The sequence below is a fragment of the Dipodomys spectabilis genome, unplaced genomic scaffold (assembly GCF_019054845.1).
Source record: "Dipodomys spectabilis isolate Male_0828 unplaced genomic scaffold, ASM1905484v1 ptg000327l, whole genome shotgun sequence".
NCBI lineage: Eukaryota > Metazoa > Chordata > Mammalia > Rodentia > Heteromyidae > Dipodomys > Dipodomys spectabilis.
The window spans coordinates 343,314-415,402 of record NW_024871004.1 but is presented as its reverse complement, the minus strand read 5'-3'; the positions used below and the strand labels follow the sequence as shown (position 1 = coordinate 415,402).

Here is a 72,089-nt window from a genome sequence, read left to right as displayed (position 1 = left end):
TTTTGTATATATTCACTGCTTTGGGCTCTTATCTTGAGAATACTTTTTTTCTTAGCAAAGTAGAGAAAAGCAATTGGATTGAGCAAGTAACCTATGGCTTTCATAAAATGCAGATGCATAGATTTGGGTCTCCTCTCATTTGCTAAAAGTTTCTTCCAGAAAATGTTATCAATTACTTATAAGTGATGCAAAATTCCTAGTTATTCCAGTTATCACATACACTTTTTGATTGAGTTATCTCTGCATAAACTAAAAAAAAAAAGATAAAAAACCTAAAAATAAACAGAAATCACATCTTTGTTTTAAAAGCTATAGTTTACGAAAAGTTTTTACTCAACACCGAAAAACATCCTTTTAGGTATTCTGCAATTTGTGTGAAGTATATTAAACGATAGTTTTTTTCTGACATGAAATTCACATGCAATATATTATCTCCTTTTATTCTACACATTTTAGTGCTTTGGAAGTGAATGGTACAATCATAGGTTTTCCAAGCCTAATTTACACAAACTTAACATTTCTTCAAATAGAAATGCTGTAAATTTTAGAACAGACATTAAAATAGATAAAAAATTAAGTTACAGGAATTGGTCCAGCATACATCCTTGATAGTGTGTTTTTTCAAAATTTTTACAAGATTGTTCTGACTGACCTGTATTCCCTGAATTTACACACAAGTTTATTGAGCAGGAGGAGCAATATTATACAGAGATATCTAGATGTTTGATACTCACCCATATTCTGCACCTTGTGAAACACAAGGCCCAGATATTTTATATAGAAAAATGTCTTTAGAGAATGTTTGAAGCAACTAAAATTAATTTAGGAATGAGTTAAGATTTAGATAACTTTGTAGCATAATAAAGCTTAATAATAACGACTTGAGCTGTACCACAGACGAGAGTTGGAGGGGATAGAATGATGGACCACATAGGAGCAGTATGTCATTGTTATTGTGTTTCAACAAACATAAAGACTTAAGAGAAGAAAGGGAAGAAAATAATCAAAGTGTCCTGAATCAAGTTTCTTTTTAATCCACCTAACAGTGTGGACTGAGTCAGAGAAGGTGGGAAAAAATAAAGCATTGTATAGACCTCTTACAATGTAAAGAAATTGTAATATGATAATTAATTTCCAAAGAAATAAGGGAAAGAATAGGTAAACTATGTAAACTATAAAGGCAAAAAGAATGAAGAGAGGAAAAAAGGAATGTAAAACCTTTATCAATAACAAACACAAGAGTTTGGAAGTAGAAAGGCAGTGGAAATATTCTAAATAACAATAAAATAATAATGAAAATTGCTGACGTGGATAGAATATGGATTACATTTTATTATATATAATTTAACAAAACATACTAGGAATGAAAATTTAAAAGTTATAATTTAAAACACTACTTAAATTATAGCTAGGCAGTACAGTTCAGTGGTAAAACCTTGGCCTAGCATCAGTGAAACAATGGTGTGATCTCCCAAGCATTACAAAGTACACACAAAGCACATACACACACAAACCACATAAACACACACAAACACACACCCCCACATACACACATTTGGAATCTTGATATTATCATATTAAACAGAGGAAATTATCACAAATAGTAAAAATAGGTTAATATATAAAATAATATGGCTCGTACTATTTAAAAGTTTCATAGAAATAAAATAGTCACCATATACTTTGATTTCTATAAATTAAGTAAATTGAAAATTAAGAAATAGAAGACAGGAGAACCTTTGCAAACAAGTTTTAAATAAACATTTTGAAACATTTATCCTTTTATTTTGACAAAATATTGATGTTACCGGTGTTTAAACTCAAGATTTAGAATATGATAACTAGGTGCTCTATATCGCTAATCATTTCACCCTGGATATTTTTATAATAAGGTCTCATAGTTTCTCAGGCTCTCCCAAGTTACAAACCCTATTTGCAGTTCCTACCATAGCTAGAAAATGGAAGCCACAAATCGCCATGCCCAGTTCAAACTTTTTTTTTAAATTCAAGTTCAAATATTTACAATAAAGTGACCAGGTAATGAATGCTTTCTTAATAAAGTGTGTGCTTCTTGAAAATACAGTAGTTATTTGTTACCTGGAAAAATATGTTTAGAACTTTAAGAAAATAAATTTATTTAAATTCACCAACCATATAAAAATTAAGAAAATAATTTTAAATATTCCCATATTAAATATTTTTAAAGCAAAATATATGGGTCTGAATAAATTACATGTGTAAAAATCATGCAAAATTAAATTAACTACTCCTACAACTCTCAAAAAAAAATTGCCTTAACGAAAGAAAAGAAAATAAGTAATTAGGTTCAAATTTTGAAATTTCAAATATAAAATGAAGTTTACTCTGTAATTAACTGAAGTAACTGTAAACCCTCTGTATATCAATTTTATAATAAAAATGCATGAACAAAGAAAGCAAAAGGACCCACTGATCAATAGCAACAGCAAAAGCTGTTTTTGAGTATACAAAAAAAAAAATCGATGTCGCGGATTACAATGTTCCTTCCATAAGAAATGTACTCATTAACTTACTTAAGTAACTGTAACCCTTCTGTACATTACCATTACAATAAAATTAAATTGAAATTAAAGATAAATAAAATAGTATACCTGTTAAGCGTTCTTAGAAGCCATTTTTTAAAATCTTTATAAAAATCTGCCCCAAGTACCCAAGGAATGTATTTCAATGATACATTTAAATACTTAAACTTCATAGAAGCAAAAAGTTTAAAAACTGTTACATAGTAAAGTAATAAACCAGAATATATTACTATAATAATCATTGGATGAATTTTTAGTGGTAGTCAAATATGTAAAAATGAGGCAATTTGCCATTCGTTTGAACATAAGCGAGAAAGAATTTTCTAGCTCTTTTTAAATATATCATAAATTTAATGAAGAAACTATTCTGTCACATCATATAATAATCAGATAAAGATAATATTAAAGCAAACAACATATTGTACTATGTTTTTGGATGTTAATATATATACTTATTCTGGTTGTGGGAAATTGTGGGGATTTCAACTTGGGGTATTGTTCTTGCTAGGCTGTCATCATATCAGTGTTTAATTTTAGGATAGGGGTTCTCTTTCCACAAGAACATGCACCTGATCTGTCCTTTTAGCCTTCCCATCATCAATGGCATCAGAGTTCCACAACAACTTGTCTAGTTTCCTACCTTGGCTGCTTGTCTAGTTTCCTACCTTGGCTGGCCTGGATCCGCAGTTCTTCCAATCTTAGTCTCTAGATAGTGCAGGATGATGGAAATGATCCAATGCACCCAGCTATAGATTGAGAAGGAAGTCCATTAAAATTTGGCCAGGGTTCTGTTCTCAAATCTCCTAAGTAGTTAAGAGTACAGATAGGAGCCCCTGGTGCCAAGCAGTGACAGTATTTTTAAAGAAATTAGACATATATATGACTTAGGCTTGTGATTACCTCAGGAAAAGAATAAAAGAGCAGTGAAGCATAGAAGACAGGCAGAATTTTAACTAGCTACTCAGAGGCTGAATCGGCTTAGCTAGCTACTCAGGAGGCTGAGATCTGAAGACCACTGTTCCAAGCCAGTCCAATCATGAAAATACATGCAATTATCTCCATAAATCCAGAAGTGTAGCAGTAGCTCAAGTGGTAGACCACTATCCTTGGGCACAGAAGCTTAGGGATAGTGCCCAGGCACTATCAAGCTTCGGGAATGATGAATGCATCCATGAGCACATGTACATGTGCATGTTTGTACAGGCACGAGTGTGCACACACACACTCACACACACACACACACACACACACACAAATGAGTATTTCAATGCAGAGTTCTTTATTTTTTCTCCTTGCTGTACTTTTTTTCCCTGTATTAGTTCACCAATTAACAAAATCAGCTAAGCACCTATTCACATACAACTCATCATGTTTCTCTAAATTGTGCTCTCTTTTTGGAAACCTGCTTTCATTTCACCCAAAAGTCAATTATTCAGGAGGTCAATTCATCTCCCTAAACTCTTCAGTGTTAGATGCTTGTTTAAGGTTCTTCCTAGCAATATGACTGTGTGAAATCCTGCATCAAGCAGCATATTTCATTCACTAGAGGGGAAGCCTCTGTCAAACAATTAATAATAGGTTTTTCTCCTCCTGGCAAGCATCTGTAGTTTAATTACCTTTATATAATTTATGATCTGTCTGTGTATGTCAAAGACTGCTGTGAAAATAAAAAGACTCTTCTCAGCACTAAGCATTCATATACCATTCATAGATACGAAGGTGTTTAAATATTACTGAAATTGCCTTGGAGTAAATAATGTTCACCTTGACTATTTTGAGAAGAAGAATTGGTTTCTCAGCACTTTAGGTAAGAACTTGAGTGAAAGAAACAAAAGGAAAAATGAGGAACAACTCAACACATACATTCAAATGAAACAAAACAAACCAAGGAAACACAAATTAATTCAATACTCAAGAACCTGCAGGAAATGCAAAATTTTTTTAAAAATCAGCTATGATAAGCTTATGAAACTCCTGACTATGTGGGAGTGTACTGCTGTGAGGATAGTGGTTAAAGCCCCAACTAGAGAGAAAGATCTGTACACAATGTCAAGACCTGTTATCCTAAATTCCAGGAAGAATAACATAAAGTGGACTGAGCTCAAGATCATACACAAGTAGGAAGCCAGATTCTATCTGAAAATTAATCAGGATAATTTAGGGCTTGCGGCATGACAAAGTGGTAAGAACACCCATTTAGCAGACACAAGGCACTCAATTCAAACTCTAATATTACGGGTATTAAAGAAAAAAGCTATGACTTTAAATAATTGGAATAATTGTAAGATTTGAATTTTTAACTGGAGAAAAATCAATGAGATAGAGTGAACCCACCTTGCAATGCTTTCTACTTAGGTGATAATGTTATGTGGTACTCCAGACATAACAAAGTTACTTTGCAAATGAACATGGATGTGCATTTGAGTGATGGAAATACTCTACTTACACAGGTGTAAATTAAATAGATTTTCTTTGGCAGATTGTAGTTCTTGAACTAAGAGCCTGGGTGATGTCCCTGAGCTTTTTTTGTCAAGGCTACCACTCTACAACTGTGAGCCTCAGTTCCAATTTTGATTTTCTGGTGGTTGTTTGGAGATAAGAGGCTCATGGACTTTCCTGCCAAGGATGGCTTCAAACCATGATTATCAGGTCTCAGCCTCACGAGTAACCAGGATTTCAAGCATGAGCCATCGATATTTTTAATAATTTAGTAAATTGTAAAGTTACAGAATGTATAAATTATCATTATAAACTTCACAATATATGTGTGTATGTATATATCAATGCATACAAATAGAAATATTTAAACATATTTGTGTATCTACAATAGATTTATGAAATCATCCTTGATTATAAAATAAAATGGAAACAAAACATAATGAGGAGGGGCTGGGAAGGTGGCTCAGTGGTAGAGGGCTTGCCTTTCATGCTTGAAGGCCTGGGTTCGATTCCTCAGCACCACCTAAGCAAAAAGAAAAAAGCCGTAAGTGGTTCAGCACTACCCTTGAGCTGAAGAGCTGAGGGACAGAGTCCAGGCCCAGAGTTCAGGCCCACGACTGGATGAAAACAAAGGGAATAGTCACATGTTACTTGTTTTTGACTGGAATATGAATTGTGAGAATCAGTTTGGGAAAACTATCTTTATTTTCACAAAATTGATATTGGCTATTAATTCTAATCCATTTATTTATCCAAACTGTGCATCCTCAGATATGAGTGTCAAAATCAAACCACACTTTTTTGCCTTTGTATTTTAATCACCTGTTATAATTTAGGGGATAGATGAAGTAATGACATAAAGATTAAAATAATAGTAAGTGAGGTTATGAGTTAGATCTGAAAATGGTTGTAAATATTCTAATAGCTAATTAAATTGCATTTTTCTTACTTTTACTCTATTGTCACATCCCTCATTCCCACATTAAGAAAGTACATAGAAGGCTATCACTAAATTTTGTGTAAAATTATGACAAAATGTATTGAAAGAATATGGGCACAGTGTTTTATTTTTGCTTATTGAGACCTGTAGGTGGTAGTTGTGTTTTTGAGGAATTGCAAAAAGTTGTGATAGAGATGGAGGGAGTGATGTGCTTTTCTGGAAACTTGGCTAGAGGATTGCTCCCAGAAAGATAGTCATCAATTCTTCCAAAAAGTTAGATCCCTTTGGAGTTGATTCTGGTGCAGGGTGATATATAAGGATCTAACTTTAGTATTCTACAATTAGTTAACCAATTTTGCCAGCACCATTTACTGAAGAGGCTGTCTTTCTTCCATTCTATTTTTTTTAGCTCCCTTATCAAAGATTAGATGGCTATAGGTCTGTAGGTTCATTTCTGGGTTTTCAATTCTATTCCATTGGTCCTGAGGTCTGTTCCTGTGCCAGTACCAAGCTGTTTTGAATACTATGGCTTTATAATAGAGTTTGAAATTTGATATTGATATTCCTCCAGCAGTGTTCTTTCCATTGAGGAGCGTTTTTGCTATTCGGGGTCTTTTATTGTTCCATATGAATTTTTGGATTGCTTCTTCTATTTCCTTGAAGAATAAGGTTAGAATTTTGATAGGTATCCCATTGAATTTGTAGATAGCCTTGGGAAGCACTGCCATTTTCACGATGTTAATCTTTCCAATCCAGGAGCACGGGAGTTTTTTTCCATTTTCTAACTTCTGTTTGATTTCCTTTTTCAAGTTTTTAAAGTTTTCATCATAGAGGTCCTTCACTTCTTTGGTTAAGTTAATTCCTAGGTATTTTATTTTTTGTGGGGCTATTACAAATGGAGTTGCTTTCCTAATTCAGCCCCCCTTTACTCATTGTTGGCATATAGAAAAGCCATTGATTTTGGGACGTTAATTTTATACCCTGCTACTTTGCCAAACTTTTGAATCAGCTTGAGTAATATGGGAGTGGAGTCTATGGGATTCTTCAGATACAGGATCATGTCATCTGCAAATAGGGAGAGTTTTATTTCTTCTTTCCCTATTTGGATCCCCTTTATGTCTGCATCTTGTCTTATTGCTGTAGCTATGCATTCTAATACTAAATTGAAGAGAAGCAGAGAGAGTGGACATCCTTGTCTTGTTGCTGAGTTGAAAGGAAATGGCTTTAGTTTTTCACCATTAAGTATATTGTTGGTTGTAGGTTTGTCATGTACAGCCTTTATTGTATTGAGGAATGTTCCATGGATTCCTAATTTTTCGAAAACCTTCATCATAAAGGGGTGTTGGATCTTGTCAAATGCTTTTTCTGCATCTATTGAGATAACCACGTGGTTCTTATCCTTGCTCCTGTTGATGTGATGAATAATATTAATTGATTTGCGTATATTGAACCAGGTTTGCGTCCCTGAAATGAATCCTGTTTGATCATGGTGTATGATTTTTTGGATGAATTGTTGAAGTCGGTTGGCCAAAATTTTGTTGAGAAGTTTTGCATCAATGTTCATCAAAGAAATGGGTCTATAGTTCTCTTTCTTTGATGAGTCCCTGCCTTGTTTTGGGATGAGGGTGATGATGGCTTCATAGAATGTGTTCGGTAGTGAACTTTCTCTTTCAATTCCACTGAAGTGTTGGAGGAGTATTGGTGTGAGCTCTCGGAGTCAAAGCAGACATTCTGAAAACATTACAGGATGGAATAGGAGAAACCCTAGGTCTCCTTGGCGCAGGCCAAATTTTCTTGATAGAGACCCAGAAACACAACAAATCAAAGAAAGGTTGGACAAATGGGATTTCACGAAGTTGCAGAGCTTCTGCACGGCAAAGGACATAGCTAGCAAGATCAATAGAAAGCCCACAGATTGGGAGAAGATCTTCACTAGCCATACAACGGAAAAGGGTTTCATATCTAAAATATGCTTGGAACTCAAAAAATTAAATCCCCCAACAACAAATCCACAAAGAAACAACTGCCCAATAAATAACTGGGCCAATGACTTAAAGAGAAACTTCTCTGAAGAAGAAAGAAGGATGGCCAATAGACACAGGAAGAAATGCTCAACCTCCCTAGCCATAAAAGTAATGCAAATCAAAACAACATTGAGGTACCACCTCACCCAGTTAGAATGGCAAAAATCAAGAACTCTAATAACAACAGATGCTAGAGGGGATGTGGACAGAAGGGAACCTTACTGCATTGTTTGTGGGAGTGTAAACTTGTTCAACCACTTTGGAAAGTAGTATGGAGGTTCCTGAAAAGACTTCACATAGAGCTCCCCTATGACCCAGCAATCCCATTTTGGGCATTTACCCAAATGCTACAAACAAGACCACACTAAAGCCAACAGCACAACTATGTTTATTGCAGCATTATTTACCATAGCTAAGATATGAAACCAACCCAGATGATCCTCAGTAGATGAATGGATCAAGAAAATATGGTATATATAAACAATGGAATTCTATGCCTCAATCAGAAAGAATGGCATTGCCCCATTTGTGAGGAAATGGAAAGGCTTGGAAAAAAATATATTAAGTGAAGTAAGCCAAGCCCAAAGAAACATAGGTCCCATGGTTTCCCTTATTTGCAATAGCTAGTATATATATGAGTCAAGCAGAAAAGATCAGAAAATGTAATGTTTGGAAAATGAACCCTAAGATACGTATTTAAATGTTTTTTTTCTTTCATGCATTTGTATCTAAAGCATTTATAAGATTATTTCTTTGTTGCTTTGTATGTCCCTCCCCCACAGTATAACCCCTGCTTTCATTGTATTTGATGTTGGATAATTTGTGGAAGGGAAGTGGAAAAACAAGTCGTTTAAATAAGGATACCGGTGGACCTGTTGCAACAATGAGAAGAACAAGCTGTCCTGTAGAAAATGAACTTTACAACTTTGGTGGGTCTTTGGGGAGAATCGGTTGGGGCTGCAGGAGGTGGGGGTGGCTGGGAAGGGATGGGAAGGATAAACAAAGTAGAAGGCAACAATGCTTGATAAGAAAAGTACTCACTATCTTGCCCATGTAATTGTAACCCCTCTGTACAGTATTTTCACAATAAAAAAAAAAGTTAGAGTACAATCACTTTCACAATCATGTTCACTGTTGTACTATTCCCCTTAGCAAAGTTATGGAAACAGACAAGATTTCCTTTGGCAGAGGCATGGTTAGAGAAGTGTGGCACATATACACAATTGGATTGCACCCATCCAATATGAAGACTGTTACATCATTTGCAAAGAAATGGATAGATCTAAAAATATGTTAAGTAAAGTAAACCAGAGCCAGACACACAAAGGAACCATGTTCTGTCACTTATTTGGAAGCTAGAACTTTAGGCAAAAGTATTACACAACTTTTCACAACAGTATTAACCAAAGCATTCTCTTTTCAGAGGAGTATTTAAGAGGTGTAATTTCTTACAAAATTGAACTTTTAATCTAACAAAATGAATACCAGGAAACTATCACTTGGAAGATGTGAAGGGAAGTCAAAGGGAAGGAATAAAGAGAGTTATAGAGGAAGAGAGTGAAGGCATAATATTCAATGTGGATAGTATGAATCTAGAAAATATGAAAATGGGGTGAGCTTTGGAAGGATGTGGGAACGTTATGTAAACATCTATTGTACTTATAAACTGATTTGTTTAATGGAAATTCCTTCATACCACTATTTAATTAAAATACAATTAAAAACAATGGAGACATCTGATTTTAAACTGCATTCTCTTAAACTATGAAAAAATATAATAGATTCCTCTTCAGAAATTTTCTTTGCAGGTTTTTTCCTCATAATGACAGGAAAGTGAACAATGCAATGAATATCAATACATCACATTGCATATCCTAAATAGACACAATATAAATATCATATTAAAAATGTTAGAATTCATCACATGATAAAATAACAGGTAGAAAGTAGCAAATGTTGATTGTTTTTCCAAGTCCTTTAGGTTATCTAATTTAATCCTCACAATAATTCCATAAATTAGAACTACTTTTATTTTTAATTATCAGATGATGATATTGAAGTCTTCAGAGTTGGAATTACTAGTATAACATTGCATACATGGTAAGTGTTAGCCTACGCCCCATTCCCACCATATCAAATTACCTCATTCTATTTTATGACTAAAATACCAGCACTTAGTCTACTAATTCTAGGAAAATTTCCCAAAATAATTGTGGACACTCGAAATATTTCACTTTATCTTTGTTCTAGGATGTAAAGCATCCTAGAAGCCACATTTAGGTAGATGGAATATTGGAGTCTTTATTACACAGTTAGCAGGCTGCTGGCCACCCATTTTTACAAAGGCCTGAAGCCCCCAAACACACAAAACACGGTTAGGAAACAGTCTAGAGAGGAAAGAAAGAACAAAAATAGCAACAAACCAATTCAACTCCAATGGAGAGTTGAATTGTGATGCCCTGATGACTGGAGATGAGTCAGAAGACAAGACATGACTACAGCGACACATGTGGCATGACATAATGGCAGCTGGGCTGGGCCTAAATAGGGTCTCAGCAGGGGACAGGTCCACAGGTGACTAAATCTGCCAGTCCAGTGCCTGGGACTGGTAATTTCTATCAGCCAAGTGCTTGCCCCTGCCTCCAGGGATCTGGGAATATCCATCACCTGCGAGTCAGATGATGATGGAGGCATTTTCCTTCCCCCGGCATGAAGACAAGATACGAGACCCTATCATCCACCATGTGGCCAATATGGCACCAGTCAGATCTGACCTCCTTATCTCATTCCCCACTTTTTTTCTTATGTACATTAAGTCATTGAATTTTTTTCTGTAAGAGATCCGAATTTTTCCCTGGGCAGTTCCCTTCTGCAATTTTTTAATTTATATATGTATATATATATATATATATATACACACATATATATACACATATATATATATATATATATTTATTGTGAAAATGCCATACAGAGGGGCTACAATTACACGAGCAAGGTAATGAGTACATTTCTTATCAAGCATTGTTGCCTCCTCCTTTGGTTTTCTCCTACCATCCCTTCACTCCCATCTCCACCACTATACCCTCACCCCCGGCGCCAAAGTTGTAAAGTTTGCTTTTCAACATAGGATTTTGCACATCTCATTGTTGCAATAGGTCCACCTGTATCCCTAGTTAAACAATTTGTTTTTTTTTCCTTTCTCCTCCCCAAAATATACCAACATCAAATACAGTGAAAACAGGGCTTATACTGTGGGGGAAGAGACATACAATGCAACAAAACTATCACCTTATAAATATGTTAGAAACAATAGCAAGAAGGAAAAAAACACTTGTGTCCTTATCTAGTGAAGTAAGCCGGGCCAAAGAAACATAGATCCCATTGAAGTACCCGATTTCGGGTGCCCCTCACAGACCACCAGGCCCTTTGCAAACAGCAAAGAGTCGTTTATTGAAAGCTCGAGCTTGGTCCTCTGCACACTTGGTAACCGGTGATGCTAAGAGGCCCCGAGCACAAAATTAGCACAGTTTTTATAGTATCAAACAAACAAGTTTAGGGGGTTTCCACAAAAGCAAGTCCACAAGTTCAGGGGGTTTAAGTCCACCCTGACCGCACTTGCCTTTTTGTGATGGAATACTTAGGGAACTGTTCTTTTCCTTAAGGATGGGCAGGGTTGGTGGCAACCTGGGGTTTTTCTGAGAACTTTCTCTTTGGGGGTTACTCTGAGGGCAGCACAGCTCCGGAGGTTTGATCTTAAAATGGAGTTACTGTAGCTCTTCACCATGGTTTCCCTTATTTGCAATAACTAGTATATGTCTGAGACAAGCTGAAAAGATCAGATAAGATGATGTTAGGTAAAATGAACCCCTCCTGTAATTTAAGAAGGCTCCAACAGTTATGCCCTGTATCTGCTCAAAGCCCTAATTTGGGAATTTAAACTATCCCACACATTTTACAACCCACTTAGATGACTGGCACATTCTTGCCCAATTATGAAGCAGACAAACATTTAGAAAGGCATGATTACAATTTACTTTCTCATGACTTCCTGGCTCTGATCAATTTTTTTGGGGGGGGGTCCAGTCGTGGGGCCTGAACTCTGGGCCTGGGTGCTGTCCCTCAGCTCTTCAGCTCAAGGCTGGTGCTCTACCACTTGAGCCACAGCGCCACTTCCCTCTTTTTTCTTTTTTCTTATGTGGTGCTGAGGAATCGAACCCAGGGCCTCATGCATGCAGGGCAGGTGCTCTACCACTGAGCCACCTTCCCAGTCCTTCAATTTTTGAAAGGCCAAACAGGATCTGATACCATCTCTGCCATCCGAGCAGTGGCTTGTAACTGCCTCTGGCTGTTTCATCATTGCCAGGGTCCCAGGAGTGTCTTTCTCCATGCTGGGATACACACACCTTGGCATTTTCCTTAATCACTGGACTTGAGCTGGAGAGATGAGCAATAGTGCTCAGGCCCTGAGTTCAAGGCTAGCACTCTGCCACTTTGAGCCCCAAAACAACTCTTCTGTTGACCAATTAGAGATAATCTCAGAGGGATCTTTCTCTGCCCAGGCTGGCTTTGAACCACAGTTCTCAGATCAACAAGTCTAAACAAAAGGCCATGTTTACTCCAATTAAAAGAAACAAAGATGGACATTAGAAATAGTTTTTTAAAGGATGGTCTACCTCGAACTTATTGATGGCCGAAAGTTATATCTGACAAACTTGTAAGAATCCTTACTCCTTTGTGTGGGCCTGCTGGGAACTGTTACAAAAAAAAAAAACCTATAAGAGCAAACTGAAATAGCAATTAAGCAATTATTTTGGTAATCCTAATTTTTCCTTTTTGCACTTTGAGACAAATATTAACAATTTAACTTTCAAACTTTATAACCAGGAATTCATCTCCATTTTTTTTGCCAGTCCTTGGGCTTTAACTCATGGCATAGGCATTGTCCTTGAGCTTCTTTTGGTCAAGGCTAGCACTGCTTCCTGCTTTTTCTGAATACGTGGTAGTGAGAAACTGAACTCAGGGTTTGATGCAAGCTAGGCAAGCACTCTACCTCTAAGCCACTTTCGCAGCCCAGCCACATTCCCAGCCCATTCAAACCTAATTTTTTTTAAGTTCAAAAGTTTTTTTTTGTTGTTGTTGTTGTTATTGTGAAAATACCATATGGAGGGGTTTCAATTACATGGGCAAGGTGATGAGTACATTTGTTCCCTCCTCCTTTGTTTCCCCTTACAATATCTTCCCACCCTCCCCACCCTCCAACCCCCCCCCCCCGGCCATGGGGGAGGGACATACAAAGCAACAAAGAAATCATCTTATAAATGTTATAAACAATAGCAAGAAAGAAAAACTATTGGAGTCTTTATCTTGGGGTTCATTTAACCTAACATCAACGTATCTGACTGTTTCTGATTGTCTCAGACATATACTAGTTATTGAAAATAAGGGAAACCATGGGACCTATGTTTCTTTAGGCCTGGCTTACTTCATTTAATATATTTTTTTCCAAGTCTTTCCATTTCCTAACAAATGGGACAATGTTATTCTTTCTGATAGAGGCATAGAATTCCATTATGCATATATACCACATTTTCTTGATCCATTCATCTACTGAGGGGCATCTGGGTTGGTTCCATACATTAGCTATGGTAAATAATGCTGCAATAAACATAGTTGTGCTGGTAGCTTTAGTACGGCTTTGCTTGTGATCATTCCAGTAAATGCCCAAAAGTGGGATTGCTGGGTCACAGGGGAGGTCTATGTGGAGTCTATGAGGAACCCACTTTAAAAACTTGAAAAAGGGATCAAAACAGAAATTAGAAATTGGAAAAACCTCCCATGCTCCTACATTGGAAGGATCAACATCATGAAAATCGCAATACTTCCCAAGGCTATCTACAAATTCAATGTGATACCTATCAATATTCCAACCTCATTTTTCAGGAAAATAAAAGAGGCAATCCAAAAATTCATATGGAACAATAAAAGACCCCGAATAGCAAAAGCAATTCTTAAAGAACACTGCTAGAGCAATATCAATACCAAATTTCAAACTCTACTACAAAGCTGTAGAAATCAAAACAGCTTGATACTGGCTCAAGAACAGATCTCAGGACCCATGGAATAGAATTGAAAACCAAGAAATGAACCCACATACCTATAACTATGTAATCTTCGATAAGAGGTCTAAAAAAAATAGAATGAAAGACAGCCTCTTCAGTCAATGTTGCTGGCAAAATTGGTTAACTACTTATAGAAAACTAAAGCTAGATCTTTATATATCACCCTGCATCAGAATCAACTCCAAATGGATCAAAGACCACAGAGTCAAAGCAGACACTCTGAAAACATTACAGGATGGAATAAGAGAAACCCAGGTCTCCTTGGGACAGGCCACAATTTTCCTAACAGAGACCTAGAAATACACCAAATCAAAGAAAGGTTGGACAAATGGGATTGCATGAAATTGCAGAGCTTCTGCATGGCAAAGTAAATAGCTAGCAAGATCAACAGAAAGTCCACGGATTGGGAGAAGATCTTCACTAGCCATACAACGGACAAGTGTCTCATATCTAAAATATACCTGGAACTCAAAAAGTTAAATCCCCCAACAACAAACCTTGAAGAAACAACTGCCCAAGAAATAAGTGGGCTAAAGACTTACCAATCCTAATTTAAGCCTTTTATTAATCTCTGCTTTAACATTTTATACTTTAGTTTTTATTTGTATTTTGAAAACTCCTTTGAAATCTTGAGGATATGTACCACTATTTCCTCTTGGCTACTCATTTTAAAACAGATACACATTACAAACTTTTGAACTCAAATGACCATTTTTTGTTAATGCAAGAATTAATCACCAGTACTGTACCAAGAAGCTAGACTTAACACCTATATGCCTTTTTTTTTTTTGGTGGGGGGTGTCTGGTTGTGGGCCTGAACTCTGGGCCTGGGCGGTGTCCCTCAGCTCTACAGCTCAAGGCTAGCGCTGTACCACTTGAGCCACAGTGCCACTTCTGGTTGTTTCTTTTCTGCTTATGTGGTGCTAAAGAACTGAGCCCGGGCCTCATGCATGCAAGGCAAGTGCTCTACCACTGACCCACCTTCCCAGCCCACCTATATGCCTTTTAAAAAAACGTATCCAATTGCAGAGTATCAATGAAAGCAAATCATATACTGATAAATTTTCTAACCATATTTTTAAGGCTTTTTCAAAGTTAATACATCCAAGTGGAAGTTTTAGGAATACCAATCAGATCATGACATCACTCATTTTTACCATTATGTTTCCTATGTCTGTCTGCAAGAGAAAGGGACAGGACAAAGATTGGCCACACAGCCCCTCCTAAGGAATGTGCATGCACCCAACTCTTCAGGGTTAGTTGAACTGCCTTTGTGCCAGCTTGCCCTCTTCTACCATGCGTGGACTCCCCCCAGGGCCTGTCCCACTCTTCATGACTGGCTGAGCTGCACGTCTGCCTCTACATCCCTCACCTCAAAAGACAGGTCTCCTATTAGAGTCTAAGTTTTTCCCTTTTTTTTCTTGGTTCTTGAATGAAATAGTTTTAGACAGAACAGGTAAAGTTTGAGACAGAACAGGGAAAATCTTTGACAGTGTTAAATAAACCTTTATAATTAAATTTCCAATAGTATCCCCAAGTTTTAGCAGAGGGAACTAAATCCCAAACAGCCAATGCCTTTTTGTTGAGTCAGATAACTTGATTACAGTGTAAACAACCTTTGCATTTTACAATACCGAATTTTAAAATACAGGTTTTGATTTGTAAATTAAAGAATTCTTAGAAAGTTTAACTAAACTTTCTGTTTAAAACAATACAATAATCCTTTAAGATATTTGGCATACAAATCTGATGACCTTCCTTAGAGTTTAAACTCTTTTTTTTTACGGCATGCTGATTTTCATCTTGAACATGTTCCAACATACTCATACAAAACTTAAAGTGCACAAAAATGAAAATCAGTCCAGAATCTTGATCTAAGATTTAAGATTTGTAAAACAAAGTGCCTTTGCTGAGCTTCATTTACCCAGGGCTTGCTGTTTAGCAATGCATTTTACCAATTGGCCTTGTGAATACCTTCAGCTGGAGGAAGGCTAGGTGGGAGTCACCTGAAACTGAACTGGCCTATCTTTTATCAAATTTTCTTTTTAGACAAGAGCATTTTACATTTTTTTAACTGTTCGGACAAGCCAAATGTCCAAACTAGGCTCAAACTGTCTATGCCCTCACCTCCGGCTGCCTCTGCAGGAAAATGCAGCCTGAAGCTTGTAAGGGCATGTGACCTTCCATGCCCACCTCTTGATTGCTGCAACACAGACAAAACAGAGCAGGTCTATGACCAAGCCCAGACAGAGCTGGAACTTTTATTCCCCCAGAGATGTCCAAATGAACAAAAAGAACAGATTCTAATAACTTGAATAATTGTCTGGTTTTTTTCAGAGAATGGTGAGCTCTGGAGTTTAGGGGACCTGATTTCGGTGACTGAGAGCCCCAAAATAACTCTTTGAACCTAGAAGAGAGGTGTTAGTTTAGAGGAGCTCTCCTGCAGCCATTTTACATTAAGGGAGGGCCAATCTACCTGGCAGAGAGTGCAGAGATGACCTTGGGTAACAGTACTCATATGCCCTGGCTTTTTCCTGAAAATAAGAAAAGGGATCTAAAAGCATTTCCAAAAGTGATGGATAAAGAAGTTTGGTGCATTTCTACAAAAAGCAAGATATCAGTGATCTCAGAATTAGCTTAAAGAGAAGTTGTTTCTTACTTTTCCTGCTTGGGCCAAATAAGCTTTCCCCTTGGAATTTTATCAGCACCAGAGTGGAGACCTAAGTTTGAGAGGAGATTCTCCACCTCATCCCAAGGTTTCTCCAACATCTGGGGTTGGGGTTGGAGACATAGGTTTAACAGGAGATTCTCCATCTCATCCCTTTCTCGCTGCTTGTGGTTCTCAGACATTTAGACAGAAATGTCAACTAAAACAGACACAGATAGGTGGCTACACAAACCAAATGGTCAGACAGACAGAACAAATAAGACAACCCAAGTGAGGCCAGACTCCAGGTTAAGAACCCTAATCTGCCTCCACTGGGGAGAGGCGCATCCCAAACTCTTTCGTGGCTGGGAGTTCTGCTGCATCCCACCTCCCCTTCTGCCCCTTCCACTATACCTGGCCAGGCTTTTCAACTTACCTCTAGAGGCTTTTGAGTTCTAAGTTCCTGCTAGGAACTTCTCTCCACAGCTGTCCCCTAGGGAGTGGCTCTTATGACACCAGTCCAAAGTCCCTGAGCTCAAGGCCCAGAGTCCTGGATCTCACTTTGGCCTACATCTATTATATCCTGGATCCAAAAGAGACTTCACGAAACCCAGATAAAGGTGCTAGGAACTTTATTTTTTTTTTTGAAAAAGTTTTTTTTAAATGCGGGGGTGGGGGGGTGGCAGGGGCAGCTAGCTCAGCTCGCCCAGTACACCGCACTGGGTGGCCACGCTTCCCAGGATGAAGCCCACGGCCAGGGACACGGTCTGGTCGAAGGAGCCGCACAGTTGCTCCACGTGCTGGTTCCTGGTCAGCAGCTGGTCTCGCAGCGGGCCCAGCATGCCCACGATGTCTCCCAGGTAAGTCAGTATCTGCAGCAGGGCAGCATTCAACGATGGCGTGGCAGTGGGCGGCAAGAGGTTGGCGGGGGCCCAGGGCGGCGCTGCACCTGCGGGAGGGAGCACAGGGTCGGCGGGGGCGGGGGCTCTGCAGCTCGCCCGCTGGCCTCTGAGCCTCCGGCCCCAGCCGCCCCTTCCAGCCTCCCGCCCTGATCTCCTTCCGGCCCCCCCCCCCCCCCCCCCCCCCCCCCGCCGTCCCTTCCCCTCTCCCACCCAGCCGCCTGCCTACCTGGCTCTTCCGGGGCCGGAGCCGGTGCAGGCGCAGAGGGTGCGGGGCGGCGGTGGCGGGCGCGCCTGTCCTGCTGGTCGTCGCCCAGCAGCCCCATGAGCTCGCGGATCTGCGCGTCGAAGGGCCCGGGTGGCTGGCCGGTGGCCTTGCGCACCTTGCTCTTGAGGAACTTGTAGCGGCGGCAGCATTGCGCAGGAGTGCGTCGCACCTGCCGCAGGGCGAGCGCGGCTGACACTTGGCGGTAGGTGGGCAGTGTGCGCCACACAGCCAGCCACAGCATCTCGGCCAACAGCAGCTCTGTCTCCCAGGTGCTCCAGGGCTCATGCTGCACCAAGCCCGGGGACACGGGCACACCGGGCCTGAGGGGCGAGCCACCCTTGGTCACCGCCAGGCCCTGCGGCGGGGTTCCCGGCACGTCATTGGCCAGTGGCAGCAGCTCAGACACCAAGTCGGTCGGCGACGGCGGCGCAAGTGGCGGTGGCTGCCGGGGCCGGAGCAGCATCCCTGGGGGCTGCGTGGGCTCCGGGGTTGGGGCGGCACCCAGGGGGCCTGCGGGGGCCCCGGGGGTTGCGGGAGCCCGGAGGCTGGGAGACCCAGGGCGGCTGCGGCATCTGGGCTGCCCGCATGCGCTCTGCCGAGCTAGGAACTTTATTACCACCACATGGGACCACTTCCTACCACCGGGAAAGTAGGAACAGCCTTGAGCTCAGGGTAGGATGCGTTTTTATAGGGGTAGGTTAGATAGAGTTATATATACAAGCCATGCAAGGCAGGTTTGGCATATTTTTCATTGGTTACAGTTAGAACCTTTAAATTAATTTGTTCTTTATGGTAATATCATATGTAATCATTTGTAATAGGCCACTCATAGTGGGACCACTCAGCGGTGGTCTTCAATTGGTGGGCTTAAGGCCTTGTTACCAAGGCAAGCAAGCAAGTTATAGAAGCAAAACTTGGCAGAAACATAGCCTTGACTCACAGAAGCATAGGCAAAACATAATCTTGACTTGGTCAGCATGATCAATACTATCAAAGCTATTGACACTACTTTAGAAATTATTTTATTATAAGCTCCTAACAGCTCTTTAATGCAGCTGGTGATAAGCCTCGGTTGTCAATAGCCTTTTGCAAAGCTGCCAGTTTGGTAAATTGAGGGAGCGATGTTCTTTTGCTTTTTTATCAAGGATGGGGAAAGGACAAAAGCTGACTACTGGTCAGCCTTTGTCTGGGGTTTTTCTTTACCAGGAGGTTTTTGCCCCTTATCAATATTTTTGTTTTGTTTTCTGATTTCACAGTTTTGTACCCATGGCTATTCTTTTCCCAGGGAAAAGGGGGTTCAGGGGAGAAAGTAAATTTCTAACAGCAGGAGGGACTGAGGCCAGACAACAGAAGAAATTTCTGCCAGTGAATAGTAACTTGGATATTACAGAAAACCAAAGATCTGGTGTTTTAATGCATTAAGCTGTTCACATTGTAATCAAATTATCTGACTTATCAAAAATGTAAAGGATTATTGCATTATTTTGAAGAAGATCTTTAGTTAATTTTCAAGTTTTTGCTAACATCAAAACTTGATGACTTTTCTTGGGAGTTTAAAACAACTCATTTATGTTTTTACATGATGATGACAGGCAGAAATTTACTGGTAGAACAAACACCAGAATTCATTTCAGGGGTTTCACAGAGCAAGGGCACCTGGGACTGAGGAATGTCTCTCAAGGCCTTCCACTAGGTGTGGCCATGTGGCCTTTCCCCTGACACAGGAGTCAGGTCATGACAGGAGTCGTCCTGTTCAGGCGAGAATAGGATCTCACTGGGGCATCCAGATGAAGTGGACTGACCCCCTGGACAAAGTCACAGATGCTGACCAGTATCTTAAAAGATAGTTTATTCAATTGACCAGCCAGGGTTAACTCATCTAGGGAATGAGCAGTCCCAAACTCAAATAGCTCAGGGTTTATAAAAGTAAAAAAAAAAAAAAGCATTCTTTTAGAGCAGATGCAAGCAAAGTGGTGTACAGAAGAACTTAGCAGTTATTTTATTTTGCAAGCTCGTAAGTCACAAGCATTCCGGAAACAATTAAAACCGTAAGTACTCCTTTAACAATTTCTTGACCTAAAGCAATGGGCAGTTCTTAGTTTCGGGGCCAGGTGTTTTGCTTTTTCAAAACTAGTAATTACAATAGAAGGAACAGCTAGGGGGTAAATAGGCCTAGTTCTTTCCTCGTAACTAGTTGTTCCAGTTCAATCCTGCCTTGCATAGTTTGGCCCTATTCTTAAAATTCAATAATTTTGTACAGTTTCTATTTTCACATTTCACATTCTTCTTTTTGGCGGCAGGGGGAGGGGGAAGGGGGTCATCACACTGCATTGATTAACTCCCTAAATGGCTTGGATCACCAGCCTCTGAGTAGCCTCTAAGCATACCCTAGATGGAAAAGTTCTGCTGGTACCTGAGTAAGTCCATTTAAGGTTTGAAATCTTTATGGTAGGGGAGGGTGATGCTCCCACACCCCCTCAGGTGATAGGCACCCCTGGATCCCTGGAGATAGGAGTGGCTACGTGGCTGAGAGGTTACTGAACCTGTCAGTTCAGTGCCTGGGACTGAGTGTCCTGTGACCCATCCCCCTGGTGGGGGACACCATGCCATGTGTATCTCCATGTTCCTGTCCTGTCTCTCATCTCCTGGCTTGTCTCCAGTCATCATGGTGTCCAATTCAGCTATCCATCAGAGAGCTGAATTTTTGGTTTTTTGTTCTTTCCTCTCCAGCCTATTCCCTAGCTGTGTTAAGTGTATTTACAGATTGCAGCCCTTCATTATTCAGTTAGCAGTCTGTAGGCAGTGCATTGTCACAAAAACTCCAAGATTCTACCTCTCAAAATGTGGTTTCTCTGAATTCTGATAATTTACCTTACAACATCTGAGACCCTTTCTGTAGACTTTTCTTCAAAATAAACCTGTGCTAGTGTTTAAGCTACCTCTTTGCCTATCTTCTGTGGCTTTTAGGGGCCTAATAGCTATGCATCTTCTTTTGCTTGTTCTCATTCCTCCAGTGTTAAGATGCTAGCTGAAAACTTGAAGTTTATGGCACAAATGTGGTACAAAGAGCAGTGTTACTCAAAAAGTAATCCCCAAACCCAAACCTGTGTTAATATAGAACCTATTAGAAACTCAAAAATTCTCAGCAGCCCCAGCCCCATTGAATCTGAAGCTACATTTAAAATTCCCAAATAATTTATATGCACATTACTGTTCAAAAAGTAATGCTATAGGCTGGATCTTAAGTGTCCACCTAATGCCTATGTTTTAAAGGCTCGGCCCTTAGCTTCTTGGAGATGGTGCAAATGAGAATGTAAGACCTAGTGGGAGGTCTTCTGGTTATTTAGGGTGTGTCATGGGAGGTCTTCTGGTTATGTAGGGTGTGTCCTTGAAGTGAGAAATGGGACCCCAGATTTTTCTTAACCATGAAGTGAATAGTTTTCCTACACCATACACCCACCATGTCATCCCCATCCTCCACATAGGAGGCCTTAACACAGTAGGTCTGCCCAATTATAGATTGGAACCTCAAAATTTTTGAGCCAAAATAAGCCTTTCTAAGGTGACTATCAAGTATTTGTAATAGCAACACAAAATTAACTCAAGCCTAATTGTAGAGAAGTCCACAAAATATTTTCAAAATCTTCTATTCGTGACATCTCTGCTAAAGACAGATTACTCCCTTGTGTGTATATGTATAACTTACATAATAGTTTGTCACCATGCCTCAATGGACCACCTTGAGCACATACCTACTTTGCAGATTGCTGTCTAGCACACTGAGTGAACATAGCATTTGACTACTTGCTCTGGCACTGCTTAGCTTTATTCCAGGAAAGACTGCAGAGCGAAAAGCAAATTGCAGAGGGAGAAGCAGATAAACTATAACCAGATCCAAAGCTCCAATAAAATGAAAAATACCCTTGCTCACTAACAGACAGGCTCACCAACAATGGGTGTCTATGTTTTCAGAATAAGTAATGGGAGATGCTTATGATTCAATGGTTAAACAGAAAATAATAAACACTTCCGATGTGAAAGCAGGCCCCTCATGGAAAAGAATGGAAACAAAAGTTTGAAGATAGGCATATCTGAGTTAACATAATGCATCTTCCATTCTAAGACTTTTTAACCTTGTTAGCACAGTATATAGTATATTTTCTGTAAGTATTTTTGCTTACAATAACTTATGCAAAAGATATAAAAGGCAAACAAGAACCCTCAGACTGGAGCAAGAACCGGCCAGATGGGGAACAGGAAAGGTGAAAATGATGGAGATGAAGATGATTGAAGTACATTCTATAATGGTGGCCATAAAAAGGGGAAGAGTGATCAAATTCTTTAAAAGTACACCTTGTATATATGGAAGTAACAGTAAAATCCCTTTGTATAATTAATATACAGTTTTAACTTGTGCTTTTCCAAAGCTATCCCGAATAAGGAGTTTAAGTTCATCAGAGCAGTTGTTGTAAATATCTTGATGTTTTCTCCTATGTGACACCTCATATCCCACAACTCGAAAGGAACCCAGCAAGGCATAATTTACTTCTGCAGAAGAATCTGATACTGACAGGAAGCCAAGCAAGCATGCTGAGCAGGCAGGCAACCATATCTCTCACTCATCAGAATTTTGGGATCGTAATCTTTCTTGCTCAGATAAACTTTCAAATTAGGAAAAACCAGAATATCTCGTCAAAGTTTGTCAGAAAAGCAGTCTTAGCTTTTTATAAGATAGCAGCTCTTCTTAAAAGGGCAGTGCTTATGTCAAGCACTTTGGCAGAAAAGATTCTAACTCCTACAGTCCTGCCTTGTTTTATCTTTTTTTCAAACCTAGTCAGCTTTGCTAGACTTTCCCATTCAGCAGTATCCAAAGGGAGACTATTTAAGAAATGGATGTTTTGCCCTCCTTCATACAACAACCAACACAGGTATTGTTATGAAAACAAGTACTAGAGGCAAATTTGGACAGCACCATTCCTTTGTCTTCCAAATTATTGATCAACAAGCTAGTAAATGGCTCACCTTTTGCCAGCCTTCAATCTATGTAAGGCCTTTGTGCAGCACAAGTTTCTAATCACCAGAGAAATAATTCCCTTTCCAGCTAATATACCTAAAGCTAGTCTATCCATGCCATCCTACTAGTGGCATTTAGTTGTTCTTGATGGTGTCTAGTATTATTATCAAGGCTCTGCTGATAATTAATATAATCTAATCTAATAATGGATAGAACCCAATCTACATTTTATAGGTATTACCAGTTTAAAGCTAGAAATGAAATAGCAGGTTTTGATTAGGAACTCTTTGGGAGACCCCAATAGCATCTACACAAATATGAAAGTTGGAAGACTGTCTGGAGATGAATCTCTCTCTTACTTGATGTTAGCATTTTCTCAACTGGGCATTCTCAAATAGCTTGAGTAAAATGGATGTATGTTGAACCAAAGTGCAGTTTCCAACTCAGTTGGCCAGTAAGGTCTCCAACACTGGTCCTCTGCAATACCAGACACCTTTCTATGACTTAAATAAAGTTGCTTTTGGATTGTATTTTTTCCTTTAATGATCCAACTTTGCTCATTAATAGATGGCAGGTTTGAGCTGACTGATTAAGTAGTGGGCCTGGCTCAACTGAGGTCATGTGGTTCCCACCTTTTCAATTACCCTGAAAGACCCAGGGTATAAACAGAGTTTATCTTTATAATAGTAAATGTACTCATTATCTTGCTCATGTAACTGTAACCCTCTGCACATCATTTTTTGCAATAAAAAAAAACCATACAGAAAAAAAGGAAGGTTATGACATATCTAGGCTGATCTTGTTCTGGCGTTCTAAGTTCTGACATTCATGCTTGATAAGATCTCACAACAGCCCCACCCCATTTTCCTCACCCAAGGCTGTTTGAAACTTTTTGTCAGTAATGTGGCCTGGATTCTGGGCACTGCCCCTCAGCTGTTCAGCTCAAGGTTAACGCTCTACCACTTGAGCTACAACACCACTTCTGGCTTTTTTCTGCTTCTGTGGTGCTGAGGAATCAAACCCAAGGCCTCATGCATGCAAGGCAAGCACTCTACCATTGAGCTACCTTCCCAGCCCTTGAAACAATCTTCACTGGCCTGTTATAGAACTATTCCAAAAACATGTACTCATCATTCCCATGTTTCCTCTACTTGCTGGTTTTTCCTTTTATAAAACTTTTAAACCTACATAACATTCTTTTGAATATCCAGGAAAAAGTAATCCTATATGAAGTTTTTTAAAATGTAATAGCAATGATAACTTCTTAAACCTGGAACATTGTAAATAACAAAATTTCAAGGCCCTTTTGCTATTAAGTCAGTTAATTACTGAATGCCTGCAACAGATCCTTCTGAAGATATTTACACAGACAGGGATATACAAGATTTAACAAGTGCACATTAGAAATAGAGCTCAAAAATTAAAAAAAATCAGCCGTAAAACATGTTTTCATATCTTTCCCCACCTTCTCCCTAAAAGAAAACAATATAAAGAATGTCTGAGGGAGCCTTCTTAGCGCCTTCTTGGGCTTCCTAGGTTCAGAATTCGAGACATGCTAAAATGGAAGTTTTTGTTTTTTTGTTTTTTGGTGCACTCTGCCCTTCAGACTTTATTGTGAAAATACCATACAGAGGGGTTCCAATTACATGGGCAAGGTAATGAGTACATTTCTTATCAAGCATTGTTGCCTCCTCCTTTGTTTCCTCTTCCCAATCCCTTCCCGTTTCCCTCCCAACCAAAAAAAAACGTTGTAAAGTTCGTTTTTCAACATAACAACTTGTATATCTCATTGTTGCAATGGGTCCACCTGTATCCCTATTTAAACGATTTGTTTTTGCCCTTCCCCTCCACAAAGTATACCAACACCAAATACAGTGTAAGCAGGGGTTATACCGTGGAGGAGGAACATACAAAGCAAAGAAATCATCTTATAAATATGTTAGAAACAATCGCAAGAATGAAAAAAAATTGAATACTTATCTTGGGGTTCATTTCACCTCTTGTTCACCCCTTTTCCTAACTCCCTTACTAGAGATTTTTCTCAGAGATGACTCCATCTCCAACATTTCCTTCTTCCCCAGCTGGACAAATGAAGTTGTAGATTAAGACTCTTAGTCACAAAGAATTTAAGAGTCTGAATCTAAGACAATTCTCACACACAGCCCCTGCAAACACACAACTACCAAAGCAGTATTCATAGTTTCATTTTTTTCTACTGAGGCCAAAGCATGAGGTTGCTTGCTTCTCAGGGTGCCTGTTTGGACCCCTTCCTGATGTTGCAGATTAATTTTACATCTCAGGTCCATTGTCAGCTACAAAGGATGGCAGGTTTAGCCCATGCACGAGACTGCCACAACCGAATGGTAGGGTGTCTCTCCTCTTGAGGGCCTCCTAGGATCCCTCATGGGTGGCATGGAAGATTTGTATTGGAAATTCCTGGGGAAATTAAGGTATCCTAGGAACACCAACTCAGAATGCCTTTTGCAGGAGCAAACTTTGCCTTGCTGTCTGTTGCATGCCCAAGTTGAATAAGCACACTGGATGGGCAGCCCACCACTGGCTCCCCTGAATTTGAACTTTTGGATCATCTTTCATGATAGCTCAAATTTTAGACCCCTTTCAAAATATTCAAAAGCTTTAATAATCAACCCCCAGAACACCTGGCCATGTTAAAAGAAAAATAACCAACTTTTACCCAGCCGGTGTTCTACCACTAGAGCCATGCCTCCAACCCCTAGCACTTCTCTAAAATAGCTTTGGTAAGGTTGTGACTACCTTTACAAGGGCAGTGCTATATATATATATCAGTCAAGAAGACTTAACTTCTACAATTCTCCCATCTCATTTTACTTTTTCTTCCAACCTAAAGCATTGACTTTCCTATTCAGCACTATCCAAGGGGTATTTTGATTAAAGAGTGTTTGGTTAAGGCAGTTTTTCACTGAACAAAACCTCTTATACAGGAGATAAAGCACTCATCCACACATTCCTCTGAAAACAGTTACTAAAAAGGTAAATATTGACACCATGACTCATTTTTAAAATGCTTGTTCCATCATCAAGATAGTCAAGGGATCTGCCACCACACAGACACAAACTTTTTTTTTTAACGGACTGTAGGCTGGTCCAGGGTTTGATCTCGTCTCTTTTTTTGCTCAAGGCTACCATGTTAGCCATAACTCCAGTAGTTTATCTTTTTGCAGGTTAGTTGGAAAGTCTCGTCTTTCCTGCCCGGGTAAACTTCAAACACAGATCCTCAAACTCAGCCACCTGAACATCTAGGATCACACTCAGCTTCACCTGAGTTCTTAGGTAACTTGTTTGCCAGTATTAAATCCTTGTAAGTCTTTCTGTAGCATTGGCCTCCAACTACCACACAGATTCCCTTGGGGTTCATTTTGCTTAACATCATCTTATCTGGTCATATGTACATACCTTTTGACTTTTTCTGCTTGTCCCTGACATATACTAGTTATTGTAAGTAAGGAAAACCATGGGACCTATGTTTCTTTGGGCCTGGCGAGAAGAAGCACATCTTGACTCCAGGTTTATCCTTTGTGTCCTGGGCTTTTTTTTTTTTTTTTTTAACTTTTTTTGGTTTTGATAATTGGATGCTCTCAGATGAGATCTCCTGGTGTCAGGTTAAATCCATGTTGCCTTACAGGTGGGTGGGCAGGTGGGTGGCCTGTTCTAGGATTTGTCCTAGTTTAGCAGCAGTGGTGTTCCAAGGAAATAAAAAAGAATTGAAATTAGGTTGCTCCTGCAAGAGTCTGTGTTACAGGAAGCTCAGCAAAAAGGAGAAGGTGTCTGCTATCTCTGCTGGCTTCTTAGAGACAGTGTGTGACACCAAAGCCCTGGTGTTGGGTTATCCTACAGGTCACCAGTGGCACTGAGAGCACATTGTAGCTCTTTTTTCATTGATTGATTGGTGCTGGTACTGGGGCTTGAACCCCGGGCTTCCCACTTAGATTTTTGCACATTCCTAGTGCTCTCCTACTGGAGCCACACTTCTACTTCCCAGAGATTATGGCTTTTTTAGAATGCTACTCCAGTCAGTCTTTGTACTCCAGCCCTTCTTCACCTCTGGCATTGTGTAGCAGTCACTCATCAATTTGTGACTGGTCAAGTGCCTGCCATATTTCTGAAAAGGACAATCAAGATGTCAGGCCAGACCAGGTGCTGGTCGCTAACACCTGTAATCCTAGCTACTCAGGAGGCTGAGATCTGAGGATCGCGATTCAAAGCCAGCCCAGGTAGGAAAAAAATCCATGAGACTCTTATCTCCAATAAATCACTAGAAAACTGGAAGTGGCGCTGTGGTAGAGCAGTAGAGCGATCGCAGGGACAGCATCCAAGCCCAGAGTTCAAGCCCCACAACCGACCAAAACAAACAAACAAACAAACAAAAAACCTTGGCCATCCTGCTGGAGATACAGGGCCTAATAAAGATGCAACATGAAATATTGCTCATAGGAATGACACAATCCCAACCAACCACCCTCAGCCAAGGAACCAGAATATTAAAGCTTTCTATGTTAGTTAAACAACATTAACACAAAATACTAAGCTGAGGACACCCCAAATTTTAAGTTCATAAAAGTTAAATATAATGAATTAAACATCTTATACTTATTGGTTTATACTTTTTGGTTTATCACATACGAATTGCTATTATCCACAGTTCTGTTTATTTTACACAAATACTTAGAATGGTAATTGCTAATATAAAATAACATGAACTGGGTTGGAGGGAGGGAAAGTAGAAGAAAATTGAGGGAAGGGAGAAAAAGTTTGAAAAGAAATGTACTCATTACCTTACTTATGTAACTCCAACCCCTCTGCACATCACCTTGACAATAAAAAAGGAAAAAAAAAGTAAAATCTGGAACACCATCTTATTGTCCATACACATAATTAATCTGTGTGAGAGAACACAGAAACACATAGACATAAGAAATCTTTGATCACTTACTTGTTTGTTTGTTTTTTTGGGGGTCCGGTCGTGGGATCTGAACTCTGGGCCTGGGCACTGTCGCTCAGCTCTTCAGCTCAAGGCTAGTGCTCTACCACTTGAGCCACAGTTCCACTTCCGGCTTTTTTTCCTTTTGCTTATGTGGTGCTGAGGAATCGAGCCCAGGGCCTCATGTTTGCAAGGCAAGCACTCTACCACTGAGCCACTTTCCCAGCCCGTACTTGATCACTTATATCAATGTTTGGTAATAAAAATAGAGATAATTATATTATGTTCAATTCTCTGTTGGTGAAAAAAATTGAACTTTACAGTGACATTTGAAAAGAATGAAAATCTACTCTGCAGTTTTCAGTGAGGATGATTTATGCTAGGAAAGACAATATGAATCATTTTAAAGCAATGTTTGTATCTTACTACTGATTTTTTCCACATCACCTGAATGATTTCATACTTTAAAAATCTTCAAAAGATTGAATTATAGGCAATGTATCTATATTAACAATGCTTGAGACCAGGAGTGTCATATATTTTAAGGTGGACATTCTTTTTTCTTATGGTATTTGGACTGTAAACATAAGTGACTGAACATCACTCCTTAAACATTAAAAATTTCTATTTCAGATTATTTTATTAGACGTATTACTACCAATAATAGCTGGGAGTAGAGATGTGGCTTAAATGGTAAACATTGCCCTTGAGCAAAAGAAGTTCATAGTCAGTGTTTAGACCTTTAGCTCAAGAACTGGGACTAGCACACAAAAAGAGGGCATTGTATTTTAATTATAGATTATCAATTGTTTTGGAATATATTTTAGGGCACTTTCTTATTTTAAGTGATGTAAAATTTGCTCATTATCTATTGGAGAAAGTGTAATTTATCAAAAACAGAAAGTAGAGAATATCCATGTTAGTAACATTTTAAAGTTGCAAATGCCATAAGTGCAGAGGACAAAAATAGGACCAGCATGTTTCTATAAAGTATTTTACAGGAATGTTTATGCTTTATTAACTTCAATTTCCAAAAGAAATTTCCTAAGTGAATTAATACTTTTTTAAGAAGATTGTGGTGAATGGGTAACACTAGCTAAATCTTCAGCGTATAGAACATCTACAAAGCATACAACATTGAGCAATATATACTTTCTCAAGATTTCTTCTACAATTTTCTTAAAAGCCAAATGTCTCTTACCAACTCCCTGAACTGCCAGGAAGTACCAACATGGTAGAGCTAGCATGAGCAAATCCACAGATGGGGCACTGAAGATAAGTTTGACAGATCACATACTATAAATGATTGTGGAAAGAGGCTGAATAAATCATTGAGAATTGGATTAGGGATTGGTACCTAGACAGGTATTTTCAGTTGTGATAGTTTTCTCTCTACCCTAAACTATACCCTCCTGTACTCTCTGATAACTATGCTCTTGCTTATTCCTCAGCTCAGCTCACCTTCCCTCCTGAAAATTGGTCTAAACCTTTCAAAAGCATCAAGTGATCGCTTCAAGAAGTAGAACCAATTATTGCTTAAGGCAAGGAAAGCTAAAAGCATCTTTGCCTTCCTGTGCTTTTCTGCCTCTGTTCTTTAGGAGGGAGATTGCTATTTGTAGGGTGCCCTCCTTGCAACGTTGCTAGGCTTCATTCCTGAAACTACAGGACCAGCACACACTACACCAATATCACATGTAGACCTGTCTCTAAAAACAAGGTCATGTAAAACATGAGTAAACTCAAGCCAGAAGTGCTAAGAAGGCTTTCAAACAGAAAGCAGAGTAAAAATGCCTCTCAGGTAAACAACACAGAACCCCAAAATAGAACTGCAATATAAGAAGATTCAAGGCACAGACTTTACAATTTTACTGCATTTATTACCATGCTCATGTTACAGCCGGGCGAAGTGAATAAAGTCACATGGATTAACAACAAAATCTCTAGGTTATGGAGAATAAACATAATGCTCCAGAGTCTCCTAGTCTGGAGAAATACCCAAATTGTTCTTGGAGCTTCGGAAGCCAGATTCTGGTGTCTGGAAGCACAGAGGCTAATGGCAGCACAAGCTCAGGACTCCCAAACAAATCAACCCCAGACTGGAAGAACACATGCAAAGTAGAACCACCGGGTCCTGTGCCCCGCTTGCAGTTAGTGCCTGACATCGGATCTATGGCTTGAGACCCCTTACAGTTACAACTCCCAAAGTCCACTGAAGAGACGCTGAGTGCCTGCCTTGGGGTTCCCACTTACTGAATGCAAAATGGAACTTAAGAGCACTTCCAGCAGCAATGCAAAGAGCCAGAAACTAGAATTTATAAATGGAAAACACCAATCATGTTGTTGCTCTCTCCTGTCCCCTGACCTCATCCAGTGTTCTCTTTCAGGGGAGTACTCTTTCCACATATTCCTGTATCCCAGGGTGTGATGCCTTCTGTAGGACTGGTTCCCTCATCATCTTTGCTCCCCTTCCTCATCCCTCCTGCTGATCCGTTGTTTCTACTCAGGTCAGTCCCTTTCCCATTTTATCATTTGCACAGAGACCCCTGGGCCTCCCTGTTTCTCTTTCCTCATTCAGCTTTCCCCATCCTATTTCTTTCCCAGATCCTGTGGATTCCTTTGGGAGTGAGTGCAAAGATCCCCTTAGAACTTCAAGTCCCTTGAATTGGGGTGAAAGGTGAGTTTCTGGTTCTTGAGGAACTCGTCACCTTTGACTTACCAGAAGTATAGAGGTATCCTAGTGGAAGGATCCCCCAGAATATTCCAGAATGCAGTTCCCTGAGGGACCATACATTCCATTCTCCTCTGAACTGAAAGGACTTAGTATTTTTCACATTCCAAACTGTGATCATATTTGTTTCTGCCTCTTTGAAACTTAAATGTGTACATGCACTTGGTCTAAATTAGTTTTCTTTTTCTTTGTGTGTGTGTGTGTGGTGTGTGTGTGTGTTTGTGTGTGTGTGTGTGTGTGTGTGTGTGCATGTGTGTGTGTGTTCAGATCCTGGGTCTTGAACTCAGGGCCTGGGTGCTGTCTTTTAGTTTTTTAATGGCCAGTGCTCTACTGCCTGATCCACAGCTCCACTTCTGGCTTTTTGGAGGTTCATTCTAGATAGGAGTCTCTTACAGACTTTCCTGCGTGAGCTGGCTTAGAATTAGGATTCTCAGATCTCAGCCTTCTAAGTAGCTAAGATTACATGTGTGAACCACTGGCACCTGGCTTTGACCAGCATTTTCCTGCTGAGTCACATTGCTTCAACTCTCTCATCACCTGGCAATTCTATGCATGCTTGAATTGCTTCATATAGCAGGACATTTCAGATTTACTTAGGGGATTTTTCCTGGTCCCATGGGAAGTGGGTAATTCATGTAGCAGGGTCAGATTTGACTGATTGTTGGCTGGAATATGGTAAAATTATACCTTTCTATTCTTTTCATGGTTAGGCACAATCATATGATTACAACATGTCAGTGTGTAGTCTGAGTTCATTTCCCTTTGCTTGTGATCTTAGGGAAGTGTGTCAGAGCAGAGACTCTGCTCAGTGGCCTCTGTCCCTCACAGGAAGAACAGAAGCTCCTACTGACTCACCTTGAACTTATATTATGAGTAGAAAAAAGGCCAGGCTGTTTGTCAATGCAGAATTACTTGGCTGGTCTTGACTCCTCTTGGTGCTTTGATTGTATTTTAGGGGTCTCAGAGGAGGTCACATGAAATAGGTACTGAAGAATCTCACCAGCTCTCCTTCATTAAAACTTTATTACAGCTATAAGCCAGTGGCTCACATGTGTAATCCTAGCCACTCAGGAGGCTAGCAATCTGATGATTGTGGTTCAGTGCCAACTAAGGGTAGGAAAGCCTGTGACACTTTTATCTCCAATTAAATACCAGAAAAGCTCGAAGTGCACCAGTGGCCCAAGTAGTAGAATGCCAACTTTGAGCAAGAAAATTCAGGGACAGCCCTAGGACTGGTACATAAACACACAAACACACACACAATTTATTGTTAGCTCATCTAATGCTCCCAACAACCATATAAGTCAGGTATCCTCATTTCCATATTACAGAGGAGGAAAATTTCTGGTGAGCCAGTGGCATCAGACTAACCTCTGCCCCTATCCCAGTACCTTTCCTTGGAGCAACACATGTGACCCAAGAGAAAAACAGGCTAGAGACATTCTGTGTGCTGTGTATGCGGGCTTTATGTATTTGTGCATGCATGTGTATGCATGCACCACTCCTAGGCCTTGAACTTTGACCCTGGGTGCTGTCCCTGAGCTTTTATTCTCAAGGTTGGCACACTGCCACTTTAGCCACAGTTCCACTTCTTGCTCTTTAATTCTTCATTGGAGATAAGAGTCTTACAGAACTTTCTGCCCAAGCTGGCTTTGTACCACGGTTTGCAGAACTCAGCCTCCTAAGTAGCTAGGATTATAGATGTAAACCATTGGCATCAGGCATAGATTCTTGAGTCTTCTAGATAATTCTGCGTAAGTGAGCTTAGTTTCCCCAGTGTGAATGGTTTAAATAATGTTTGATACTAGGCCAGTTGACACATGGATGCCCTTTTCACAGTGCCTGGCTGGTGTTTCAGTATAGCACTAACTACTCTGCCTGCAATTATAGTTCTTGAAAAGGACAACTAAGACAGGTGTTGGTGGTTCACCTTGTAACCCTAGCTAGTCAGGAGGCTGAGATCTGTGGACTGTGATTCAAAGCTAGTCTAGGCAAGAAACACTGTGAGACTCCAATCTCCAATTAAATACCAAAAATCTGGAAGTGGAGCTGTGGCTCAAGCGGTAGGATTTCAGCCTTGAACAAAACAGCTCAGGAACAGTGCTCAGACCCTTAATTCAAGAAAACAGAAAGGGGAGTTAGGAAGGATGGAAGGAGGGAGGGGACAAAGATCTGGGCATCAGTGACTCATACCGGTAATCCTAGCCAGAAAACCAGAATTTGAACTGTGTCTCAGTGATAAAAAGCTACTCTTGAGAGAAAAAGTTCAATGACAGCACCTAGGCCCTGAGTTCAAGCTGAAAGACTGACAAAGAAAAGAGAGAGGAAGGAAGGGAGAGAGGGAAGAAGAGAGGGAGGGAGGGATGGAAAGGAAAGAACTATTTCCAAGAGCTGAGTGAAATAGAGGCTGCTAGGTATCTGAGAACCTACAGAGAGCCAGGAGCCAAACTTGAGTTTTTAACCATTTGTCTGGCTGGTGCTGAATGTTAGACTCCCCCTACAGAGCCCCTGCTGTACATTAGTTCAGGCCTACTGAATCCTGCTTGGGCTGGGCCCTGGGAAGGAAGTGCTAGCCTTTGCTTCTCTTGTAAAGACTAAGAAACCAAGGCCATCAAGGACCTCTCCTGACCAGAAGAGTCAGTGATGACTGTCCACTCCTTGGAGTCTGAGCCTTTCTGTGACATTCCTAAAATCTTCCAATCTGATTTTTCTCCTATCCCATGTCCTTGTGGTAGCCAGGAAAAATGTACAAAAAAACCCACCTACAGCATCAGCACCCCAGGAAAAGGAAGGTCTGGTCCCTCCAGCCCAGTTGGCATCCCTGGGCCAGCCAGCAAAGACTATCAGCACCGCCATTAATGGACTAAACAGCTTGTGGAGCAGCCTTCTGTCTCTTTCTCTTTCTCCCTCTCCTCTCTCTCTTTCTCTTTATTGTCTAGGGGAACCTTCAAAGACCATAGTCTAGATTGGACTGCTCTCTCCCCATTGTCCCCAGCAGCATTTAGCCACTTTCCTCCAACATACAGCCAGAGCACTAGTGGTTCTCGCAGCAAGTCAGCCTGTAAAGATGGGACATTTATCATGGCCAGGGGCCTCTGGTCACCTCAAAGGGGGCCAGTGAGGTGGGACAGGGAAGAGGCTGCAGTGGGACGTCTCTCATTTACCTTGTACCTTAGAAGGCTTCTCAGATCAAGCCCAGCCCAAATAATGACAAATAATAAATACTGATAACTAAAAACTGCTGTATTGAGAGGAATGTTTCATTTAATTTATCTTTACCCTATCAAATATCCATAGCCACCTCCACAAACTATTTGTTATTACTCTACTTTTTTAAAATCCTCATTTCACTTATCAAGAAATATGAGTCAGAGAGATTAAGCCACTTGACTAGAGCCACACAGCTAAAAATGAAATTAATATGACCAATAAGAATACTATCTGAGGAGCTGTGAAGGTGGCTCAGTGGTAGAGCACTTGCCTTGCATGCCTGAGGCCCTGGGTTCGATTCCTCAGCACCACATAAGCAGAAAGAAAAAAGCCGGAAGTGGCACTGTGGCTCAAGTGGTAGAGTGCTACTCTTGAGCTGAAGAGCTGAGGGACAGCGCCGAGGCCCAGAGTTCAAGCCCCACGACCGGACCCCACCCCCCCCCCCCGCAAAAAAAAAAGAGAATACTATCTGAGCCAGGTGCTGGTACTTGATGCTTATAATCTTAACTACTTAGGAGGTTTATATCTGAGGATCGTGGTTTGAAGCCAGTGTGAGACTTAACTCCAATTAACCACTAAAATGCCTGAAATGGAGCAGGAGCCCAAGTGGTAGAGTGCTAGTCCTGAATAAAACAGCTGAGGACAGCACCCAGATCCTGAGTTCAAGCTCTAGTACTGGCACCAAAAAAAAAAAAAGATTTCTGACCATCACCCAAGACAATCTCATACTTTCTTGCCCCCTTGTCAGAACCTCCTTTGCTAGCAGCCAGGGAATAAGCCTGGCATCCTGTGTGACACCCCAGGCCTGACCCAGATCCTTGGTGTGTATTGGACTTCTTACTAGATGACTTGAGCTGCTGGTGGGGCTGAGTATAAGGTCCACATGAAGGAAGAACAACCAGTGTCTTTGATTTCTCTGGAAACAGAACCAAGATGTCATATATGTCATATAACAATGACTCATGCCTATAGTTTGAGCTATTCATGATGCTAAGATTTGAGGATCATGGTTCAAAGCCCTTGAGAAAGTCTTATCTCACACACACCAGTAAAAATCTGGAAATGAAGGTGTAGTTCAAGATGTACAGTACTAGTTTGAGGCAGAATAAGTTAAAGGGAAATTTACACATGCATGCATATCATACATGTGTATATACATGCATGTACATGTATGTAGATTGGGGGATATCAGGCCTGATAGTTCAACAACAGCTCATGTTGCATCATTAAACTGTAGATTGGAAACTCAGTATTTCTACTTTGCAGCTAATTGACAGAATTTGGGTAACTTCAATTTCCTTCTGAAGTTTATCGAGTCATTGAGTAAAGCCCATTCCTTTTATGATAGGTAATCAATCTACTTTACCCAAAGTTTAAAATTATTTAAACTTACCAATTTAAACTTTACCCATGTGATTAAAATGGTAATTACATCCAAAAGTATTTTCATAGAAACATATACTGATGTTTGCCTCAAAAATGAGGTACTACATGGGCTGGGAAAGTGGCTCAGTGGTATAGCGCTTGCCTTGCATGCATGAGGCCCTGGGTTCAATTCCTCAGCACCACATAAGCAGAGAAAAAAAGCTGGAAGTGGCACTGTGGCTCAAGTGGTAGAGTGCTAGCCTTGAGCTGAAGAGCTGAGGGACAGCACCCAGGCCCAGAGTTCAGGCCCCACAACCGGACCCCCCCAAAAATAAACCTAATTACAGTGGGAGATCACGTTGGCTAGAGTTAAAAGCAGATAGAGAAATGTGAACATTACAAAACTTTTTTAGGGAAGGGAATGGAGAAAGCTATGTGCTGCTTGACAAAAAAAAAATGAGGTACTACAGTCTAGCAGAACTAATATGTTAGAATTCATCATCACTAGCCAGGTGGTGGCAGATGCCTGTAATTCTAGCTACTCAGGAAGCTTAGATATGTGGGCTCTGATTATATCCATTTTAAGATATAGAAATAGAGACAAACAAATTAAAATAACTTGTCTTTGATGTCACAAATTAGTAAATGCCAGAGCTAGGTCTTTTATCCTGGTCTTTCCAATTTATCCTTTCCAATTTGATCCTGGCCTTGCCAATTTGCTCACCCTCAAATAATACTCCATTTTTGTGTGTAGCCTTTGTCATCCCCTACCCTCACCCTGCTTTTTTTTTTTTTTTGGCCAGTCTTGGGTCCTGAGCTTTGTCCCTTTGCTCAAGGATAGCACTCTCCCACTTGTGCCACAGTGCCACTTCTGTTTATGTGGTTCTGAGGAATCGAACCCAGTGCTTTATGCATGCTAGGCAACAATTCTACCACTAAGTCATATTCCCAGCCCCACCACCCTCACATTCCTCTAGCATGGAATCAACGACTCCCACAGGTATGATTAAGTACATGGCTCTATTTGGTGAGGAAACTGCCTGTGTTTGAGTCTCATCTTCACTACAGAAGTTGGATTGAAATGTTTGTGGGGCCAAGATTGAAGTTTTGTGACCTTGGCCCTGGGCAATCATTTTTTCTGTGTTCCAGTGGCCAGGGTAATCATTACCTATCTCTTGGGTCTGTTAGCAAGTTCACATACGAAAAGGTGGGTTGGTTTCTGGCCTATATAGTCAGCAACCAATTAAAGTCAGCTGTTTCATTGAGTAAAGATGGCAACTTATGGCTGGTGTCTCATTCAGTAGTAAAGCCTATATTTATTTAGCTTGGTGAGGAGGAAGAGGGGAGGGGAAAAGAGAGGAGGAAGAACCAAGAGGAAGAAGAAAGAGAAGAGGTGGAAGATGGCTAGGCTCAAATCTATAATCCTAGCTACTCACGTGGCTAAGATCTGAGGATGTGTTTCAACTCAGCCAGGGAGGGAAATCTGTGAGACTCTTACCTCTAATAAACTATTCAGGAAAAGCTGGAAATGGCACTTGTGCCTCCTGGTAGAGCACTAACCTTGACTGAGCCCAAAGAGGCTCAGGGCCATTGCTCAGGAACTGAGTGCAAATCCCATAACTGCAAAAATAAATAAATAAGGGCTGGGAAGGTGGCCCAGTGGTAGAGTGCTTGCCTTGCATGCATGAGGCTCTAGGTTCGATTCCTCAGCACCACATAAGCAGAAAATGCTGGAAGTGGCACTGTGGCGCAAGTGGTAGACTGCTTGAATTGAGTTGAAGAGCTGAGGGACAGTGCTCAGGCCCAGAGTTCAGGCCCCATGACCAACCAAAATAAATAAATAAATACATACATAAAAAAATAAAAAAAAACTGGAGGTAGAAGGAAAAGAGGCAGATTAGGTTGTGTTAGTCATATGTTTTGATGTTGTTGCCATAACAAAATATTTGACCCAAATAGGGGAGAAAGGATTTATTTTGCTCAGTGTCAGAGACTTCAGGCAATCAGACAAAGCAGAACAACTCGTGGAAACCAGGGAGCACTGGGAGGGATAAGAGGGAAAGCAAATGCCTGGATTGCAGGATTCTCTCCACCAGGCCCCTTGAATTCCATATGAAACACCAACCTAAGGGATGGTGCCACCCGCCTGCAGAAAGGATTTCTGTTTCAGTTAATCTGCTAGGGAAGGTCCCCCTCCCCAGATTGGTGCTTTACTAATCTGCTGAGTGCATCTAAATCCAATTAAATCATCCCAATTAAGTTCAACCTCATGGTTAACCACCACAGATGTCAACTTCATTTGTCTGCATACTTACCTTCCTTGTTCTCTCAAAACTCACCTATCACTTATCATTCTTGAGGGTTTTTTCACTATTAGACTACTTTGTATGTGTGTGTGTGTATGCGTGTGTATGCATGCATGCATGCATGGACATGTGCTGATTCTGTGGCTTGAACTCAGCTTAGCTCTGCGAGCTCTCCCTCAGGCTTGAACTCAGCTTAGCTCTGTGAGCTCTCCCTCAGCTTTTGTGTTTAGATAAGGTTGATGCCCTACCCTTCGAGCCCTGCTTCCACTTCTGGCTTTTTTGGTGGTTCATAGTAGATAAGAGTCTCACAGGCCAGCCTATAATGGCTCACACTTGTAGCTACTCAGTTGGCTGAGATCTGATGATTGAGGCTCAAAGCCAGCCAGAGCAGGCCTCTTATCTCCAATTAACCACCAGGTGTAATTCAAGTGGCAGAGCACTACCCTAGAGGAAAAGTTGTTCAAGGCAACACCCAGACCCTGATTTCAAACCCTACGACTGACAAAAACCTAAAAACTCACCAACTTTCCTAATTAAGCTGGCTTTGAACTCTGATCCATAGATCTTAGTCTCCTGATTAGCTAGGATTATAGGTGTGAGTGAGCCACTGGCACCCAGTTTTCAGACTCTGAGATAATGGATGTTCCTAAAATTGCCAGAACTTTTTGCCTTTAATGGAGCCTGCAAGATGCAGAATAGGATCAAAGCTGGGTGTAGAGTGGCTCTGCCCATTGAAGAGGGTAGAGGGGAAAACATAAAAGTTCAAAGACAGTTCAAAGAAAGGAACAAAAGAAACTGAATATATTAGTTATATACTTAGGGTTTCATTATGACATTTTCATATATGTTTATAATGTATTCTATTCCTCATGTTACCTCACTTCATCATGATGTAAAATAATTTGGACATGTTTCATTGTTTTATTCTTATACATGCAAATAATGTTTATTCTCTTTCTGTCAAAGTATATAGAATCATTTATAAAAACAGTGCAATGAAATATGTTAAAATTATTTTAGGAAGGAGAGTGAATGAGGAAGAATGATTGAGTTGGGCTGATGAAGTAAATTATATTATTGTATTGAAACGTCACCATGAAGCCAGGTGCCAGTGGCTCATGCATGTAATCCTAGCTACTCAGGAGGCTAAGATCTGAGGATCGTGGTTCAAAGCCAGCATGGACAGGAAAGTCCAAGAGACTCTTATCTCCAATTAACCACCAGAAAACAGGAAGTGACACTGTGGCTCAAGTGGTAGAGCACTCACTTTGAGCTGAATTGATCAGGGACAGTGCCCATGCCCAGAGTTCAAGCCACATGACTGACCAAAAAAAAAAAAAATGTTACCATGAAACTCCCCTGTATAACTGATATATGTTAATAAAAATATTTTTTAAAAAGAACAGTTGATAGCCAATCTGCTACATAATGGTGAAATCACAAGTAGTTATATCCTAAAATCAGCAACAAAATAAATATATATACTCTCATCAATTTTAAGTTGCACTGTTATGGAGTATTGAGTTGCTACCAAGGTCAATTTGACAATAGAAATGTAAGTATTTATGTAGATAGAAAGGGGTGTAATTATCTTTTGTGCAGATAAAATTATCTTTTTATTTGTGCAATCCTGGGTCTAGAACTCTGGGATAGTGTGCTATCCCCGAGATTTTTACTCAAGGCTAGAGTTCTCCGACTTGAGCTGATGCTCCACTTCTGTTTTTTTGATGGTTGATTGGAGATAAGTCTCATGTACTTCTTTGTCCAGACTGGCTTTCAACTGTAATTCTCAATAGTCAATCTTCTGAGAATCTCAAATTACAGGCAACAGCCACTGGTGCCCAAAGCTAACATTTTCTTTTATTTAGAAAGTCACAAGACTCGCTAAAAATAATTATGGTCAATAACTGAATTCACTGAACTAACAGGGTATAATTTTTTTTGGGGGGTCCGGTCGTGGGGCCTGAACTCTGGGCCTAGGTGCTGTCCCTCAGCTCTTCAGCTCAAGACTAGCGCTCTACCACTTGAGCCACAGCGCCACTTCTGGCTTTTTTCTTTTTGCTTATGTGGTGCTGAGGAATTGAACCCAGAGCCTCAGGCATGCAAGGCAAGTGCTCTACCACTGAGCCACCTTCCCAGCCCCAAACAGTGTATAATATATGTATAAAAATAATTGAACTTACCTTTGTGAGCAATGAACAATTTAAAAATAATGTAGGGAGTCAGTTCGGTTTATCTAGTATAAAAAATAAAACATTTTGAAATAAATTGATCTAAAATGTAATCTCAAAAAATGAAAACTGCACTACATAGCGAGTCTTCAAAGCACCCTGTTTTTACCTGATCCTTATCTCCTTGCCTGTCAATAATTTACTTTTATAGAAGGAAATTATTTTTTCCTTTATGCTACAATAGATGCTCTCAATTTGAAGCTTATACTTAAAATATGCTCTATGATCTCCATTTTTTATGAGGAATAGAGCAGGTCCACAAAAGAGACATGGAGGACCCATACATGGAAGGACTGAATATCAGGCATGAACGTTTCCTATCCAGTCTTTCCAAATCATATTTTATCATCCAAAATCACAAGAAACCTTTAAGAGAGAAGCATGGAAACTCAGATATGTGGGAGGGAGACAGTAGATTTATTGCTGAGTTCTAATTGATAAGATCTGGGAAGACAAATTAGAGGTCCCTTAGATATATAGCCTAGAGTTACTGAGTGGAACTTTTAAGATCAGACAAGAGGTAAGAATTCAAAAAAAAAAAAAGTAAGGCATGCAAAACAGAAGACAAAAACAGACTGGATTGTGGCAAGTGACCTCAACACAGACATACCCTAAACTTCATTCCTCTACCTCCACACATATTCACCCTGATTACAGCAATCCAGAATTTCTTGAAGGGCAATAGAGGTGATATACCATGCTCTGAGAAACTCCTGTAGGAGTTTCACTGGTTAGCTGAAGAAATTAGTGAAGAAAAGGCAAGTAGAACACAGCAAATGCAAACAGTGCCAAAGGTTTGAGTTCAAGCAACAGGACCAATCACAACAAACACATTAAAGGAAAGGCAAAATTCAGAAACAACCAACCAAAACTGCCTTAATGTTTCATGGATGGAATTTGGTAGTTTCAGGGAAATTAATAGATTTTTGAGAAATCTAACTCGAAACAAGCATTATGCTTTATATCTACCTAACAGTCCTACCGTTTCATTCCAGTGTATACATTAGAGCAGTGGAAAATTATCCCAAGAATCAATTTAGTGGCTTGACTATGAGGGTAGATATTAAAAAATTTAAGGCAAAACAGAGACATAACTTACATTCAGCAGAACATATGTGTTAAACAAAAATAAAAATGAAAATAACATAGTCTCATTACCTCAATCACATTATTACAACTAAGAACTAAAATGCCAACTCATCTAATGCTCCCCAAACATTTCCTTTTGTGTTTGGTCTTGGAATTTTTCAGGAGGAACTGACATTCAAGAAGAAACTGAACTTTCATTTGTGAGAGGAAGGTCCCCAAGCATCCTAGCCTTGGACCTAGGGTCACAGAATGGTCCAAGCCATGTAAGGAGCCTACTTCCTCCAGGATGGCTCATCACATTGTGGGAATTATAATCTCAATTGCACCCAGATACTTTGAAAGTGTGTGTGTGTGTGTGTGTGTGTGTGTGTGTGTGTGAAGATCCTTCTGCATGTGAGCCTCCCCACCCATGATTGGTGTTTTCCATTTATAAATTCTAGTTTCTGGCTCTTTACATTGCTGCTGGAAGTGCTCTTAAGTTCCATTTTGCATTCAGTAGGTGGGAACCCCAAGGCAGGCACTCAGCGTCTCTTCAGTGGACTTTGGGAGTTGTTACTGTAAGGAATCTCAAGCCATGGATCCGATGTCAGGCACTAACTGCAAGCGGGGCACAGGACCCGGTGGTTCTACCTTGCATGTGTTCTTCCAGTCTGGGGTTGATTTGTTTGGGAGTCCTGAGCTTGTGCTGCCATTAGCCTGTGTGCTTCCAGACACCAGAATCTGGCTTCCGAAGCTCCAAGAACAATTTAGGTATTTCTCCAGACTAGGAGACCCTGGAGCATTATGTTTATTCTCCATGACCTAGAGATTTTGTTGTTAATCCATGTGACTTTATTCACTTCGCTCGGCTGTAACATGAGCATGATAACAATTGCTGTAAAATTGTAAAGTCTGTGCCTTGAATCTTCTTATATTGCAGTTCTATTTTGGGGTTCTGTGTTGTTTAGCTGAGAGGCATTTTTACTCTGCTTTCTGTTTGTTAGCCTTCTTAGCACTTCTGGCTTGAGTTTACTCATGTTTTACATGACCTTGTTTTTAGAGACAGGTCTACATGTGATATTGGTGTAGTGTGTGCTGGTCCTGTAGTTTCAGGAATGAAGCCTAGCAACGTTGCAAGGAGGGCACCCTACAAATAGCAATCTCCCTCCTAAAGAACAGAGGCAGAAAAGCACAGGAAGGCAAAGATGCTTTTAGCTTTCCTTGCCTTAAGCAATAATTGGCTCTACTTCTTGAAGCGATCACTTGATGCTTTTGAAAGGTTTAGACCAACTTTCAGGAGGGAAGGTGAGCTGAGCTGAGGAATAAGCAAGAGCATAGTTATCAGAGATTACAGGAGGGTATAGTTTAGGGTAGAGAGAAAACTATCACAACTGAAAATATCTGTCTAGGTTCCAATCCCTAATCCAATTCTCAATGATTTATTCAGCCTCTTTCCACAATCATTTATAGTATGAGATCTGTCAAACTTATCTTCAGTGCCCCATCTGTGGATTTGCTCATGCTAGCTCTACCATGTTGGTACTTCCTGGCAGTTCAGGGAGTTGGTAAGAGACATTTGGCTTTTAAGAAAATTGTAGAAGAAATCTTGAGAAAGTACATATTGCTCAAGGTTGTATGCTTTGTAGATGTTCTATATCCTGAAGATTTAGCTAGTGTTACCCATTCACCACAATCTTCTTAAAAAAGTATTAATTCATTTAGGAAATTCCTTTTGGAAATAGAAGTTAATAAAGCATAAACATTCCTGTAAAATACTTTATAGAAACATGCTGGTCCTATTTTTGTCCTCTGCACTTATGGCATTTGCAACTTTAAAATGTTACTAACATGGATATTCTCTACTCTCTGTTTTTGATAAATTACACTTTCTCCAATAGATAATGAGCAAATTTTACATCACTTAAAATAAGAAAGTGCCCTAAAATATATTCCAAAACAGTTGATAAACTATAATTAAAATACAATGCCCTCTTTTTGTGTGCTAATCCCAGTTCTTGAGCTAAAGGTCTAAACACTGACTATGAACTTCTTTTGCTCAAGGGCAATGTTTACCACTTAAGCCACATCTCTGCTCCCAGCTATTATTGGTAGTAATATGTCTAATAAAATAATCTGAATTAGAAATTTTTAATGTTTGAGTGATGTTCAGTCACTTTTGTTTACAGTGATGGTCCAAATACCCCCCCAGAAAAAGAATGTCCACCTTAAAATATATGACACTCCTGGTCTCAAGCATTGTGAATATAGATACATTGCCTATAATTAAATCTTTTAAAGATTTTTAAAATATGAAATCATTCAGGTGATGTGGAAAAAATCAGTAGTAAGATACAAACATTGCTTTAAAATGATTCATATTGTCTTTCCTAGCATAAAACATCCTCACTGAAAACTGCAGTGTAGATATTCATTCTTTTCAAATGTCACTGTAAAGTTCAATTTTTTTCACCAACAGAGAATTGAACATAATATAATGATCTCTAGTTTTATTACCAAACATTGATATAAGTGATCAAGGACGGGCTGGGAAGGGGGTTCAGTGGTAGAGCGTTTGCCTTGTAAGCATGAGGCCCTGGGTTCAATTCCTCAGCACCATATAAGCAAAAAGAAAAAAAGCCGGAAGTGGAACTGTGGCTCAAGTGGTAGAGAACTAGCCTTGAGCTGAAGAGCTGAGGGACAGTGCCCAGGCCCAGAGTTCAGGTCCCACGACCAGACCCAAAACAAACAAACAAACAAACAAGTAAGTGATCAAGGACTTCGTATGTCTATGTGTTTCTGTGTTCTCTCACACAGAGCAATAAGATTGTGTTCCAGATTTTACTTCTTTTTTTTTTTCCTTTTTTATTGTCAAGGTGATGTGCAGAGGGGTTGCAGTTACATAAGTAAGGTCATGAGTACATTCCTTTTCGAACTTTTTCTCCCTTCCCTCAATTTTCTTCTACTTTCTAAGTATTTGTGTCAAATAAACAGAACTGTGGATAATAGCAATTCCTATGTGATAAACCAACAAGTATAAACCAATAAGTATAAGATGTTTAATTCATTATATTTAACTTTTATGAATCTAAAATTTGGGGTGTCCTCAGCTTAGTATTTTGTGTTAATGTGGTTTAACTAACATAGAAAACTTTAATATTCTGGTTCCTTGGCTGAGGGTGGTTGGTTGGGTTTGTGTAATTCCTGTGAGCAATATTTTATGTTGCATCTTTATTAGGCCCTGTATCTCCAGCAGGATGGCCAAGGTTTTTTGGTTTTTTTTTTTTTTTTGGTCGGTCGTGGGGCTTGAACTCTGGGCTTGGGTGTTGTCCCTGCACCCAAGGCAAGCACTCTACTGCTTGAGCCATAGCGCCACTTCCAGTTTTCTAGTGATTTATTGGAGATAAGAGTCTCATGGATTTTTTTCCTGCCTGGGCTGGCTTTGAATCGTGATCCTCAGATCTCAGCCTCCTGAATAGCTAGGATTACAGGTGTGAGCGACCAGTGCCTGGTTTGGCCAAGGTTCTTAATTTGACTGTTTAGAAAAGTGAGAATTAGGAGCTTCTCAAACCTGTGTTTGCATCATCTTTACTGGTGTCCATTTGACCAAGCAGGTTCAATGGCAAATTGCAAGTCATTGCACAAGGGTGCTCTGAGTATTTAGATACAGGGAATTATGCCATTTGGCAACCATTATTGGAACATTATAATACTAGAAAAAAGAATTGTATATATTTTTCCAATATAACTCTGGGTGAGAAAAATTAAGTTATAACGTACATGTATTCCATGGTGTTTAAGTATGTATGAGGACAAAGGATCAATGGAGTCCTAAGATGGATACCTTTGCATTAATAGATTAATAACTCGTGTGTCCCTAAATGTATTTCAGTAATAACTAGTTTTAGTAAAAATGTGATATGATTTTTTGGTTTCAATTATTCAATTATTTTTTGTGGGAACATTAGTTTTTTATGAATTCTACATACATATTAAATATTGACATGAATTGCTTTTATACTATACCAACTAATGGACCGTGGATTTGTCTTTAGTGGAGTGTTCAATGCTTTATTTCAGACTTGAAAGTCTTCCCCTATAAGAAGGCTTTATGCTTTTCCAGCTGATGTATAATGTTTTGAGCAGGAAAATCTGGGGCAAAATCACAGAGATTTTTTCCTGACTATGTCATTTGGCTTATCTTCCAGCCATGATTCCAGAATCATCTGTTCATTGTCAAAGCAAGAAAGAATGAAAGGATCTTTGGTGAGTTGCTTTTTATTCCTTACTTTGCTGTACATTCCATTTTATGAACCTAAGTATGTCCAAGATTTAAAAACAGAAAAAACAGGTTCAGCTTGAGAAACATGTTCATAAATTAATTAAAAATTGCTTATTGATTTAGTAGTTTATAAAATCTCACCTTCTGTCTTACTTGAGTGCAGATGTGCTTGATTGTTTCCAATGTTTTAAAATTTATTTATTGAGATTAAGTGATTACATAAATTTCCACAATATTGTGGGATAGTTATACTTAGCCAAAGTCACAAACACATTTTAAACTTTATAAGGCTAATTGTCAATATCATGGTCTATAAAGCTTGTGAACTCTACAAAGTTTGACAATACAACTATTTCTTCCACGTAAGGTGATATGCACATTTCTTTCTTTGTGCTTAGTGTAAGCTGTTCCCTCTTTCTCTCTCATTCCCTCCCTCCCACCACTGCCCTTGAGTTGTGAGTTCACTTTCATGAATGTCCAGTGCAGCTGATAGACCTCTCTGCAGTATTTTATCACTTGTTTCTTTCTGATTCTGTGCCCTCCTCCTAGCTTCCCTCATATGTACACTTGTATATCAGGGAGACCATATGTCAATTTTCTCTCTGATTTTGGCTTATTTTGCTCAACATGATTTGCTCTAGTTCTATTTCCCTACAAATGTCATTATTTTGTCCTTTCTAATGGCTACATAAAATATTCCATTGTATATAGGTACCACAATTTTGGATCCATTCATCTGTAGTGGGGCATCTATGTTGTTTCCATATCTTGGCTATTGTGAAAAGTGCATCAATGAACATGGAAGTGCATGTGTCCTTGTATCCTAGTTGCTGTTGCTCAGGGTAGATATCTAGGAGTGATATGGCTGAGTCATAAGTAAGGTATGTGTTTAGTTTTCTGAGGAACCTCCAGACTGCTTTCCAGAGTGGTTGTATTCGTTTACATTCCCACCACTTATGCCTTAGGTTTCCTCTTTCTCCACATCCCTACCTTCATTTGTTGTTTTTTGGATTTAGGATATAAGCCATTCTGACTATGGTAAGGTGGTACCTTGGGGTTGTTTTTATTTGCATTTCCTTTATGCCCTGGGATGATGAACATTTCCTCATGTGTTTATTTGCCATTTTTATCTCTTCTTCTGAGAAGTTTCCCTTTAGATCCCTTTCCCATTTAATGATGGGTTTGTTAGATTTGGGAGAGATTAGTTTCTTGAGTTCCCTATAGTTTCCTGTATATAGTGGATATTAGGCCTTTGTCTGATAAATTGCTGGAAAATATCTTTTCCCAATTGTTTGGCTGTCTTTCTAGTTTGGTAGCTATGTTTGTAGCCGTGCAGAAACTTTTTATTTTAAGATAGTCCCAGTTGTCAAGTCTCTCTCCAATTTGTTGGTACCCTGGGACTCGGTTCAAGAAGGTACTGCATTTGCCTTTAAGTTCCAGTGTCTCTCCGACTCTGTCCTGCAGTAGTTTCAGAGTTTGAGGTTTGATGTTAAGATCTTTAATCAATTTTGATATTAGTGCATGATGTTAGGCTGGGGTCCACTATAGGTTTCTGCATGTGGCACCAATAGTTGAAGAGGCTATGTTTTTTCCAGTGTATGTCTTTAGCTCCTTTGTCAAACAGCAGCTGATGTTAAGTATGTGGTTTTATTTCTAGGTCTTCTAGTCTATTCCATTGGTTTTCAGAGCTATTTTTGTTCCAATACCAAGCTGTTTTGTTATTATGACTCTATACAAGAGCTTGAAATCTGGTATTGTAATACCTCCTCCTTTGCTCCTTTTGCCTAGGATTGCTTTGGGTATTCTAGGTCTTTTGCAGTTCCCGGTGAATTTTTGGATTGTTTTCTCTATTTCCATAAAGAATGTCATTGGGATTTTTATGGGAACTGCATTGAATTTGTATGACATTTTTGGCAGTATAGCCATTTTCACAATATTGATTCTGCCTGTCCAAGAACATGGAAGGTCTTTTTATTTCCTGGTGTCCTCTTTGATTTCTTTCTTTAGGCTTTTATAGTTTTCACTAAATTGGTTAGGTTAATTCCAGATATTTGGAGGTTATTTTGAATGAAGTTGTTTTCCTGATTTCCCTTTCTTCTTGTATGTTGTTGATATACTGAAAGGCAACTGATTTTTGTGTTCTGGTTTTGCATCCTGCTACTTTGCCCAAGTGATTTATAAGTTCTGTGAATTTGGGAGTGAAATTTTGAGGGTCATTTAGGTATAAGATTATGTCATCTGCAAATAGGGATAGTTTAATTTCTTCCATCCCTTTGTGACTATCTTTAATGTCCTTTTCTTACCTTATTACTCTGGCTAAGGATTCCAGAATTATTTATTCTCTTTAGTCTCAATTTTCTACTCACTAGCTTAGGTTATTTCTCTCATTTTCTCTTTTTGTATCTATTTTTCTATCACTTTTTTCTCTTTCTCTCAGGCCCTCTTCCGTCCATCTGTCTCTATTTTTTTCTTCAACTGATCTACCTGGGAACTAGTTTTTCTTACTGATCAATTAAATTTGCTGATGTGGCTCTTGGAATTCAGATTTTTATTATCCATTATATAGGGAAAGTGTTGCCTAGATAGTTCTATTGGATTCCAGAGCCAAAGAAAATTAGAAAAACCCAAAGACATATACACATGGAGAGATTGTTAGTTATTTCATTTTAATTTTGATATAAACTTTTCTCATCACTATTGACATTGAACATCTATTTTAATCAACTATTTGTATATATTATTCTGTTAAAAGTCACTTCAGGTTTTTTTCTCATTTTAAAATCACATTTTCTGTGCAGTAGTTTTGGATTTGGTTTCATATTTTCTAATGCATTCCCGTAATTAGCATATTTAGAAATATTTGAGAACATTTTCGTTTATACCATGCTTTTTCTTCTTGGTTCATAGTAACTTTTGAAGCAAAAGTTTTAAGTGTATGAATTTAAATAATGTTTAGTTTCATATCAGGTACTTTTGGTAGCCTATCCAAGGAGTTACTGTCAAATCTAATGTCATAAAGCTTTTCTTCTCTATAATTTTCCTCCTTGCCCTTTCCCTCTCTTTTCCTCCTCTCTATACCTCTCTTGTCCCTTCTACCCTGCCCTTTAGCTCCCCTTCTTTCCCTCTTCCACTCTTTTTCTTTTATCTTTAGCTCTGAGATGAGGATTGCTGTGTTGACACAGTTGGTGTCTAACTTGGAAACTCATTTGATATAACTACCTCAGCCACCACCATACCTTTCTTGGGCTAGTACTGGATCTTGAACTCATAGCCCTCATAGTCAGTTAGCTTCCTCATTCAATGTTGGCCCTATCACTTTAGCCATGAGTCTAACCTGCTTATTAGGTGCTTAAATTGAGTTGTCTACTCAGGCTAGCTTCTAGACCTCAGCCTCTTAAGTAGCTAGGATAGGATACCAGTTGAGCCAGAAGCAATTGTTTTGTTTATTCTTACCTGAATATTTAATATTAATAGCTAATTGGATACTACAATGAAACAAGATTATTGTTACTGGTTTATGCAGAATTAATATTCAACCTAAACTCAAATAATTCATGATTCAAATTAAGTATTGTATTTTATTTCTAATAATCCTTTCAAGAAATATTTTATTACTCTCTAACCTATAGTCTGTATTGTAGGAGGTAGGCAATGTTCACAAGAATTCATGCTAGCAGTTCTTTTTTACTCAGGAAGGAACTATCAGGATATCTATGACCTCACTACATTCTTTAGAAATTTAATAACAAAATGATTAATATAGGATATTGTTATTGTGGAAACTAAGTCAAATCTTGTATGGCCTTATCAATCATTAGCTACTTTCATGAGTACTATTACTCCATTTACCATTAACCTGCACACTGTTCCTTTTGTAGATCTACTAATGTGGTATGTAGTCCGTGTGATGTCCTTAATGTGTTTTGATTGCTTACAACAATATTTTTAATAGAAGATCTAAATAGGCTCTTCACTGGGGCAGAATATGAAAATGCAGGAAAAAGTAATTTGTTTACTACATTGTTACCCTCATATGTAGTAAATTTTATCAAAATATCTTTCAGGTACCTACTTATATTTAATGTTATCATGTCATGTTATTGACTCCTTAGAATTGTTATCTTCTTTCTCTCACTAGCACCAAAAATGTGTTCTGATTTATTAGGGAATCTTTGTATTTTAATTAGTGTTAACATACAGGCAAAATATTTGATTTTTAATTCTCCCAATGTATAGATGACACAAAATACATGTTAAAAGGGTGAAATTCCAGACCTTGTGTTCCCATGACTGAGGGCTAATTATTTGATGGAAATATACCCTCACAGAAGCTGGTGTCATTTGATGATTTGTCTGTGGACTTTAGCTGAGAGGAGTGGATGGACCTGGACACTCCTCAGAGGACCTTGTATAGAGATGTAATGCTGGAGACCTACAGCAACCTGGTGCCTTTGGGTGAGCAAAAGTCATACTAATTTGCAAAGTCAAATGATTTGTTTTCAGTAGATATCTGAATATTTTTCAGGTTTTCAATAGTATTTAGATGTAAGGTTCCAGTGTTTGAGAAGTATCATTTCTTCCAAAGGAAAACTTCAACTTTATCATGTAACTCCTGAGGCAATTTTATTCTCATTCTTCAAGAAGCAAACCAGAAATTTGACAAAATTTCTAAACTATGCTCTACTAACAGGAGACTGTCTTCCCAAACTTGAGGTTATTATTTTAGGTGGTATACAATAGAAGAGGTACGACTGATGGAAATATGAACTGAAGCTGGGCGCTGGTGGCTCACGCCTGTAATCCTAGCTACTCAGGAGGCTGAGATCTGAGGATTGTGGTTCAAAGCCAGCCCGAGCAGGAAAGACCATGAGACTCCTATCTCCAATAAACCACCAGAAAACCGGAAGTGGCGCTGTAGCTCAAGTGGTAGAGTGCTCGCCTTGAGCTGAAGAGCTGAGGGACAGCGCCCAGGCCCAGAGTTCAAGCCCCACGACCGACAAAAAAAAAAAAAGGAAATATGAACTGGAAATCACTAGTTGAAAGTGGATATTTATAATCCAAACCTGTCCTTGGGTGGAATGGCTCAAGCCTATAATCCTAGCTACTCAGAAGGCTGAATCTGGGGAATTTCAGTGTGAAGCCAGCAATGGCTGAATAGTCCCCATGAGACTCTTATCTCCAATTAACCACTCAAAAATTAAAAGTGTAGAGGGGACTTAAACTGGTACAATGCTATCATAGAGCACAAGGGCCGAGATTAAGCAACCAAACTGGTAAAATAAATCCAAAGCTAGGGGAAAGTCAATCATGAAGCCAGTGAGAACTGAGAAACAGCATAAGCACTGTGTTCCTAAACCTAACTTGATTGTCAAGCTGGAGCAAGGTGCAGATCCATGGATAGGAGAAGCCTCAGACAAGAATATCACAGGTAAGTTAATGCACCTTGCATATTGACATTGGATCCAGCACCCAGTTGGTAAGTTCATCTTGTGCTGAACTGAGCAATAATGTTCCTAGTCAGAGAACTATATGATCCTTTATCTCCTTTGTGAATCAAGATACCCTGAATTCTGTGTGGCAGTTGAGTTATAGTTAGCAATTCTCTTTCTCTGTGTGGAAATCATTCTGAAACAAACCAACAAAAAGTAATGGAAGAAATTAGATATCATTTTCTTTGAAACTAGCACAATCCGGGTAAGTGGAAATAAGGAGTACTTATGCGCTGCTATCCTTTGAGAAGGCAAATTTCTTTTTTCTTTTTTCTTTTTATTTTGGGGGGTCCGGTCATGGGCCTGAACTCTGGGCCTGGGCACTGTCCCTCAGCTCTTCAGCACAAGGCTAGCACTCTACCATTTGGGCCACAGTGCCACTTTCTGCCTTTTTTTTCCTGCTTATGTGGTGCTGAGGAATCGAACCCAGGGCCTCATGCATGCAAGGCAAGCACTCTACCACTGAGCCACCTTCCCAGCCCCAGAGAAGGCAAATTTCTTATCAGTCATGGTTGGCAGAGACTGGGATTCAGAACCAAAGATTTTAGTATAGAGAGGATAATTAAGTGATTTTTCCTTGGGGGATATTTGGTCTTCCAAGGCAGGAGTGTTTGAAAAAGAATTTTGATGAAACTTTGTTAAAGATGGAGAGAAATGGTTTTTAAAATTCTCAAAGGGACCTAAAAGTAATTCTTACTAAGAAGTTAGAACTGAAGAGACATAGGTATGAATCCTTACTTCTGAGAACAATTCCTGTTTAAGTGAAAGGCCAAGGGGTGTATAAAACATTCTTTTGGTCTCTGAATCTAGAAAATATTCCTTTTCCTAACCTACTAGTTAAGAAAAAAGCAGCACAGTACATAAATTTTTTCAAGAAAAATGAAAAACACAGCAGCTATCCCCTTATGATCAAACAAAAGTATATTTGAGAAAAACAACACCGTAATTACTAAAGGCAGATGGCTAGTACTTGGCTTAAAATTCTAGCAGCACATAGTTGAGTGATTTGAGTAAATATTTCCTCTGATATAAAAGAAGAAAAAACTTAAACACAAAAACATTATTTTCCACTGGAAGTAATCAGTATTACTTCAATACATTTGAGAAAAAAAGCATATATTTTCTATAAATCATTTCTGACTTTGATATTTTAAAATCTCTAACAGTTACAATGAAATAAATGTCTACATTAAGTGAACTTTGGATTTTACTTTTTTTTATCTTTTTTCCTATGTCTCATCTTAGATGTCCCAGGAATTGAGGATGTGATTAAGATGTGCCAGCAAAGTCCAGATGAATGTCTGTGTGAAGCAACAGTCACGAAAATTAACACAGTGGAGGAAAGGGTGAGATTAGTAATGACCCTTAATTTGAGCTCAAAACATAAGCCAGAGGTGATTAGAAATATTGTGAACTCCTTAGAGATAAGGACTGAGGATTTCATTGAGTATCAGAACGTGCTTCTCTATAGTGAGCCTGATGAGATGCATGCTGCATGTAGGCCTGGTGTGTCTCCTGTAATTGAAGAATCCTGCAGATATTCAGAACGTTTTAGTCAAAAGTATGAGAACTCCAAATGAGCTGCAGAATTTTGAATATGGATAAGGGAAGTATTAAACTCAGAGACCATATTCTTTTTTAAAATTTTTCTTATTTAAAAAACTTTTTTGTCAGTTGTGGGGCTTGAACTCAGGGTCTGTGCACTGTCCCTCAGCTCTTCAGCTCAATGCAGTGCTCTACCACCTGAGCCACAGCACCAATTCCTGTTTTCTGGTACTGGAGATAAGAGTCTCAGAGACTTTCCTGCCCTGACTGGCTTTGAACCACAGTTCTTAGATCTCAGCCTCTTGAGTAACCAGGATTACAGCATGAGCCACCAGTGCCTGGGTTAGAGATCATATTCTTTTTTTTTTTTTTGTCGTGGGGCTTGAGCTCTGGGCTTGGGTGCTGTCCTTGTGCTCCTCAGCTCAAGGACAGTGCTCTACCACTTGAGTCACAGCACCACTTCCGGTTTTCTAGCGGTTTATTTGAGATAAGAGTCTCATGAACCTTCCTGCCCGGGCTGGCTTTGAACCGCAATTCTCAGATCTCAGCCTCCTGAGTACCTAGGATTACAGGCGTGAGCCACCAGCGCCCGGCTAGAGATCATATTCTTTAGATGTAATTGGGTTTGTGTGAGAGAGACCTTCCATAACCTTAGTAAATATAGAAAAGACTATAAGTCAGCTCTCCTTGTCTAAGAAATACTTCAGAGAGTAAGGAGAGCATCTGAATGTATGGTCTGTAGGAAAACATTCTACTTTAGCCTTATAGTCACTACACATCAGAAAATATACTCAGGACAGAATCCTTGTCCATGTAGTGGACATTAATCCATTAGTCTTTCACTAAAGCAATACACCTTACAAAACTTCAGAGCAAATCTCCAGAGGAGTAGTCTGATGAGTATCCAATTTGCAAAATTTATCTTTCAGAAGTCAGACCTGACTTCCAACCTGAAACACCCACAGTAGAGCTACCCTATGCATATGAGGAATGTAGGAAATTTCCCACACAGAAGTCATCTCTCAGCAGGCATTGGAAAACTCACACAGAAGAGAAAACTTCTGAATGCAAGAAATGTGGAGAGACCTTCAGGCAGTCATACCTCATTTTTCATCAGAGAACACACACAGGAGAGAAACCTTATGAATGTAACAAATGTGGAAAATCTTTCAGACACAAGGCAAACTTTACTGTCCATTGGAGAATCCATACAGGAGAGAAGCCTTTTATGAATGTGACAACTGTGGAAACTCCTTCAGACAGAAGTCAGACCTCACTTTGCATCAGAGAAGACACACAGGAGAGAAACCTAATAAATGTGACAAATGTGGAAAGTCTTTCGCCTGTAAGACACACCTTCATGTTCACCACAGAATACACACAGGAGAGAAACCTTATGCCTATATAAAATGTGGACAGTCTTTCACCCGTAAGGCATACCTTCATGTTCATCAAAGAACACACACAGGAGAGAAACCTTACGAATGTAACAAATGTGGAAAGTCTTGCAACTGGAAGGCAGAACTTACTACTCATCAGAGAACACACACAGGAGAGAAGCCTTATGCATGTAAGATGTGTGAAAAGTCCTTTACCCGAAAGTCAACCCTCAACAAACATAAAAGAATTCACACAGGTGAGAAACCATATAAATGTAACGAATGTGCAGAGTCTTTCATCCAGAAGACAGAACTTCATGTCCATCAGAGAATACACACAGCAGAGAAACCTTATGAATGTAAGATATGTGAAAAGTCCTTTACCCGAAAGTCAAACCTCAACAAACAAAAGAATTCACACAGGTGAGGAACCATATAAATGTAACGAATGTGCAAAGTCTTTCATCCAGAAGACAGAACTTCGTGTCCATCAGAGAATACACACAGCAGAGAAACCTTATGAATGTAAGATATGTGAAAAATCCTTTACACAGAAGTCAAACCTCAACAGGCATAAGAGAATTCACACAGGTGAGAAACCTTATGAATGCAATAAATGTGGAAAGTCTTTCAACCGGAAGTCACATGTCACTTTGCATCAGAGAACACACACAGGATAGAAACCTTATGAATGCAACAACTATGGAAAGATTTTTAAGTGGAGATCACACATGATAGAATTCACGCAGTTGAGAAACCTTATAGATGTAGCAAATGTGGAAAGTCATTTAACCAGAACCTCCCAACTCAGCAGGCATAAATGAATTCATACACATGAGAAATCTTAGGAATATAACAAATGTGCAAGATCTTTCACCTGGAAAAAACTTAATTTATATCAGAGAACCCACACTAGATAGAAGCCTCATGCATGTAGCAAATGTGCAGTTTTTCACTCAGAAGGCACAGCTTAGGGATCTTCATTGAATACCCACAGGAGAGACATATTGTGAATACAACAAATGTGGAAAGTTTTTCAAGAAGACATAGGTCAGTTTGTCTCAGAAAATACCCAGAAGACAGAAGCCATATGAATGTAACAAATATGGAAATTCCTTAGCCATTAAGGCATAGCTGAGCCCTGGATTCAAATAGAACATGACATCTATACAACGAATAGATTATTCTATGCCACAGTTCCATGTTGGTTGTTGTGGACATGTTACTCCTGCCTATGTTATTCCAATTGTCTAACCATGGGAAAGTCAAGTAAGCCTTAACTCTACTTCCTTTATGTGGTTAAAAAACTTGCAGCTCATAAATAATATCTACTGTTTCCTGTGATCTCAACCCAGCCTTGAGGGAAGGGTAGATTTTTTAAAAATACTTCCTCAGAATCCCAACACTCCTGAGTGATGGTAATGAGAAAAGAATCTAGTTGAGTGCTGGAGAGCTATCTCCTGGAACCCTTCATTCCTCTGCATGATGTCATGGAATCCAAAGCCAGAGCAAGTCTCTTTCCCTTTCTTCAAACCTTCATCAACAAACTTATCCTGTAAATACTGATGCTCTAGTAGATAGCCTAAGCCAGGAAAAGATTCAAATCATGAATGCCTACCAAGTCTACATTTCCACTCCTGACGAAAAACAGGTCACCTTCTTCTAAATGGACTTTTTCTGAAGGACATGAGGAAGAGCACACTTGTATAATCCACTCACCATCTTGCTGTCAAAGACCTCTAGGGAGCCTTTCTGATCAATAGGTGACCCCACCTGTGACCATTGTTCTACGTGGCTTCCAAGATGGTTCACAGTTCAGAACATCCTGAACCAATTACCAATTGATATCTGTGCCAAGAATTCATTTTTCCTTGACTGATTGGCCCCGGTTAGTCTTTTGTCCTACTGAAGAGATGCTATGAAGAGAATGACAACTTTCTGCTGATTATTGATGTGAGTCAAACACGCCAGGGGTCAAGTTCAGCTGAGAAAAGTTATCTGCCTTTTCAAGTCCTCCTCAACAATCAGGGGCCCAGTCAGTCTTACCCTCACCAGGTGCTTCAGGATAGAAACCCAGTCACTCCCACAGTCCTTAACTCACTGAGAACCATCCAAGCTATTTTCCCTTCATCATCCACTATGCACTCCACTGACCTGATGACACTACTCCTTGTGACCAATTCCCCAGGATCCCCCTAGTCACAGGGACAAAGTTCTCTCTGTCTCTCTCTGTCTGTCTGTCTCTCTCTCTCTCTCTCACACACACACACACACACACACACTACTCTGAAAACCCATCTAAAATTTCTGGATTTCCATGTCTATTGTTCTCTATTTGGACATCAACACAAATAAGATGATGCACAATTTGTTTCATGATATTCTATTACTATATTTATATCTTTTTTGTTTGTGCTCGTAGAGAGCTTTAAACTCATGGTACATTAGTCTTTGGTTTTTATGCTCAAGCTTGGTGCTCTACTCCTTATGCCACATATTCAAATTTTAATATTGTTCTATTTTGTATCACGAGTCCTTCTGATAAAGGCAGTGAAGGGGTGCCCCCTGTTACATTTTCTCTTCTAAGATGTTTACAAAAAGATGTTTACATTCAAAAAACTACAATATTTTAAATTAGAAAAATATTTTTAAAAATGGTTTCCTTGCAGAACCTTAAGTCAAAATGTAGTAATTTGATGCATATTTAAAAATAAGTAAAGATATTGCTTGGTTTTATTTCTTTCTTCCTTTCTTTTTGTCTTTCCTGGGCCTGGGCACTGTCCCTCAGCTCTTCAGCTCGAGGCTTGTGCTCTACCATTTCAGCCACAGCACCACTTCTGGCTTTTTCTGCTTATGTGGTGCTGAGGAATCAAACCCACGGCCTAATGCATATAAGGCAAGCACTCTACCACTAAGCCACCTTCCCAGCCCCTATTAGAGAATTTTTAAAAAGAAGAGGAATAGCTGGGCACCGGTAGCTCACACCTGTAATCCTAGCTTCTCAGAAGGCTGAGATCTGAGGATCATTGTTGAAAGCCAGCCCAGGCAGGAAAGTCCATGAGACTCTTATCTCCAATAAAAACCACTCAAAAACTGGAAGTGGCGCTGTGGCTCAAGCAGTAGAGAGCTCCCCTTGAGCTGAGTAGCACAGGGATAGAGCCCAAGCCCAGAGATCAAGTCCCACGACTGACCAAAAAAAAAAATGATGAGGAATATATATTAAGTAACATTGAGCAGTCTCTTGTAAAAGCAGCATTCAGAAACTCTAAACATACTGCTATAGCAATAGTAAAGATTTCCCATTTCTCAGAATTTTAGAAGGAACCTGAGCATATCCCAACTGCTCACAAATGTGAACCTCTTGGTGCTGAATGACAGTTGGAGTTGAAGGCAAGACTTCATTCTTCATATCATTGTGGTAAGAGGTCATAGAATGTTCACATTGAGCACCTGCCAACATACACATTGACATTGTATTGTTTTAAAAATAAATCCCAGAACCACATGTTACTATAATGTCTGGATATGAAATCATTTTAAAATGGCAAAAGAGAGCATCAATCAAAATGTACTTTCATTGATTGAAAATTTCAGTGTGAATTTAAAAAAAAACAATAAAATTGGATTGGAGGAAACCCCATCACTGGAGCCTGTGAACTTCAAGATCCAGGGCAGAGTCTCAGCCTTGATGCCACTACTGCCACTACCCAGAAGCCACTGAAACCCTGTCTGTCCTCCACCACCTACTCAGGACACAAAATCCAGTCATGGGTACAAATGAGCTGGTACAGAAGGCCAAACTGACCTAGCAGGCTGAGCAATATGGTGACATGAAGTCTGTCACTGAGCAAAGAGCTGAATTGTCTAATGATTAAAGGAATCTTCTCTCAGTTGCTTACAGAAATGCTATAGACACCCATAGGTCATCTTAGAGGGTCATTTCAAGTATTGAGCAAAAAAATGGAAGGTGCTGAGAAAAATAGCAGATGATGAAGAACGTAGAGGGAATCAAGCATGAGCTAAGAGATAGCTACAATGATTCACTGTCACTTTTGGAAAAGTTCTCCATTCCTTGTGCTTCACAAGCAGAGAGCAAAATCTTGTATTTGAAAATGAAGAGAAACTACTACCACTACTTGGCTGAGATTGCTGCTGCTGATGACAAGAAAGGGATTGTGAATCGTTCATAACCAGCATACCAAGAAGCTTTTGAGATTAGCCAAAAGGAAATGCAAGCTGGGTGCTGGTGGTTCACACCTGTAATCCTAGCTACTCAGGAGGCTGAGATCTGAGCATCACCGTTCAAAGCCAGCCCAGCCCGGGCAGGAATGTCTGACATACTTTTTTTTTTCTTGTGAAAATAGTGTACAGAGGGGTTACAATTACATTAGCAAGGTAATGAGTACATTTCCTATCAAGCATTGTTGCCCCCTCCTTTGTTTCCCCATCCCATCCCTTCCTATCTCCCCCTCAGATCTCATCACACCCTCCACCCCCATGTGCCAAAATTGTAAAATTCATTTTTTGACATCACGTCTTGTACTTCTTATTGTTGCAATGGGTCCACCTGTATCCCTATTTAAACAATTTATTTTTTCCCTTCCCCTAAACAAATTATACCACATCAAATACAGTGCAAACAGGGGTTATACCATCAGGGAGGGACATACAAAGCAATAAAGAAATCTTATAAATATGTTAGAAACAATAGCAAGAAAGAAACATTTGAGACTCTTATATCTGATAAACCTCTCAGAAAACTGGAAGTGGTACTGTGGCTCAAGTGGAAGAGCACTAGCTTTGAGCTGAAGAGCTGAGAGACAGTGCCCAGACCCAGAGTTCAAGCTTCACAACTGATAAACCTATCAGTTTGGGTCTGGCCCTTAACTTCTCGGTGTTTTATTATGAAATTCTGAACTCCCCAGAGGAAGCTAGCTTTCTTGCAAAGACAGCTTTTGATCTAGTCATTGCTGAACTTGATACATTCAGTGAATAGTGGTTCAAAGACTGCACACTAATAACATAGTTACTGAGCGAAAAGTTAACATTGTGGATATAAGATGAAGTGAAAGCAGGAGAAGGAGGGGAGAAGTAAATGACTTTCCAACTTTTGTCTGCTTCATTCTAAAATTTATACAGTAGACCATTTGTCATCCATGCTGTCCCACAAATAGTTTGTCGTTTATGATTTATGACAGGTTTACGTTGCTTCTATTGGAATTTCTATATTTCCCAGGGTTTTTTTTGTTGCTTAATATTAGGGGAATAGATATTGACCATTAACATTTAATGAGCTATCTGTTTTCATCTTGAGATGACCAATATGAGGATGTAGAATTTTTATACAAGTTGTAAATATTTGGCATGTACTTTGGTACATGGTGACTTCACAAAGGCCAGTGTAAAACTGCTTCCATGTCAAAGTGAAGAAATCTTAGTACATATTGGTTTGTACTGGTGGAGAATAAAAGGGAAAATTGGTTCCAGGCACAGGTGTAGTTATTCTGGATATTAGAAAATTTGGGCGCACTTGCAGGGCTGTGGTACAAACAGATATTCCATGGCTGTTACATGTTGGAATCATGTATTTCTGTGGAAGAGTTATCTCAGTGTGTACACCTAGAGTACAGCAATAGAAGTATTCTTTGAGACAAAGTTGTGTCTCAATTAACTCTGGATAAGGGCAGAAATAGTTCACATTCCATTATTTGTAATGTTTGCTTATTATTTTTGCTACACATTTTATTTGTATTTAAATGTTTTAGGCAACCTACGAACAAATGTAAAAATAAAGATGCAGTGAAAATGAACTGTTTGGTAATCATTATTACTACTTTCTCTACAACTTTCATGTAAATTAGTCTTTTGGTTTTGAAACACCTCAAAAGAAATTGTACATTATTATAAACTTGTTCCTTACTCCCTTTTGGCAGCTAATGGGCTTTCACCAAGTTTAAAGTGCAAAGTTTATCACAATAACAAAAATACTAATTTATCTAATGACCATCTCCTACAGAGCCAAGTTTTTCCTTGGGGAGGGGGAAATTGATTTGAAAAGTAATATGTTCCAGTTAAAATTTTGATATATAGCATTTTCTGACTTAGGAAGCCACAATGTTTTTGACCCATCATGACATTGGTTAGCATTAACTATAAATTCTGTTTTTGTTTTTGAGAATTTCTTGATTCTGTTTTCCTTCTGATTTTGGTCATTTTATTTGTCAGGTACACAGGATTACCTTCCTTTTTTTTAGCCTTCTGTCTTGTCACCAACCATTCCTCCTTGGTGGCCATGTACTTTGGAAAAGGTCACATGACTTTTCTGGCTCTACTCACTGTCTAAAATCCCTTGCTTTCTTTGCTTGCATCCCACAAACTATTAACCTCATCCTCTACTGCAGCACATCTCACCTTATTTGATGAGATTGTGTATCTCCTATACAATCTATCCCGAAAGGTCTGCCATTGTTTGCCTTTAAATCTTCTCTAAGTAATGATGGGTCTGAGTTATACCAAGTCTCACCCTACAGAATATTTCCTCAGAATGTTACAGAAGACACCAAATAAAAGTGCTATTTTAAAAGACAGGTGGGGCTGAGAAGGTGGCTCAGTGATAGAGTGCTTGCCTCACATGTATAAGGCCCTAGTTTCTATTCCTCAGCACCACATACACAGAAAAAGTCAGAAGTGGTGCTGTGGCTCAAGTGGTAGAGTGCTCACCTCAAGCTGAAGAGCTGAGGGACAGTGCCCAGGCCCCACAACCAAGAAAAAAAAAGATATTTTTTTTCTTTCAGAATCTAAGATCCTCCAGAGCAGGGACAATATTTTCTGTATGTTCTATTGTGTCCAGTACACTGTAAATGCACAATAAATATTGATGATTGGAGGCAAAAAAAATCTGCTGTCATTGGAAATATCAACTATACCAATTACTATTCTTGAGTTTGATATAGTTCTAAAATAAAAACTGCCATTCTTTCAAAGACAAACATAGACACATATGTGTATATGAGCACACATACAATGCTTTGGAGTAATCAGTAAGATTACATTTCATTAATATGAAATATTAAATCAGTGTTTTGTATAAATCAGTAGAAACTCATCCAGTCAATTGATTCCATCCAGACTCCTTCATAACACCTGTAAACTTATCAGATCTTTTGCACAAGCATTAGTCCTCCTGAGTTAGCTCATGCCAGGAGAAGCCACAACAGGACACAAGATGTATTATCAGAGCCTTAAAAATAGGCCCACAAAAGAGATGTGATCAGTTTTGAAAGAAAGGATGGATATCAGTAAGATTATTAAATTATTTGGGATTGAAGATCTCTACAAAGAAGGGGACTAGAAAGGAAACACCTCTGAGGTCCAATCAGTCCAGTGTTCAAGTATAAGTCTTCCAGGGGTGATGGGCCACAGTGTGATGCCCAGGGGCCCACATGCTTAACTGCACAAAGGAGGATGAGATGAAGTCTGGGGGCTTACATACAGGAAGGCTGAAGATCAAGGTGATAGGAGGCAGAACCTCTATAAGAGGGGTCCTTTGTGTGTAATCCTAGTTACTCAGGAGGATGAGATCTGAGGATCAGGGTTCAAAGCCAGCCCAGGCAAAAAAAAAATTATAAAACTTTTTTTTGCTAGTCCTATGGCTTGAACTCAGCATCTGGGAGCTATCCATGAGCTCTTTTGCTCAAAGGTAGCACTCTGTGCCACAGCATCACTTCTAGATTTTTCTGTAAATAATTGGAGATAGGAAACTAACAGATTTTCCTGTCCAGGCTGGCTTTGAACTGACATCCTCAGATACCAGCCTCCTGAGAAGCTAGAATTAAAGGCCTGAGCAATTGACACCTAGCTCATATGAAACTCTTATCTCCAAGTAATCACAAAAAGCCAGAAGTGGAGGTGTGGAGCATAAATATTAAGGGACAGCATCCTGGCTTGAGATCAAGCCCCAGGATCAGCAGAAGTAATAGAAAAAAAAAATAATCTGAAAATCACAAGCCAGGAAGATGCAGGATATGGAGCAGAAGGAGTCTACTGTGTTTATGTAGCAGATAGACAAAGCGAGACCCAATGAGGCTAGAGGTCTTTGAAGCAAGTAAGACACTTGCCCAAGTGTCTCATAGGATGGCAACATGCAGCATTTTGCATCTGTACCAGCAGGTGGCACTAAAACAAGGCTAGGCTGGCCTAGTTGGTTGGCTCTAAGTAATGAGCAGGTGATTTTGCATATTTGTTAGGTGTTTGGGGGTGGAATGGGGTGAACTGAGGCCCTTCAGGATTCCTTCATTCTTCCATTATCTTGTTCATCATTCCATTTTACAGATGAGGAAATCTCTGAGATTACTTTTTAAATTAGTTATTTGCTTGATTTTTGCTAGCATTGGAGCTTTAACTCAGAGTCTCTCACTTTTACTTGGCTTTTCTTCTCAAGGCTGGCACTCTTCCCACTGGAGCCATATGTTCACTTCTGGGATTTTGCTGGTTCATGGGAGAAAAGGATCTCTCAACTATATCTGCTGGGGATGGCTTTGAAATGAGATCTTCAGATCTCAGCCTCCTGATTAGCTAGGATTATAGTCGTGATCCATCAGTGACTTGTTTTAGAGATGATTTTGTAAAATAATATTTCTTTTTTTATTTTTATTGTGAAAATACTGTACAGAGGAGTTACAATTAGATGGGCAAGATAATGAGTACATTTTTTATAAAATAATATTTCTATGTTCATCCATTGTGTGTGTGTGTGTGTGTGTGTGTGTGTGTATGTGTGTGTGTGTGTGTATGTACCCTCACGCATGCATACACACACACATACACACACAGAAGCAGGGACATTGTCCAGTCCCAGTCAAAGGGCAGAGCAATGTTCACACCATTGTCCAGTAGTCTTAGATTTTGGGTGAGGGGAGGGGAGTGTTCTGTTACTCCTTGCCTTTTGGGCTATGCCTATTCCTTCCTGGTGACTACTTTGTTTCTCATCACAGACTCCCAAAACTCTCTTAGGGAGAACATCCTTTCTACCAGAATGGGAGTTCAGGGCTGCCACCCCGAAGTTCTCATGTCTTTCTGTCTATCTGTAGGGCTTTCTCATTATGGGAAGAACATGGGCTCCTTGGGCAGGGATCATGTATTAGCCAACTTTAGTGCTGAAACCTGAAACCTGCCACATCCCTAGATGGAGGCTGGACACACAGGCTTCATTCCTTCATTCTGCAAGCCATTCCTTTGCCACATTGCACATGGCAGCAAGCATGATCTGGGAAGGGTCTCAGATCAGCTTCTCTGGACAAAAGCAGATAAATAGTAACAAACAGATACGGAAAAATAACATAGGAAAAGGATTCTGGAGGCGGAGAACTAAGGATCTTAGTTCAAAGACAACTTGGGTAGGAAAAGTCCCTAGACTTACCTTCAAAGAACCAGCAAATATTACAAAGTGGGGCTGTGGTTAAAGTGGCAGAGTTCCAGCCTTGATCAAAAAAGCTAAGGGATAGTGACGAGGTTCTGAGTTGAAGCCTCATTACCAGCAATAGATAGATAGATAGATAGATAGATAGATAGATAGATAGATAGATAGATACATAGATAGATACATAGATAGATACATAGATACATAGATACATAGATACATAGATACATAGATAGATACATATAGATAGATAGATAGATAGATAGATAGATAGATAGATAGATAGATAGATAGATAGATAAATAGATAGATAGATAGATAGATAGATTTTCTGTGCACTGGTATTTCACACCTGTAATCTTAGCTACTCAGGAGACTGGGAGTGAGGCAAGAATCATAGTGTGCAGTCAGACAGGAAAGTCCATAAGACACTTATTTCCAATTAACTATCAAAAAGCTGAAAGCAGAGCTGTGGCTCAAGAGATACAGAGATAACCTTGAGTACAAAAGCTGAGGGACAGTGTGCAGGTCCTAAGTTCAATTCCCAGGATGAGTGTGCACACATGCATGTATGCATACATACACACACGCGTGTGTTTATGCATACATACACACACAGAGGAAGATACAGTAGTATGACCATGGGTGTGGGGTATAGAGGAGGTGGCTGACTGGAGACAGAACTGGAAGAAGGGTCTCCTACAGGCCTAGGAATGGGGACTTCAATAACAGGAAGAGCCAGCATCCAAATCTAAGGGAGAACAGCAAACAGGGAGGAGACAGAACTCTCTACACAGTTCTAGATTGTTCTGCAAGGTCCTAGTGTGGTAGGCAGGTGAATGAATGTTCTCTTCATGGCCTTCATCACTCTGGCTGTTAGTGGACTCCCTTGGTCTGTATGCAGGTCCTTCGTGTGTATGTATGCAGGTCCTGGGGCTTGAATTCAGAGCCTGGACATTGACCTTGAGCTGCTTATGCTCAAGGCTAGCATGCTACCTTTTGAGGAACATCTGTACTTCCAGCTTTTTAGCAATTAAAGGGAAATGAGTGTCTCATAGCTCATGCCTGTAATCCTAGCTACTCAGGGAGCTAAGATATGAGGGTCATGGTTCAAAGCTAGCCCAAACAGGAAATTCCATGAGACTCTTATCTATAATTAACCACCTGAAAACTAGAAGTGTTGCTATGGCTCCAAGTGGTAGAGTGCTAGCCTTGAGCAAAAGAGTTCAGGAAAAGCACTTAGGTCCTGAGTTCAAGCCTAGGTACTGACTCCCTCCTACCCCCCCCCCCTCCCGTAGTAACTCAAAAAAAGAAGTTTCACAAACTTTCATGCTCAGGTTAGCTTTGAACCATGATCTTCAGATTTCAGCCTCCTGAGTAGCTAATATTACAGGTGTGAACCACCATCATCTACCTCACTTGACTTTTCACTCAAGAGAGCCCTCTACTACTTGAGACACAGCTCCACTTCCAGTTTTTTTTTTTAAAGTAACTGGACATAATAGTCTGTTGTATTTTTCTTCCCAGGCTGACTTTAAACCATCATTCTCTGATCTCATCCTCCTGAGTAGTGAGAATTACAGGTGTGAGTAATGAGCACCTGGCTACAGCTATCTTCTTGTCCCTTTTTCAGTCCCACCAACCTCCCTAGCTTCCTGCCCTGGCTTTTCACTCCCTTGCTATCCTATTTTGACTGAGTCACTCAGTCTCTGGTCCCAGGAATCTGCTGCAATGCTATTATGATGACTAGGGCAAACATAAGGGAATAAGCCAGGGATAGACAGTATGGAATCTGAGCCTGCTGCCTATTACATCTGCCACAGTATGAGTGATCTTCTGATAAATGCCACTGCCCTCTTGGAGACCTCCAAGGAGTTAGATGAATGCCCACTCACTGCAGGCATGCCAAGTCCTGGGATGGTGTAGGGCACTAAGGCTCCTCCTGTACTCCACTGCCACCACTGGGACTGTGAGAGGTCACCTCTGTCTTCTGAGCCTTCATTTCTTCCATAGTTCACAGACATTGTCCTTAAACCCTTGCATTCCAATCCCTTCTCCTTTCTCCTGGATCTTTGCCAGAAGTCTCATACTTACAATTTTTGGGCTTTGCTTTTGGATAAGCCGATCTGTCTGTTGCAAGCCTGGAAATCACACCATTATAATCATCCTTTCTTTAAACAGGAGAGAATGAATGACGACTAAAGGTTTGTGATGATGAGATGGGAAAATGGAGACCCAGTCTTTGAATCAGGAGTTTGTTAAAGAATATTAAAAACATGGAAGTGGCGCTGTGGCTCAAGTGGTAGAGCACTTGCCTTGAGCTGAAGAGTGCAAGGACAGTACCAGGCCCAGAGTTCAAGACCCATGACCGATAAAAAAAAAAGAATATTAAGAACAAACCAGGCACTGGTGGTTCCTGCCTGCCATTCAAGCAACTTAAAGAGGCTGAGATCTAAAGACCTTGGTTTGTAGTCAGCCTGAGCAAAAAAGCTTGTGAGATTCTTACCGACAATTAAGTTTTAAAAAGTCAGAAATGGGGGCTGAGAAGATGGCTCAGTGGTAAAGCGCTTGCCCTGCATGCCTGAGGCCCTGGGTTCAATTCCTCAGCACCACATAAGCAAAAAGAAAAAAACCGGAAGTGGTGCTGTGGCTCAAGCGGTAGAGTGCTAGCCTTGAGCTGAAGAGCTGAGGGACAGCGCCCAGGCCCAGAGTTCAGGCCCCATGACCCGACCCCCCCCCAAAAAAAATAGTCAGAAATGGAAGTGTGGCTTAAGTGGTAAACACCAGACTTGAGCAGAAAAGCTAAGCAACAGAGCAAGCCCTAGTATCAGAGCACTCGCACATGCACACACACACACACACACACACACACACACACATACACACACACAATAAAATGTGTTTTAAATACTGACCCATAAACCAGCACTTCTAGACTGGTGAATCTATTCTTTTTCCAAAACCCTTGGCTAAAGCTTTGGCTTCATCAGCTTGAGGTCCCAGAATGAATAGCATCAACACTGAAGATCCCTAAAAAAGCCAAAGTAAGGACACCTGGTAGGAAATTTTGTATCCCACCAGGAAGGTTGAAGACACAGACCACAGTTTGTTAAAATAAATACTTAAATAAAAAGGGACCTGGATGTTGGTGGCTCATGCTCGTAATCCTAGCTACTTACAGGCAGAGATCTGAGGATCACTATTCGAAGCAAATCTAGGCAGGAATGTCTATGAGTTTCTTGCTTGCTTGCTTGCTTTCCTTTTTATTTTTTTTGCCAGTCTTGGACCTTAAACTCTAGGCGTGGGCACTGTCTCTAAACTTTTGCTTAAGGATTGCACTCGATCACTTGAGCCACATTGCCATATCTGGATCTTTCTGTGATTAACTGGAGATAAGAATCTCCCGAACTTTCCTGCCTTTACTGGCTTTAAACCCAGATTCTCAGATCTCTGCCTCCTGAGTAGCTAGGATTACAAGTGGGAGCCACCAGAATAGGCTGTCTGAGACTCTTATCTCCAGTTAACCACCAAGAAAGCTGAATGGGGGGCTGTGGTTCATGGGGTTGAGTGCTAGCATTAAGCAATAAAACCTCAGGGACAGGACCCAGACCTTGAGTTCAAGGCACAGGACCATACAAAACTAATAAAGAGGGAAGTAGTAAGGTGTCAGTGGGAGGAGAGACTTACCATTCATCAAATACAATAGTCTAGAAGCTGACTAGGTGCTGACCCAAGTCACAACCAATCACCTATTTGAGGAAGCACAGTGACAACCAAGTAAATAAACAAATATGTGAAGCAACCATAGCAAGATAAAGAGTGCAGGTGAGAGGGCTTTAAAGGGGTCATTGTGAGTCACGTGCTGGTGGCTCACACCTGTTATCCCAACTACTCAGGAGGCTGAGATTTGAGGATCCTGTTTCAAAGCCAGCCCAGGCACTAAAGTCCATTAGACATTTTTTTTAAATTTTTTTTGTGAACATACTGTACAGAGGGGTTACAATTACATGGGCAAGATAATGAGTACATTTCTTATCAAGCATTGCAGCCTCTTCCTTTGTTTACCCTTCACATCCCTTCAAAGCCTCCCTCCCCCCCCCACCCAATCCTCCCCCCCCCACCAAAGTTGTAAAGTTCGTTTTTGACGTGACAACTTGTACTTCTAATTGTTGCAACGGGTCCACCTGTATCCTTAAACGACTTGTTTTTCCCCTTCTCCTCCACAAATTATACAAACATCAAATATAGTGAAAGCAGGGATTATACTGTGGGGGAGGGACATACAAAGCAACAAAGAAATAATCTTGTAAATGCATTAGAAACAAATGCATGAAAGAAAAAAAACATTTAAATACATATCTAAGGGTTCATTTTCCTAACATCACATTATCTGACCTTTTCTGCTTGACTCATGCATATACTAGATATTGCAAATAAGGGAAACCATGGGACCTTTGTTTCTTTTTGGCTTACTTCACTTAATATAATTTTTTCCAAGCTGTCCATTAGACTTTTATCTTCAATAAACTACTCAAAAAAAGCTGTGGCTCAAGTGGTAGAGCACTAGCCTTAAGCTCAAGGACAGGGCCCAGGCCCTGAGTTCAAGCCCTAGTCCTCAGACTTCAGCTTCCTGAGTAGATAGGATTACATATGTGTGCCACCACAGCCAGGCAACCTTTTATTATATATTATCTCATTTAATGCCCATGGCTGCCCCAATAGGAGGGCACAGTCTGAAAGTATCAGTTCTCGTTTACTTTCAGTCAATGATCAGGTCTGTTTTTCCACTGAAAGTAGTCTTGTCTCTGGGAGGAGGATAAAATCCCAAAAGCCCTTTCCCTTTTTTGGTGCATCCTATATTACAAAAGTGATGAAAGGGGCTGGGAAGGTGGCTCAGTGGTAGAGTGCTTGCCTTGCATGCACGAGGCCCTGGGTTCGATTCCTCAGCACCTCATAAGCAAAAAGAAAAAAGCTGGAAGTGGCACTGTGGCTCAAGTCGTAGAGTGCTAGCCTTGAGCTGAAGAGCTGAGGGACAGCGCCCAGGCCCAGAGTTCAGGCCCCACGACTGGACCCCCCCCCAAAAAAAAAACAAACCAAAACAAAAGTGATGAAAGGGCATGAGATTAAAGCTGGGTTCTTAAAGTATTGTGGGGAAGCCTGGCCTGGTTTGCAACTTTGATTAAAAAGTGACTCCGGGAAGATAAAAACCAAAAAAAAAAACACACCTCAAATCCAATTTCCTTCAGAGTCCTCTAGGAAGCTAGTTGAAGAGAGGTGAAGGGGAGAGAGACTAAATAATTTCCTTCCATTTATGACTTTGACTGCTATACTTTGCTCAAGCAGTAATTACTGAATACAATAGCTACAATGTACTTAGCTGGGGAAGGTCCTCAGTTTACTTTCCAAGGTGGAGAAGTATATGAGCTAAAATCTTCAGGTCTCAGCTTTACTTAGGCTGCTTGGCTCAGGGAAGAGAGGGACCTGTTCTGCAAATTCATCTGCCCAGAAAGAGCTCTAGTTTATTCTCAATAAACAGAAGCAGGTGCTGCTAGAGATAAGGATGGTATAGAATAGAGTGTGACCTAGGAGCTGACATCCTCCAGAGGGAGGCCCAAACTGAGACCTGCTCTGTGGAGAAATCAAAGAACTAGTGTGAAAATGAATATTTTAGGTCAGCAGGCAAGGGAAGGGGTTGCTGAGGTAGAACTTCTGCTCCTGTTCCTGAGAAAATGGAGAGAACTACACAAAGGTTTATTTGTGTGTGTGTGTGTGTGTGTGTGTGTGTGTGTGTGTGTGTGTGTGTGTGTGTGTATGCATGCCAGGGGGCTTGAACTCCAGGTCTCATGCCCTTGCTTAGCTTTTCCTTCAAGGCAAATCCTCTATCACTTGAGCCAAACCTCCACTTTGAGGTTTTTTGCTATTTTATTGGAGATAGAAGTCTGTCAGCTTTGTCTGCCCAGTCTGGCTTTTAACAAGTATCCTCAGATCTCAGCCTCCTGAGTAGCTAGGGTTATAAGCAGAAGCCTTCAAGTATCCAGGTCCACACAAAGGTTTAGAGAAGTTTCTAGAGGAGAACAGAGCAAATTTGCAAAGGCTCTGTCTGACTTGTTAACTTCTTGGGTATTTATTTAATTAGGAAAACAGCAAGATCAGCCTAACTAGGAGAAAAGCAAAAGGTGTAAATCAGTCTTATCATATGGACCTCGCAGGCTGTAAGGATTCTTGTGGATTGTTAATGTGAAGGAAAAGTACTGGTGAGTCCCCACAGTTCACCTGGGGTTCCTGTTGCTCCTCTGGCTACTCTGTTACAGCAGTGTGCCCAATATAAAAGAAGTATAATATCAGTCATCGCATCATTCACAGTAGTGGAAAGGTAGGAGCAACCCAAATGTCCATGGATGAATAAACAAAATGTGATCTATGCATCCAATGAAATACTATTCAGTCTTAAAAAGGAATGACATTCGGACCCATGCTACATGAATGAATCTTTAAAATATTGTAAGTGAAATAAACCAGAAATAAAAGACGACAATTTATGTTTCCACATCCATAGTTAAACAATAGTAAAAATAAATAAATAAAAGTCAAATTTGCTGGTTACCCATGGCTCACTTTTATAATACTAGCTTCTCAGTGGGCTGAGAACTGAGGATGGAGGCTTGAAGCCAGGCTAGGCAGAAAAATCCCTGGGACTCTTAAACTAATTATACCAAAAAGCCGGAAGTAGAGGTGGGACTCAACAGTAGAATATCAGCCTTGCGCAAAAAAAATTCAACTTCGAGTAGAGAATGAGTCGGCCAGTGCGGGTGAGAAAGAGCAAGCTTTCTGGGTGCAACAGCACTGTGGCAGAGCAGAACACACAAAGCCAGCCCTACGCTGACAAGGAAGGGCAAAAAAGACAGGAAAGGTTTGATTACTCTTTTATTTGCCGGTCCTGTGAGTTGACCCCAGGGCCTGGGTCCTGTTCCTGAGCCTCGTTGTGCTTAAGGCTACTGGTCTACCACTTGAACCACAGCCCTGCACTGCTTTTGGCTTTTTCTGAGTCTTTATTGGAGCTAACACTTTCATGGACTTCTACCAGGCTGGCTTCAAACAGAGATTGATCCTCAGATTGCGGCCTCCCTAGTAGCTAGGCATACAGGCATGAGCTACTACTCCCCCCCCCCCCTCCGGTTTCATTAACTCTTGTGTGTCATCCCCAGGAATGTGCACTGGAGTCAAGGTGACCCAAGCCTTCAGGGGAGCCCCAGACCCCGGGGGCTGAGCAAAGGCGCGACTCCAGCATTATCTGCAAAGCCCAAGGAACTCAATTCCAGTGCCCATAGCAGCAGCAGAGGAGGCAGGGATCAGATCCTGGAGTGCACTCCATCTGCACCAAAATGCACCAGGAGCACCAATGCCCAGCGAGCACCAATTAGCTCCCAACAACCCATCTCCGCCTCTTTCTCACTGCCCTGTGGGTGGGGGAGCTACCGAGGAGCGGTACACACCGTCGCAGCTCCAGAGGAGTGACCTCTAATGTTGGACCCACAGTTCGCACCCGGGTAGACTTGAATCTCCATGCGAAGGTGAAGGCGATAGATACAAGCATTTCCTAGCAAGTGTAGAATAGGGAATCATGGGTCTGGTGGTGGCTTCACAGTGCCCAACACTTGCATTGGCGGCGCCAACTTACCCTGCAGCTGTGACTCAGTGGTATGGCCCAGCTTGCTAGTCAGGCAGCAGTGGAAATGCTATAGAGTCAGAGTGGGGACAGCGCCATTGCAGTCTTGGGTTTGGTTAGTTGTTGCCGCTGCCACCACGTGGACATGCAGTCAGGTCTGACTGACTGTCCATATTGGACACATGGTGATTGTAGAGTCTGGCATCTAGTCTTCATGCTGGGGGAGGAAAACCAGCCTCCCAGATGATGGGCATGCCTGGATCCCTGGAGGCAGGGGTGGGCACTTGGCTGATAGGTTATTGAACTTGTCAGTCCAATGCCTGGAACTGGGAATTTCTGGTGGATCTGCCCCTGGAGCCTTTTATTTTGGCCAAGATGATGGGTGTTCCTGGACCTGGAATGAGAATTTCCGGTGGATCTGCCCATGCTCCGATCTTTTTAGGCCAGGACCAGCATAAGTCTTGCCATGTGTGTCTCCCTAGTCGAGTGCTGGGTCCTGTCTCATCTCTGGTCATCACGCCATGGTCATTCAGATCTCCATGGAAGCTGAATTGCCTTGTTGGTATTGTTTTTATTTCTTTCCTCTTTAGCATGTTTGCTAGCTGTGTTATGTGTATTTGGGGGGCTGTGGGCCTTTGTAACAACGGGCCACCTGCAGCCTGTTAACTGTAATAAAGACTCCAGTATTTCATATTCCAATATGTGGCTTCAGGGATAACTCACAACACAGCTAGTGCAGTGCAGGACTGCCGGGCTCTGAAGCGGCTTTTTCAGGCGGTGGTACTGGTGGCCCTGGTCTTCCTGCCCAACGTGGGGCTGTGGGCTTTGTACCGCAAGAGGCAGCTTGGTGGCACCCGTGGGGGGTTCAGAAAAAGTGCTGGTTCTAGAGGCTGGGCAGGTGAGTGCCTCAGTCCGGTTCAGCATGGAATGCTGCTCCCCCCTCTTCCAAATACTTTTCTGCTGCCCCTTCTTGCTCCTTCTCCTGTCTGAGTCCTCAGAGGCGGCAGGGGGGAACATCTGCACTTTTTCCCGTTTTTTTTTCCCCCCAGATGGGGCAAATTGAGGTTCCAAGGATGAAAATGTGTCCACTCAATTGAGTCAGAATTAGAACCCAGGGCCCTTGGTGCCCCAGTCTGGGACTCTTATTTCAAATTTCCATGCTTTACAGTCAGTCCTCCTTTCTGTTGCCCTCTCCCGTCCCCTGACCTCATTCAATGTTCTCTTTCTGGGGAGAGCCCTGGCTGCATATGTCTGTATCCCAGGGTGTGATGCCTTCTGTAGGACTGGTTCCCTCCTCATCTCTGCTCTCTTCCCTCATCTTCCCCCGCCCCCACCTCACCTGATCTTGTTGTTTCTGCTCAGGTCAGTCCCTTTTTCATTTTACCATTTGCACAGGGGCCGCTGGCCCTCCCTGCTCCCCTCTTAGGCTTTCCCCATTCTTATTTTTTCTCAGGTCCTGTGGATTCCTTGGGAAGTGAGTGCAGAGATCCTCTTGGAGTTCAGGTGCCTTGGATAGGGTGAAAGGTGAGTT

The 72,089-nt window shown here is 40.4% G+C and overlaps 1 pseudogene; it reads left to right on the top strand.

The window, feature by feature from the left end:
* Positions 1 to 57,241: 57,241 nt before the first annotated feature.
* Positions 57,242 to 58,569, top strand: LOC122128253 (annotated as a pseudogene).
* The last annotated feature ends 13,520 nt before the right edge of the window (positions 58,570 to 72,089 follow it).